The sequence below is a fragment of the Solanum lycopersicum genome, chromosome 3 (genome assembly GCF_036512215.1).
Source record: "Solanum lycopersicum chromosome 3, SLM_r2.1".
Taxonomy (NCBI): Eukaryota; Viridiplantae; Streptophyta; class Magnoliopsida; order Solanales; family Solanaceae; genus Solanum; species Solanum lycopersicum.
The window spans coordinates 15,741,733-15,813,821 of NC_090802.1; the positions used below are offsets into that span (position 1 = coordinate 15,741,733).

Sequence of the window (72,089 nt, forward strand, 5' to 3'; positions counted from 1 at the left end):
TATGGTAACTGTAAATGCTGCATGCTAAGGATATTAGTTGATTTTATAATATTGCTTAATACATACTGTTTTCTATTTTGAGTTAGCCGATGATATCTACTCAGTACCCGTGTTTTGTACTGACCCCTACTTTTATTGTTTTCTTCTTGTTTATTTGTGGAGCGCATCAAACGTGCCATCGTCTTCAACTCAACAATAATTCAAGCCAGTCTTACTACATCGGAAATTCAGGGTGAGCTAATGCTTCTAGCTTGGACTAGATCTTCTTCTTCAAGTCTTGATGCCTTGAACTTCTGGCAAGGACTAGCTTCTTATGTAGTTTTAGCTTTTAGAATACTCTTAGTTTAGTCGTTTGATCGTAGATGTTCTTGTGATGATGACTTCCAGATTTTAGGGAATAATAGATGTTGAATTTTAGAAGTTAATGAATTGGTCTTTATTTAATGAGTTTAAGTCTTCCGCATTACTTTCTGTTGATATTATATTGAAATGTTAAGGTTAGATTGGTTGGTTCGCTCACATAGGAGGGTAAGTGTGGGTGCCAGTCGCAACCCGGTTTGGGTCGTGACAAAACTTGGTATCAGAGCATTAGGTTCGTTTGTCTCATCACACAAAAACAAGTCTAGTAGAGTCTTAAGGAACGGTAGGGGGACGCCTTTACTTTTCTTTGAGAGGCTATAAGACTTTAGGAAAATTCCATTCTTTCATTCTTTCTTTCGTGCTACTACTTGGGTCCAAATGGTATCTAGGTGATACAAATTGGTATCTGACCATCTTCACTCTATTTCGCAGATGGTTAGAACTAGAGCAACGACTACGCAAGCACAAACATCAGCACCGGCGGGACAGGGTGCGTCTGAGCCAGCCAATGGGGCTGTAGCTCGAGGAAGAGCAGCGGCAAGAGGCCGTGGTAGAGGTCGTGGGAGGACGTCCTCTAGGGGAAGAGGACGAGCACCTAGCCCATCTGATACTAGGGCAGTGACTCCTCCACCGACTGAGGAAGTAATAAGAGAAGGGGAGGATGGGGAAACTGAACAAGTGCAGAATGAGGGATTGCCACCCCAACCTACCCCAGAGATGATCAATCAGGTTCTCGCCTATCTCAGTGGGTTGTCTTATCAAGGTCAGGCACTTCCAGTGTTTTCTGCGCCAGCACCTCAGGCTCCGGAGGTACAACATGCGGCTACTATGGCTCCCCGCATGGATGTTCCATTGGAAATAAGCACATTTCCTCGTCTGACTACAGGGCCTGTAATGACAAATGATCAGCATGAACTTTTCAGTAAGTTCTTGAAATTGAAACCTCCAGTCTTCAAGGGTGCTGAATCGGAGGATGCTTATGATTTTCTTGTTGACTGTCACGAGCTACTACACAAGATGGGTATAGTAGAGCGGTTTGGTGTGGAGTTTGTGACTTATCAGTTTCAAGGGAATGCCAAAATGTGGTGGCGGTCGCATATTGAGTGTCAACCAACGGAGGCACCACCTATGACTTGGGCCTCATTCTCTAACTTGTTTATGGAGAAGTATATCCCCCGAACTTTGAGGGATAGGAAAAGGGATGAGTTCTTGAGCCTATAGCAAGGTAGGATGTCGGTCAATGCATATGAGGCTAAGTTCCGTGCACTATCCAGATATGCCACCCAACTTTGCTTCAGTCCACAAGAGCGGATTCGTCGTTTTGTGAAGGGGTTGAGGTCAGAATTGCGGATTTCGGCCTTACAGATAGCGGCAACGGCAAAATCCTTCCAAGAAGTGGTAGACTTTGTGATAGAAGTGGAAGGAGTGAAGCCAGACGACTTCACCCCGACATCGACATCAAAAAGGTTTCGAAAAAGAGGTGAGTTTAATGGTTCTTACTCTAGAGGACAGGGTTCCGGAGGTTACGCAGTTCGACCCATTCAGTCTTCACTACAGACTATAGTTGGGGGTCCACCTCCGACCGGTCAACACTTCTCTGAGAGACCTATGCATGAACCCAGAGAGTGTTATGGATGTAGGGAGATTGGACATATTAAGAGATATTGTCCAAAATAGAGTTACAGACCTCCAAATGTTAGAGGTAGAGGTGGTCATGGTAGGGGCCGTTATTCTGGAGGACGTGGTGGTCGAGGTAATAGTGGTCACCAAAATGGCCGAGGTGATGGGCAAACTGGAACCACTACATCACAACATGGTAGGGGCAATGGACAGACAAACGATAGGGCCCATTGTTACGCTTTCCCTGGGCGGTCTGAAGTAGAGGTATCTGATACTGTCATCACAGGTAATCTTCTGGTTTGTGATTGCATGGCTTCTGTATTGTTTGATCCTGGATCCACATTTTCTTATGTATCTTCCTCATTTGCTAATGGTCTAAATTTACATTGTGAATTACTTGATATGCCTATTCATGTTTCTACTCCGGTGGGTGAGTCTGTGTTAGTTGAAAAGGTATATAGGTCTTGTTTAGTGAACTTTGTGGGGAGCAATACTTATGTAGACTTGGTTATCTTAGAAATGGTTGATTTTGATGTAATTCTGGGTATGACTTGGCTTTCTCCGCAATTGGCTATCTTGGATTGTAATGCTAAAACGGTGACGTTAGCCAAGCCTGGGACAAATCCGTTAGTGTGGGAGGGTGACTACACTTCCAATCCGGTGTGTATCATCTCCTTTCTTCGTGCTAAGAAAATGGTTAGTAAAGGGTGTTTAGCTTTCTTGGCACATCTCAAGTATGACACTACCCAAGTACCTTCGATTGAGTCGGTATCGGTGGTCCGTATGTTTCTGGATGTGTTCCCTACAGATCTTCCTGGTATGCCACCAGATAGGGATATTGATTTCTGTATTGACCTTTAACCGGGTACTCGCCCCATTTCTATACCCCCTTACAGAATGGCTCCCGCGGAGTTAAGAGAGTTAAAAGCCCAACTTCAAGAGTTGTTAAACAAAGGCTTTATTAGACCAAGTGCATCTCCTTGGGGTGCTCCGGTTTGTTTGTGAAGAAGAAGGATGGGATTTTTCGAATGTGTATAGACTACAGACAACTAAACAAGGTAACCATAAAGAACAAGTATCCTCTTCCCCGCATTGATGACTTGTTCGATCAGTTACAAGGTGCTTGTGTCTTCTCTAAGATTGACTTGAGATCCGGTTATCATCAATTGAAAATAGGGGCAACGGATGTGCCAAAGACTGCTTTTCGAACGAGGTATGGGCATTACGAATTTGTAGTGATGTCTTTTCGTCTAACAAATGCCCCTGCTGCGTTCATGAGCTTGATGAACGGGATTTTTAAGCCATATTTGGACCTCTTCGTGATCGTATTTATTGATGATATATTGGTATACTCAAAGAGCAAGAAGGAACATGAAGAGCATTTGAGGATGGTATTGGAAATGTTGAGGGAGAAAATGCTTTATGCCAAGTTCTCTAATTGTGAGTTTTGGCTAGATGCAGTGTCCTTCTTGGGGCACGTGGTTTCTAAGGATGGAGTGATGGTGGATCCTTCTAAGATTGAGACAGTGAAGAATTGGGTAAGACCTACTAATGTGTCAGAAATGAGGAGCTTTGTTGGGTTAGCTAGCTATTACCGCCGATTTGTCAAGGGATTCTCTTCTATTGCTTCCCAATTGACGAACTTGACTAAGCAGAATGTTCCATTTGTATGGTCGGATGAGTGTGAGGAAAGCTTTCAGAAGCTCAAGACTTTGTTGACTACCGCACCCATTCTCACCTTGCCAGTGGAAGGTAAGAATTTCATTGTCTATTGTGATGCATCTTATTCGGGTTTGGGTGCAGTGTTAATGCAAGAGAAGAGTGTGATTGCTTATGCTTCAAGGCAACTAAAGGTGCATGAACGTAACTATCCGACCCACGATTTGGAATTGGCTGCGGTGGTGTTTGCATTAACGCAATGGAGACACTATTTATATGGGGTTAAGTGTGAGATCTATAAGGATCATTGTAGCCTACAGTATGTCTTTACTTAGAAAGATTTAAACTTGAGATAGAGGAGATGGATAGAACTACAGAAGGACTACGACATCACTATTTTGTATCATCCGGGGAAGGCGAATGTTGTAGCGGATGCTTTAAGTAGAAGGGCGGGAAGCATGGGAAGTCTAGCTCACTTGCAAGCTTCTAGACGCCCATTGGCTAGAGAGGTCAAGACTCTAGCTAATGACTTGATGAGATTAGAAGTAAATGAGAAGGGAGGATTGTTGGCCTGTGTGGAGGCAAGATCTTCTTTTCTTGACAAAATTAAGGGAAAACAGTTTGATGATGAGAAACTAAGGCAAATCCAAGATAAAGTATTGTGAGGGGAGGCTAAGGAAGCACAAATCGATGAGGAAGGTGTTTTGAGAATAAAGGGAAGGGTATGTGTACCCCGCGTCGATGATTTGATCAACACTATTCTGACAAAGGCTCATAGTTCAAGGTATTCTATACATCCGGGTGCAACCAAGATGTATCGTGACCTAAAACAACACTTTTGGTGGAGCAGAATGAAGCGTGATATTGTTGACTTTATTGCCAAGTGTCAAAACTGTCAACAAGTAAAGTATGAACACCAAAGGCCCGGAGGAACACTTCAGAGAATGCCCATTCCGGAATGGAAGTGGGAAAGAATTGCAATGGACTTTGTGGTTGGTCTTCCAAAGACGATGGGGAAGTATGACTCCATTTGGGTGATTGTTGATAGGTTAACTAAATCTGCTCATTTCATTCCGGTAAAGGTGACTTACAATGCAGAGAAGTTAGCCAAGATCTATATCTCAGAAATCGTTCGATTACATGGGGTTCCACTATCCATCATATCAGATAGAGGTACGCAGTTTACTTCTAAGTTTTTGAAAACATTGCATGCAGAGTTGGGTACTAGGTTGGACCTTAGTACTGCGTTCCATCCTCAGACCGATGGTCAGTCTGAATGGACGATTCAAGTGTTGGAGGATATGCTTCGTGCATGTGTGATAGAGTTTGGTGGCCATTGGGATAGCTTCCTACCCTTAACGGAGTTTTCATACAATAATAGCTATCACTCAAGTATTGATATGGCCCCATTTGAAGCATTGTATGGGAGGAGATGTAGGTCTCCCATTGGTTGGTTTGATGCATTCGAGGTTAGACCTTGGGGTACTGACCTTTTGAGGGATTCGATAGAGAAAGTGAAGTCTATTCAAGAAAAGCTTCTAGCGGCGCAAAGTAGACAAAAAGAATATGCAGATCGAAAGGTTAGAGACTTAGAGTTCATGGAAGGTGAACAAGTCTTGTTGAAGGTTTCGCCAATGAAAGGGGTGATGCGATTTGGTAAGCGAGGTAAACTTAGCCCAAGGTATATTGGTCCATTTGAAGTACTTAAGCGAGTAGGGGAGGTGGCTTATGAGTTAGCCTTGCCTCCAGGGCTGTCCGGAGTGCATCCGGTATTCCACGTGTCTATGTTGAAAAGATATCATGGGGATGGAAATTACATTATCCGTTGGGATTCAGTTTTGCTTGATGAGAACTTGTCTTATGAGGAGGAGCCTGTTGCTATTTTAGATAGAGAAGTTCGCAAGTTGAGGACAAGAGAGATTGCATCCATCAAGGTGCAATGGAAGAATCGACCAGTTAAAGAAGCCACTTGGGAGAAGGAGGTTGATATGCGAGAAAGATATCCACACCTGTTCACAGATTCAGGTACCCCTTTTCGCCCTTATTCTCTTTCTTGTGATCGTTCGGGGACGAACGATGGGTAAATTGGTATCTAATGTAACGACCTGTTTAGTCGTTTTGAGCAGCAAATTTTATTTCTGGAAAAACAGGCTGAGACGACGGAACCCACGACGGAACGTCATGGGCACGATGGACCGTCAAGGGTGTCTCGTCCCAAAACACTTAGAAATTCTGAAATTTGGGTGCTCAAATCGACTCTCTGAACTCTGTGACGGACCCGCAGGACGGACCGTCACAGGCACGACGAACCGTCGTGATCCACCGTTTCAAAACACTTCAACTCTTGAGACACCCTCGACGGTCCGTCGTGCCCATCACGCTTCATTCTACTCCACCAAAAGTGTTGTTTTAGGTCACGATACATCTTGGTTGCACCCGGATGTATAGAATACCTTGAACTATGAGCTTCTGTCAGAATAGTGTTGATCAAATCATTCACGCGGGGTACACATACCCTTCCCTTGATTCTCAAAACACCTTCCTCATCGATTTGTGCTTCCTTAGCCTCCCCTCGCAATACTTTATCTCGGATTCGCCTTAGTTTCTCATCATCAAACTGTTTTCCCTTAATTTTGTCAAGAAAAGAAGATCTTGACTCCACACTAGCCAACAATCCTCCCTTCTCATTTACTTCTAATCTCATCAAGTCATTAGCTAGAGTCTAAACCTCTCTAGCCAATGGGCATCTAGAAGCTTGCAAGTGAGCTAGACTTCCCATGCTTCCCACCTTTCTACTTAAAGCATCCGCTACAACATTTGCCTTCCCCGGATGATACAAAATAGTGATGTCGTAGTCCTTCAGTAGTTCCATCCATCTCCGTTGCCTCAAGTTCAAATCCTTCTGAGTAAAGACATACTGAAGGCTACGATGATCCATGTAGACCTCACACAACCCCATATAAATAGTGTCTCCATTGCTTTAATGTAAACACTACCGCAGCCAATTCCAAATCATGAGTTGGATAGTTACGTTCATGCACCTTTAATTGCCTTGAAGCATAAGCAATCACACTCTTCTCTTGCATTAGTACTGCACCCAAACCAGAATAGGATGCATCACAATAAACAATGAAGTTCTTACCCTCTACTGGCAAGGTAAGGATAGGTGCGGTAGTCAACAAAGTCTTGAGCTTCTGAAAGCTTTCCTCACACTCGTCCGACCATACAAATGGAACATTCTGCTTAGTCAAGTTCGTCAATTGGGAAGCAATAGAAGAGAATCCCTTGACAAATCGACGGTAGTAGCTAGCTAACCCAACAAAGCTCCTTATTTCTGACACATTAGTAGGTCTTACCCAATTCTTCACTGTCTCAATCTTAGAAGTATCCACCATCACTCCATCCTTAGAAACCACGTGCCCCAAGAAGGACACTGCATCTAGCCAAAACTCACACTTAGAGAACTTGGCATAAAGCTTTTTCTCCCTCAACATTTCTAATACCATCCTCAAATGCTCTTCATGTTCCTTCTTGCTCTTTGAGTATACCAATATATCATCAATAAATACGATCACGAAGAGGTCCAAATATGGCTTAAAAATCCCGTTCATCAAGCTCATGAACGTAGCAGGGACATTCGTTAGACCAAAAGACATCACTACAAATTCGTAATGCCCATACCTCGTTCTAAAAGCAGTCTTTGGCACATCCGTTGCCCGTATTTTCAATTGATGATAACCGGATCTCAAGTCAATCTTAGAGAAGACACAAGCACCTTGTAACTGATCGAACAAGTCATCAATGCGGGGAAGAGGATACTTGTTCTTTATGGTTACCTTGTTTAGTTGTCTGTAGTCTATACACATTCGAAAACTCCCATCCTTCTTCTTCACAAACTAAACCGGAGCACCCCAAAGAGATGCACTTGGTCTAATAAAGCCTTTGTTTAACAACTCTTGAAGTTGGGCTTTTAACTCTCTTAACTCCGCGGGAGCCATTCTGTAAGGGGGTAAGAAATGGGGCGAGTACCCGGTTCAAGGTCAATACAGAAATCAATATCCCTATCTGGTGGCATACCAGGAAGATCTGCAGGGAACACATCCAGAAACTCACGGACCACCGAAACCGACTCAATCGAGGGTACTTGGGTAGTGTCATCATTGAGATGTGCCAAGAAAGCTAAACACCCTTTACTAACCATTTTCTTAACACGAAGGAAGGAGATGATACGCACTGGATTGGAAGTGTAGTCACCCACCCAAACTAACGGATCTGTCCCAGGCTTGGCTAACGTCACCGTTTTAGCATTACAATCCAAAATCGCAAATTGCGGAGAAAGCCAAGTCATACCCAGAATTACATCAAAATCATCCATTTCTAAGATAACCAAATCTACATAAGTGTTTCTCCCCACAAAGTTCACCAAACAAGACCTATACACCTTTTCAACTACCACAGACTCACCCACCGGAGTAGAAACACGAATAGACATATCAAGTAATTCACAATGTAAATTTAGACCATTAGCAAATGAGGAAGATACATAAGAAAATGTGGATCCAGGATCAAACAATACAGAAGCCATGCAATCACAAACCAGAAGATTACCTGTGATGACAGCATCAGATGCCTCTGCTTTAGACCGCCCAGGGAAAGCGTAACAATGGGCCCTATCATTTGTCTATTCGTTGCCCCTACCATGTTGTGATGTAGTGGCTCCAGTTTGCCCATCACCTCGGCCGTTTTGGTGACCACCATTTCCTCGACCACCATGTCCTCCAGAATAACGGCCTCGACCACCTCTACCTCTAACATTTGGAGGTCTGTAACTCTGTTTTGGACAATATCTCTTAATATGTCCAATCTCCCCACATCCATAGCACTCTCTGGGTTCATGCATAGGTCTCTCAGAGAAGTGTTGACCGGTCGGAGGTGGACCCCCAACTACAGTCTGTAGTGAAGACTGAATTGGTCGGACTGAGTAACTTCCCAAACCCTGTCCTCTAGTGTAAGCACCATTAAACTCACCTCCCTTTCGAAACCTTTTTGATGTCGATGTCGGGGTGAAGTCGTCTGGCTTCACTCCTTCCACTTCTATCACAAAGTCTACCACCTCTTAGAAGGATTTTGCCGTTGCCGCTATCTGTAAGGCTGAAATCCGCAATTGTGACCTCAACCCCTTCACAAACCGGCGAATTCGCTCTTGTGGACTGAAACACAGTTGGGTGGCATACCGGGATAATGCACGAAACTTAGCCTTATATACATTGACCGACATCCTACCTTGCTCTAGGCTCAAGAACTCATCCCTTTTCCTATCTCTCAAAGTTCGGGGGATATACTTCTCCATAAACAAGCTAGAAAATGAGGCCCAAGTCATAGGTGGTGCCTCTGTTGGTTGACACTCAATATGTGACCGCCACCACATTTTGGCGTTCCCTTGAAACTGATAACTCACGAACTCAACACCAAACCATTCTACTATACCCATCTTGTGTAGTAGCTCGTGACAGTCAACCAGAAAATCATAAGCATCCTCCGATTAAGCACCCTTGAAGACTGGAGGTTTCAATTTCAAGAACTTACTGAAAAGTTCATGCTGATCATTTGTCATTACAGGCCCTGTAGTCAGACGAGAAAATGTGCTTATTTCTAATGGAACATCCATGTGGGGAGCCATAGTAGCATGTTGTACCTCCGGAGCCTGAGGTGTTGGTACAGAAAACACTGGGGGTGTCTGGCCCTGATCATACAACCCACTGAGATAGGCGAGAACCTGATTGATCATCTCTGGGGTAGGTTGGGGTGGCAATCCCTCATTCTGCACTTGTTCAGTTTCCCCATCCTCCCCTTCTCTTATTACTCCCTCAGTCGGTGGAGGAGTCACTGCCCTAGTATCAGATGGGCTAGGCGCTCGTCCTCTTCCCCTAAAGGACGTCCTCCCACGACCTCTACCACGGCCCCTTGCCGCTGTTCTTCCTTGAGCCACAGCCCCAGTGGCTGGCTCAGTTGTTTCTTGTCTGGCCGGTGTTGGTGTTGGCGTAGTCGTTGCTCTAGTTCTAACCATCTGCGAAAGAGAGTGAAGATGGTCAGATACCAATTCGTATCGCCTAGATACCAATTGGACTCAAGTAGTAGCACGAAAGAAAGAATGAGAGAGTGAAATTTTCCTAAAGTCTTATAGCCTCTCAAGGAAAAGTAAAGGCGTCCCCCTACCGTTTCTTAAGACTCTACTAGACCTGTTCTTGTGTGATGAGACCAACGAACCTAATGCTCTGATACCAAGTTTGTCACGACCCAAAACCGGGCCGCGACTGGCACCCACACTTACCCTCCTGTGTGAGTGAACCAACCAATCTAGACCTTAACATTTCAATATAATATCAACATAAAGTAATGCGGAAGACTTAAACACATTAATAAAAATCAATAATAAACTTCTATAACTCAAAACTTATCATTCCCCAAAATCTGGAAGTCATCATCACAAGAACATCTATAATCAAATTACTAAACTAAGAGTATTCTAAGAAGCTAAAAAAACATAAGAATCTAGTCCATGCCGGAAGTTCAAGGCATCGAGATTTGAAGAAGAAGATCCAGTACAAGCTAGAAGCATTAGCTCACCCTGAATTTCCGATGTAGTAAGACTGGCTTGAATTACTGTTGAGTCGAAGATGACGACACTTTTGCTGCACTCCACAAATAAACAAGAAGAAAACAATAAAAGTAGGGGTCAGTACAAAACAAGGGTACTGAGTAGATATCATCGGCCAACACAAAATAGAAAACAGTATGTATTAAGCAATATCATAAAATCAACTAATATCCTTAGCATGCAGCATTTACAGTTACCATAACCCTTGGTTACAACACCAAGCACATCAATGAGGACTCACACCTCCTCATCATACTCATTTGGGAATTTAGTTAATTAGATTGGATATATTAACATATTTCAAGATTCATTATCTTTATTCCCCTCGTGTCGGTACGTGACACTCCGCTCCTCAATATACTATCCTGGTGTCAGAACGTGACACTCCGATCCTCATTCTATCCTGGTACCGGAACGTGGCACCCGATCCATATTCCATCCTGGTGTCGGAACGTGACACCTGATCCATATTCTATCCTGGTATTGGAACGTGGCACCTGATCCATATTCTATCCTGGTGTCGGAACGTGACACCCGATCCATATTCTATCCTGGTACCGGAACGTGGCACCCGATCCATATTCTATCCTGGTGTCGGAACGTGACACCCGATCCATATTCTATCCTGGTACCGGAACGTGGCACCCGATCCCCTAATCTCACCACTTTCGTTCATCAAGCCTTCTTTTATACCAAGGCATCATCATTAACAAAGTAGATTAGGGTTTCTCTTTAAGATTTGGGATTCAATAGCTTCATCATGCTTATTTATTCACAATTACATAATCACATCATTCACGCAAGCATACAATTAAGCATATAGAAGGTTTACAATACTACTAACACATATCATTCGCTATTAAGAGTTTACTATGAATAGCATGAAAACCATAACTTACCTCCACCGAAGAATCTAAATCAAGCAAGCAAATTCCCAAAGCTTTGTGTCCTCTTCGTCTCTCCTCTTTCTCGTTCAACTTTCTCTCTCTTTCTCTTGTTCTTTCTATTTTATTTATTCAAACCCTCTTTCTTTTACCCTAATTAGTATAAAATTAAGGATAAAAGATGGCAATAATGCCCCACTAATTAACTTAAGGTTACCTCTTTTAACCCCCAAGTAATTAGACTTATTAACATTAACCCACTAACTTTATAATTAAGGCAAGAATAGTCAAAAACATCCCTTAAAACGTATCAAGAAATCCGACCCAGACTGGGATTGTGCAACCTGCGACGGCCCGTCGTGCCTGCGACGGTCCGTCCTGCAGGTGGTCGCAAGGGTCAGGGACTCAATTTCCACTGAATAATCTGTGACGGTCCGTCACGCATGTGACGGTCCGTCCTGCACTTCCGTCACGACGTTCAGAGAATCGTTCCCTCTACTAAATTCTCAAGAGTTGAAGTGTTTTGAAACGGTGGATCACGACGGTTCGTCGTGCCTGTGACGGTCCGTCCTGCGGGTCCGTCACAGAGTTCAGAGAGTCAATTTCAGCACCCAAATTTCAAAATTTCTAAGTGTTTTGGGACGAGACACCCTCGACGGTCCGTCGTGCCCATGACGTTCCGTCGTGGGTTCCGTCGTCTCAGCCTGTTTTTCCAGAAATAAAATCTGCTGCTCAAAACAACTAAACAGGTCGTTACAACAAGAGAGTTAGTATTAGAAGAAGAAATTATAAGAACAGGACATACATGCCCTGGACTACCTAGTGAGATAGTGAACACGAATGATGAAACAACAGAAAAAGAAATAATTATAGGAGGAATACCCTTAGTAATACAATTTAAAATATACCACGGAAATCATAATATTACATTAGGAATAAAATGGTTAGAAAAAGTCAAACCATACAATATAGAAAATGAACAATTAACAATAACTTGTCAAAATAAGAAAATCATTATAAAAAGGACAAAATGATTAATGAAAATATTTATACTTGCAAAATTTATAGTAGAAGGATATCACAACAGATATTATACCCTTATGATAGATACAGGAGCAGAAGCGAATATATGTAAATATAATTGCTTACCAGAAGATAAATGGGAAAAATTAAAAACACCTATGGTAGTAACGGGATTTAACAATGAAGGAAGTATGATTAAATACAAAGCAAAAAATATAAAAATACAAATATGGGATAAAATACTAACAATAGAAGAAATGTATAATTTTGAATTTACTACAAAAGATATGTTATTAGGAATGTCATTTCTAGATAGATATTATCCACACATAATAATAAAAACAGATTGGTGGCTTACTACACCATGCGGAAATAAGATAGGAGCAAAAAGAGTAAATAATAAACAACGAAAACCTATGGAATGGATAAAAGGAAGTGAAAAGATAAACCAAGAAATGGAAAATATAAATAATAAACAAATAACGCAATTAGAAATTATTATATTTGCTATAGACAAAGTCAAATTAATTAATGAACAACTAGAACAATTATATAGTTAAGATCCATTACAAGGATGGGAAAAACATAAGACAAAAGTAAAAATTGAATTAATAAATGAAAATAGTATAATAACACAGAAACCATTAAGATATAACTTTGATGATCTAGAAGAATTTAAAATACATATAAATGAATTGTTAGAAAATAATTACATACAAAAAAGCAATAGTAAACATACAAGTCCAGCATTTATAGTAATAAAACACAGTGAACAAAAAAGAGGTAAAAGTAGAATGGTCATAGATTATCGTAATCTAAATGCTAAAACTAAAACATACAATTATCCGATACCAAACAAAATACTAAAAATAAGACAAATACAAGGATATAATTATTTTAGCAAATTTGACTGCAAATCAAGATTTTACCACCTAAAACTAGAAGAAGAATCCAAACAATTAACAACATTCACAGTACCGCAAGGTTTCTATGAATGGAATGTTTTACCTTTTGGATATAAAAATGCACCAGGTAGATTCCAACATTTTATGGATAACTGTTTTAACCAACTAGAAAACTGTATTGTATATATAGATGACATATTGTTATATTCTAGAACACAAGATGAACATATAAGATTATTGGAAAAATTTATACATATAGTAAAAAATACAGGTATAAGTTTGAGTAAAAGAAAAACAGAAATTATGAAATCACAAATAGAATTTCTAGGAATACAAATAGATAAAAATGGAATAAAAATGCAAACACATATAGTACAAAAAATAATTAATATTGATGAAAATATAGATACAAAAAAGAAATTACAATCCTTTCTAGGATTAATAAACCAGGTAAGAGAATATATACCAAAATTAGCAGAACATTTAAAACCATTACATAAAAAACTTAAAAAAGATGTAGAATATCATTTTGATAATAAAGATAAAAAACATATAAAAATTATTAAGAATCTATGTGAAAAATTACCAAAACTATATTTTCCTGATGAAAATAAAACATTTATTTACATTGTTGAAACAGATTCGAGTGATCATATTTATGGAGGAGTTTTAAAATACAAATATGAAAAAGAAAAAATAGAACACCATTGTAGATATTATTCAGGATCTTATACAGAAGCACAAATAAAATGGAAAATAAATAGAAAAGAATTATTCGCATTATATAAATGTTTATTAGCATTTGAACCATATATTGTTTACAATAAATTTATTGTAAGAACAGATAACACACAGGTAAAATGGTGGATAACAAAAAAATTAGAAGATTCAGTTACAACAAGAGAAATAAGGAGATTAGTATTGAATATATTAAATTTTACATTTACAATTGAAGTAATTAAGACTGACAAGAACCTTGTTGCAGACTACCTATCAAGAAAAAGGAACTCAAACTGAACAAGATACAATAGAAGAAATACTCAAAGCAATTACTACACTTTCTACGAAGGTGGACAGTATGGGAAAAGAGTTACAAAATCTGAAAGCTAACAGTCAGTAGCATGACTCTAAAAATGCGGAGCTACGTCGTTCGGCGGACGGTAAAAAGCCAGAACTAGAAGGAGACGTTGGAAAACTCCATAAAACTCATGACAATGTTTGTTTAAATGCAGCTACAGCAAGCACATCTACAACAAAAGGAGCCAGTGGAATAAGATATACAAATTTAAATATGAACAAAATCTTCGATAAACCATTTATTCCAAAGAACCAAAAAGACTCATTATTTATACCACCACAAACACATACTTACTCAGAAAGTTTAAACCAAGATAAAAAAGCCTACAACCACATAACCCGCTCATATATTGAAAACCTTTATAAAATCCAAAATTATTTAAACTCAACACCTAGATCTCCAACTACCAAAGACCCTAATACTGATTTTATAACCCAAAAGCTACAAGGATATAATAAGTTAATAGCACAACCAGGCACCAATGCAAATCTAGTAAAAACATGTTAGAATTACGGATTACTTAATACAGTTTATACCCAAACAGGAGATGAAATATCTACCATACCAGAGCTATACAAAGCCTTTATGAACTATAAAAGAATTACTAAAGGAACATTGTTTTATATAAAGTTTTATTCAGCACCAGCAGAGATATTATTTGATGAGATAAAACCAATTATACAAGTTATAAAAATTGGTTTGACCAGAGATATGATAATTCCAGAAGATATCGGAATACAACAAGAAATACAAAAGATTGAGATACCAGAATTCTACGCCAACAAAAGAGTTATAGGAATAGCAACTATCCTAAATGAACTAACTAACAATTATTTAAACGGAAATTCAGTATGGAGCTATTATGTATGAGAGCAACTTATGATATATTCAAATTCTAAAGAAATCAGAGAACAAGATATGAAAGAGATACGCCAATGGATACTCAGTCTACTCAAGCCAGAGCAAAAACCAACAACAAGAGCATTAAGGAAAGGGTTTATTTCGGAAAAATTATTGACCAGATATTGCAAAATTATTGGACAAAAATACCCCGACCATATATGTTCAAAATGTCAAGGAGAAGATAATGTCATACCAGACGTTCAAATCGAATAAAAAAAAGTATTTTGTATTTTGTTAAAATTCTGTGTCGGCTGAATATCAGCCATATGTAAAAACTAATAATTTTTATTTTTGTCGTGTTGTGTCGGCTGTAAAAAGCCAATTGTAAAAGTCATAAAGAAAATAGTGTGTATGTCGGCCATAAATAAAGAAGAGGCCATTATGTAAAGTAGTAATAGTAAGTATTTTGTTTTCTTGTGTCGGCCGAATATAAAGAGGCCAAGTGTAAAGTATGTGTCGGCCATTTTTGGCCAAAAGTCTGTAAATTTTGTGTATAAATAGAGGGTTTCCCCTCATAAATAAAATCATCAATCCTTCATCTAACAATCTTCTCTCTACTCTCAATTTATAAATCCGCTTCCACCCCCTCCATTGGTATCATTAGATTACGATAATCTATGACCATTCTACTTTTACCTCTTTTTTGTTCACTGTGTTTTATTACTATAAATGCTAGACTTATATGTTTACTATTGCTTTTTTGTATGTAATTATTTTCTAACAATTCATTTATATGTATTTTAAATTCTTCTAGATCATCAAAGTTATATTTTAATGGTTTCTGTGTTATTATATTATTTTCATCTATTAATTCAATTTTTACTCTTGTCTTATGTTTTTCCCATCCTTGTAATGGATCTTCACTATATAATTGTTCTAGTTGTTCATTAATTAATTTGACTTTGTCTATAGCAAATATAATAATTTCTAATTGCGTTATTTGTTTATTATTTATATTTTCCATTTCTTGGTTTATCTTTTCACTTCCTTTTATCCATTCCATAGGTTTTCGTTGTTTATTATTTACTCTTTTTGCTCCTATCTTATTTCCGCATGGTGTAGTAAGCCACCAATGTGTTTTTGTTATTATGTGTGGATAATATCTATCTAGAAATGGCATTCCTAATAACATATCTTTTGTAGTAAATTCAAAATTATACATTTCTTCTATTGTTAGTATTTTATCCCATATTTGTACTTTTATATTTTTTGCTTTGTATTTAATCATACTTCCTTCATTGTTAAATCCCGTTACTACCATAGGTGTTTTTAATTTTTCCCATTTATCTTCTGGTAAGCAATTATATTTACATATATTCGCTTCTGCTCCTGTATCTATCATAGGGGTATAATATCTGTTGTGATATCCTTCTACTATAATTTTTGCAAGTATAAATATTTTCATTAATCATTTTGTCCTATTTATAATTATTTTCTTATTTTGACAAGTTATTGTTAATTGTTCATTTTCTATATTGTATGGTTTGACTTTTTCTAACCATTTTATTCCTAATGTAATATTATGATTTCCTTGGTATATTTTAAATTGTATTACTAAGGGTATTCCTCCTATCATTATTTCTTTTTCTGTTGTTTCTTCATTCGTGTTTACTATCTCACTAGGTAGTCCAAGGCATGTATGTCCTGTTCTTATAATTTCTTCTTCTAATACTAACTCTCTTGTTATGTAATTTTCTTCTTGTCCTATATTTATTAATATTTTATATTTTCTTTGGTCTATTATTCCTGTTATGAAATAATGATATGGTGTTATTTCTTCTTTATCTAATAAGCTTTGTGGAATTTCATATTTTCTTTTAGATGTACTCATCCTTGATGAGGTAGCTCTTGTCAATGTATTTGGTACGCTTGATGTCACGACCCAAACCGGGTTGCGACTGGCACCCACACTTACCCTCCTATATGAGCGAACCAACCAATCTAAACCTTAACATTTCAATGTAATATCAACAGAAAGTAATGCGGAAGACTTAAACTCATTAAATAAAATCAATTCATTAACTTCTAAAATTCAACATCTATTATTCCCCAAAATCTGGAAGTCATCATCACAAGAACATCTATGATCAAATTACTAAACTAAGAGTATTCTAAAAGCTAAAAAAATACATAAGAAGCTAGTCCATGCCGGAAGTTCAAGGCATCAAGACTTGAAGAAGAAGATCCAGTCCAAGCTAGAAGCATTAGCTCACCCTGAATTTCCGATGTAGTAAGACTGGCTTGAGTTACTATTGAGTCGAAGATGACGGCACGTTTGCTTCACTCCACAAATAAACAAGAAGAAAACAATAAAAGTAGGGGTCAGTACAAAACACGGGTACTGAGTAGATATCATCGGCCAACTCAAAATAGAAAACAATATGTATTAAGCAATATCATAAAATCAACTAATATCCTTAGCATGCAGCATTTATAGTTACCATAACCCTTGGTTACAACACCAAGTACATCAATGAGGACTCACACCTCCTCATCATACTCATTTGGGAATTCAGTTCATTAGATTGAATATATAAACATATTTCAAGATTCATTATCTTTATTCCCCTCGTGTCGGTACGTGACACTCCGCTCCTCAATATACTATCCTGGTGTCGGAATGTGACACTCCGATCCTCATTCTATCCTGGTACCGGAATGTGGCACCCGATCCATATTCTATCCCGGTGTCGGAACGTGACACTCCGATCCTCATATACTATCCTAGTACCGGAACGTGGCACCCGATCCATATTCTATCCTGGTGTCGGAACGTGACACCCGATCCTTATTCTATCCTGGTGTCAGAACGTGACACCCGATCCTCATTCTATCCTGGTACCGGAACGTGGCTCCCGATCCATATTCTATCCTGGTGTCGGAACGTGACACATGATCCATATATTCTATCCTGGTACCGGAACGTGGCACCCGATCCCCTAATCTCACCACTTTCGTTCATCAAGCCTTCTTTTATACCAAGGCATCATCATTAACAAAGTAGATTAGGGTTTCTTTTCAAGATTTGGGATTCAATAGGTTCATCATGCTTATTTATTTACAATTACATAATCACATCATTCATGCAAGCATACAATTAAGCATGTAGAAGGTTTACAATACTACTAACACATATCATTCGCTATTAAGAGTTTACTACGAATAGCATGAAAACCATAACCTACCTCCACCGAAGATTAGTGATTAAGCAAGAAATTCCCAAGGCTTTTGTTCCTTCTTCTCGTTTGATCCTCTCTCAATTCGTTTCTCTTTCCCTCTCTTTATTCTTTCTAATTTTCTTTATTCAACCCTCTTTCTTTTACCCTAATTAATATATAATTAAGAATGAAAGATGGTAATAATGACCCACTAATTAACTTAAGGTTACCTATTTTAAACCCCAAGTAATTAGACTTATTAAACTTAACCCTCTAACTTTATAATTAAAGTAGGAATAGTCCAAAACGTCCCTTAAAACGTGCAAATAAATCCGACCCAGACTGGGATTGCGCAACCTGTGACGGGTCGTCGCGCCTGCGACGTTCCGTCCTGCAGGTCATCGCAAAGTTCAGAGACCCAAATTTCCACCAAGGGCCTGTGACGGTCCGTCACACCTGTGACGATCCATCCTGCTATTTCGTTACAAAGTTTAGAGAGTCGATTTCAGCACCTAAATTTCAGAATTTCCAAGTGTTTTGGGACGAGACACCCTCGACGGTCCGTCGTGCCCATGATGTTCTGTCGTGGGTTCCGTCGTCTCAGCCTGTTTTTCCAGAAATAAAATCTGCTGCTCAAAACGACTAAACAGGTCGTTACATTAGATACCAATTTACCCATCGTTCGTCCCCAAACAATCACAAGAAGGAAAACAAGGGCGAAAAGGAGTACCTGAATCTGTAAAGAGATATGGGTATTTTTCTCGCATATCCGCCTCCTTCTCCCAAGTGGCTTCTTCAACCGGTCGATTCTTCCATTTCACCTTGATGGATGCAATCTCTCTTGACCTCAACTTGCGAACTTCTCTACCTAGAATAGCAACAGGCTCCTCCTCATAAGACAAGTTCTCATCAAGCAAAACTGAATCCCAACGGATAATGTAATTTCCATCCCCATGATATCTTTTCAACATAGACACATGGAATACCGGATGTACTCCGGACAACCCTAGAGGCAAGGATAACTCATAAGCCACCTCTCCTACTCGCTTTAGTACTTCAAAGGGACCAATGTACCTTGGACTTAGCTTACCCCTTTTTCCAAACCGCATCACCCCTTTAATTGGCGAAACCTTCAACAAGACTTGTTCACCTTCCATGAACTCTAAGTCTCTAACCTTTCGATCTGCATATTCTTTTTGTCTGCTTTGCGCCGCTAGAAGCTTTTCTTGAATAGACTTCACTTTCTCTATCGAATCCCTCAAAAGGTCTGTACCCCAAGGCCTAACCTCGAATGCATCAAACCAACCAATGGGAGACCTACATCTCCTCCCATACAATGCTTCAAATGGGGCCATATCAATACTTGAGTGATAGCTATTATTGTATGAAAACTCTGCTAAGGGTAGGAAGCTATCCCAATGGCCACCAAACTCTATCACACATGCACGAAGCATATCCTCCAACACTTGAATCGTCCTTTCAGACTGACCGTCGATCTGAGGATGGAACGCAGTACTAAGGTCCAACCTAGTACCCAATTTCGCATGCAATGTTTTCCAAAACTTAGAAGTAAACTGCGTACCTCTATCTGATATGATGGATAGTGGAACCCCATGCAATCGAACAATTTCTGAGATATAGATCTTGGCTAACTTCTCTGCATTGTAAGTCACCTTTACTGGAATAAAATGAGCAGATTTAGTTAACCTATCAACAATCACCCAAATGGAGTCATACTTACCCATTGTCCTTGGAAGACCAACCACAAAGTCCATTGCAATTCTTTCCCACTTCCATTCCGGAATGGGCATTCTCTGAAGTGTTCCTCCGGGCCTTTGGTGTTCATACTTTACTTGTTGACAGTTTGGACACTTGGCAATAAAGTCAACAATATCACGCTTCATTCTACTCCACCAAAAGTGTTGTTTTAGGTCACGATACATCTTGGTTGCACCCGGATGTATAGAATACCTTGAACTATGAGCCTCTGTCAGAATAGTGTTGATCAAATCATCGACGCGGGGTACACATACCCTTCTCTTGATTCTCAAAACACCTTCCTCATCGATTTGTGCTTCCTTAGCCTCTCCTCGCAATACCTTATCTTGGATTCTTCTTAGTTTCTCATCATCAAACTGTGTTCCCTTAATCTTGTCAAGAAAAGAAGATCTTGCCTCCACGCAAGCCAATAATCCTCCCTTCTCATTTACTTCTAACCTCATAAGGTCGTTAGCCAGAATCTGAACTTCTCTAGCCAGTGGACGTCTAGAAGCTTGCAAGTGAGCTAGACTTCCCATGCTCCCCGCCTTTCTACTTAATGCATCCGCTACAACATTCGCTTTTCCCGGATGATACAAGATAGTGATGTCGTAGTCCTTCAGTAGTTCCATCCATCTCCTCTGTCTCAAGTTCAAATCTTTCTGAGTGAAGACATACTGCAGGCTACGATGATCCGTATAGATCTCACACTTAACCCCATATAAATAGTGTCTCCATTGCTTTAGTGCAAACACTACCGCAGCCAATTCCAAATCGTGGGTCGGATAGTTACGTTCATGCACCTTTAGTTGCCTTGAAGCATAAGCAATCACACTCTTCTCTTGCATTAGTACTGCACCCAAACCAGAATAGGATGCATCACAATAAACAATGAAGTTCTTACCCTCTACTGGCAAGGTAAGGATAGGTGCGGTAGTCAACAAAGTCTTGAGCTTCTGAAAGCTTTCCTCACATTCGTCCGACCATACAAATGGAACATTCTGCTTAGTCAAGTTCGTCAATTGGGAAGCAATAGAAGAGAATCCCTTGACAAATCGACGGTAGTAGCTAGCTAACCCAACAAAGCTCCTTATTTCTGACACGTTAGTGGGTCTTACCCAATTCTTCACTGTCTCAATCTTAGAAGGATCCACCATCACTCCATCCTTAGAAACCACGTGCCCCAAGAAGGACACTGCATCTAGCCAAAACACACACTTAGAGAACTTGGCATAAAGCTTTTTCTCCCTCAACATTTCCAAAACCATTCTCAAATGCTCTTCATGTTCCTTCTTGCTCTTTGAGTATACTAATATATCATCAATAAATACAATCACGAAGAGGTCCAAATATGGCTTAAAAATCCCGTTCATCAAGCTCATGAATGCAGCAGGGGCATTCGTTAGACCAAAAGACATCACTACAAATTCGTAATTCCCATACCTCGTTCAAAAAGTAGTCTTTGGCACATCCGTTGCCCGTATTTTCAATTGATGATAACTGGATCTCAAGTCAATCTTAGAGAAGACACAAGCACCTTGTAACTGATCGAACAAGTCATCAATGCGGGGAAGAGGATACTTGTTCTTTATGGTTACCTTGTTTAGTTGTCTGTAGTCTATACACATTCGAAAACTCCCATCCTTCTTCTTTACAAACAAAACCGGAGCACCCCAAGGAGATGCACTTGGTCTAATAAAGCCTTTGTTCAATAACTCTTGAAGTTGTGCCTTTAACTCTCTTAACTCTGCGGGAGCCATTCTATAAGGGGGTATAGAAATGGGGCGTGTGCCCGGTTCGAGATCGATACAGAAGTCAATATCCCTATCTGGTGGCATACCAGGAAGATCTGCAGGGAACACATCCAGAAACTCACGGACTACTAAAACCGACTCAATCGAAGGCACTTGGGTAGTGTCATCCTTGAGATGTGCTAAGAAAGCTAAACACCCTTTACTAACAATTTTCTTAGCACGAAGAAAGGAGATAATACGCACCGGATTGGAAGTGTAGTCACCCTCCCACACTAACGGATCTGTCCCAGGCTTGGCTAACGTCACCGTTTTAGCATTACAATCCAAGATCGCAAATTGCAGAGAAAGCCAAGTCATACCCAGAATTACATTAAAATCATCCATTTCTAAGATAACCAAATCTACATAAGTGTTGCTCCCCACAAATTTCACCAAACAAGACCTATATACCTTTTCAACTACCACATACTCACCCACCGGAGTAGAAACACGAATAGGCATATCATGTAAATTTAGACCATTAGCAAATGAGGAAGATACATAAGAAAATGTGGATCCAGGATCAAACAATACAAAGGCCATGCAATCACAAACAAGAAGATTACCTGTGATGACAGCATCAGACGCCTCCGCTTCAGACCGCCTAGGGAAAGCGTAGCAATGGGCCCTCTCACCCGTCTGTCCGTTGCCCCTACCATGTTGTGAGGCAGTGGCTCCAGGTTGCCCATCACCTCGGCCGTTCTGGTGACCACCATTACCTCGACCATTACGTCCTCCAGAATAACGGCCTCTGCCATGACCACCTCTACCTCTAACATTTGGAGGTCTATAACTCTGTTTTGGACAATATCTCTTAATATGTCCAATCTCCCCACATCCATAGCACTCTCTGGGTTCATGCATAGGTCTCTCAGAGAAGTGTTGACCGGTCGGAGGTGGACCCCAACTACAGTCTGTAGTGAAGACTGAATTGGTCGTACTGAGTAACCTCCCGAACCCTGTCCTCTAGAGTAAGAACCATTAAACTCACCTCCCTTTCAAAACCTTTTTGATGTCGATGTCGGGGTGAAGTCGTCTGGCTTCACTCCTTCCACTTCCATCACAAAGTCTACCACCTCCTGGAAGGATTTTGCCGTTGCCGCTATCTGTAAGGCCGAAATCCGCAATTCTAACTTCAACCCATTCACAAATCGGCGAATTCACTCTTGTGGACTGAAACACAGTGGGGTGGCATACCGGGATAATGCACGAAACTTAGCCTCATATGCATTGACCGACATCCTACCTTGCTCTAGGCTCACGAACTCATCCCTTTTCCTATCCCTCAAAGTTCGGAGGATATACTTCTCCATAAACAAGCTAGAGAATGAGGCCCAAGTCATAGGTAGTGCCTCTGTTGGTTGACACTCAATATGTGACCGCCACCACATTTTGGCATTCCCTTGAAACTGATAAGTCACAAACTCCACACCAAACCGTTCTACTATACCCATCTTGTGTAGTAGCTCGTGACAGTCAACTAGAAAATCATAAGCATCCTCCGATTCAGCACCCTTGAAGACCGGAGGTTTCAATTTCAAGAACTTACTGAAAAGTTCATGCTGATCATTTGTCATTATAGGCCAGTAGTCAGACGTGGAAATGTGCCTATGTCCAATTAGGCTTCCATACGAGGAGCCCTAGTGGCTGCATGTTGTACTTCTGAAACCGGAGGTGTTGGCGCAGAAAACACTGGAGGTGCCAGACCTTGATCAGACAACCCACTGAGATAGGCGAGAACCTGATTGATCATCTCCGGGGTAGGTTGGGGTGGCAATCCCTCATTCTGCACTTGTTCAGTTTCCCCATCCTCTCCTTCTCTTATTACTTCCTCAGTCGGTGGAGGAGTCACTGCCCTAGTATCAGATTGGCTAGGTGCTCGTCCTCTTCAACTAGAGGACGTCCTCCCACGACCCCTACCACGGCCTCTTGCCGCTGCTCTTCCTCGAGCTACAGCCCCATTGGCTGGCTCAGACGCATCCTGTCCCGCCGGTGCTGATGTTGGTGCTGGCTTAGTCGTTGCTCTAGTTCTAACCATCTGTGAAATAGAGTGAAGATGGTCAGATACCAATTTGTATCACCTAGATACCAATTGGAATTGGACCCAAGTAGTAGCACGAAAGAAAGAATGAGAGAGTGAAATTTTTCCTAAAGTCTTATAGCCTCTCAAGGAAAAGTAAAGGCGTCCCCCTACCGTTCCTTAAGACTCTACTAGACCTGTTCTTGTGTGATGAGACCAACGAACCTAATGCTCTGATACCAAGTTTGTCACGACCCAAACCGGGTTGCGACTGGCACCCACACTTACCCTCCTATGTGAGCGAACCAACCAATCTAAACCTTAACATTTCAATATAATATCAACAGAAAGTAATGCGGAAGACTTAAACTCATTAAATAAAACCAATTCATTAACTTCTAAAATTCAACATCTATTATTCCCCAAAATCTGGAAGTCATCATCACAAGAACATCTATGATCAAATTACTAAACTAAGAGTATTCTAAAAGCTAAAAAAAATACATAAGAAGCTAGTCCATGCCGGAAGTTCAAGGCATCAAGACTTGAAGAAGAAGATCCAGTCCAAGCTAGAAGCATTAGCTCACCCTGAATTTCCGATGTAGTAAGACTGGCTTGAGTTACTATTGAGTCGAAGATGACGGCACGTTTGCTGCACTCCACAAATAAACAAGAAGAAAACAATAAAAGTAGGGGTCAGTACAAAACACGGGTACTGAGTAGATATCATTGGCCAACTCAAAATAGAAAACAGTATGTATTAAGCAATATCATAAAATCAACTAATATCCTTAGCATGCAGCATTTATAGTTACCATAACCCTTGGTTACAACACCAAGCACATCAATGAGGACTCACACCTCCTCATCATACTCATTTGGGAATTCAGTTCATTAGATTGAATATATTAATATATTTCAAGATTCATTATCTTTATTCCCCTCGTGTCGGTACGTGACACTCCGCTCCTCAATATACTATCCTGGTGTCGGAACGTGACACTCCGATCCTCATTCTATCCTGGTACCGGAACGTGGCACCCGATCCATATTCTATCCTGGTGTCGGAACGTGATACTCCGATCCTCATATACTATCCTGGTACCAGAACGTGGCACCCGATCCATATTCTATCCTGGTGTCGGAACGTGACACCCGATCCTCATTCTATCCTGGTACCAGAACGTGGCACCCGATCCATATTCTATCCTGGTGTTGGAACGTGACACCCGATCCATATATTCTATCCTGGTACCGGAACGTGGCACCCGATCCCCTAATCTCACCACTTTCGTTCATCAAGCCTTCTTTTATACCAAGGCATCATCATTAACAAAGTAGATTAGGGTTTTTTTTCAAGATTTGGGATTCAATAGCTTCATCATGCTTATTTATTCACAATTACAAAATCACATCATTCATGCAAGCATACAATTAAGCATATAGAAGGTTTACAATACTACTAACACATATCATTCGCTATTAAGAGTTTACTACGAATAGCATGAAAACCATAACCTACCTCCACCGAAGATTAGTGATTAAGCAAGAAATTCCCAAGGCTTTTGTTCCTTCTTCTCGTTCGATCCTCTCTCAATTCGTTTCTCTTTCCCTCTCTTTGTTCTTTCTAATTTTCTTTATTCAACCATCTTTCTTTTACCCTAATTAATATATAATTAAGAATGAAAGATGGTAATAATGACCCACTAATTAACTTAAGGTTACCTATTTTAACCCCCAAGTAATTAGACTTATTAACCTTAACCCTCTAACTTTATAATTAAAGTAGGAATAGTCCAAAACGTCCCTTAAAACGTGCAAAGAAATCCGACCCAGACTGGGATTGCACAACCTGTGACGGGCCGTCGCGCCTGTGACGGGCCGTCGCGCCTGCGACGGTCCGTCCTGCAGGTAGTCGCAAAGTTCAGAGACCCAAATTTCCACCAAGGGCCTGTGACGGTCCGTCACACCTGTGACGGTCCGTCCTGCCATTTCGTTACAAAGTTCAGAGAGTCGATTTCAGCACCCAAATTTCAGAATTTCCAAGTGTTTTGGGACGAGACACCCTCGACGGTCCGTCGTGCCCATGACGTTCCGTCGTGGGTTCCGTCGTCTCAGCCTGTTTTTCCAGAAATAAAATCTGCTGCTCAAAACGACTAAACAGGTCGTTACACTTGAAGTGCTTAATCTTTCTTTTACTATTTCTAAATCTTCTTTTATATCAATTTCTTTATAGCTATAGTCATTATTGTCTATTATAGTAATTATTTTTTCAAAAGGATTTTCTATTTTTATTTTATTAATTTTATTTCTTGCAGTTATTTTATGCTTTGTTGTTAATATATATAAATTTTTACATCTTGCTGTAAATATTTTGCTCCCTGGTGCTAGTTCTATTCCAGACATTTTTCAATATAGAACTAATGATCTATCTATATTTTTATCTGTTAATGATACTGTATAATTAGCACTTATTGTAAACTTAAATTTTTGATATATTAAGTTTCCTTTTACTGCACTAATTATACTTTTTTCTATAGGGTGTACAATTCTATCATCTGCTAAATATATTTCTATAGATGTATCTATTCCTTCTCTAAAGCAGGATTTTATTAATATTTCTGTTCCTCCTAAATGTACATATTTTATTGGTGTTTTAGCTTTTATATCTTGTATTTCTTTGTTTATCATTCTTTTATTTATTATAGGTATATATGCTTTTCCTCTTGTGTATTTACAATCTATGATATGTTCTTTTTGACTAACTACATAGTATTCTTCTTTTTGTCTTTTAAACCAATTTCTTAAAATAGGTATTTCTAGTACTTTTTCAACACTTAAATCTAATTCTTTTCCTTTTATTTGTTCAAATATCATATTATCAAATATAATTTTCTGTTCTGATGATTCTTCATCTTGATATTCTTCCTTAGATATTATTTTTATTTCATTTTTCAGACATTATATTTCTTCATCTGTTTCGTTATTATCTATGTTAATATTTTCTTCTTCATTCTCAGTTTCTATGTCTTATACTTCATATATACTATCATTTTTACTTAATTCATAATCTATGTACTCTATTTGCATATATTTTTCATTGTCTATAATTAATTCTGCTATTTGTTTTCTTTTTGGATTTTTGGGTAATTTACAATCTTTAGCTATGTGTCCTATCTTTCCACAATTATAACAAGTACATTGGGATTTTTCTTTTTGGTCTGTATGGTCTTTTTATTTTATGATTTTTTACATAATACCTCCGTCTTGGTTGTTTATATTTATATATAGTTTTGTTTTTTCTATAATTTTTATATCTTTTAGATTTTTGTTTTTTAGTTGTGCATCCAAATTGTGGTGCCATTTTATTTTTGCAACATGATAAATTTTTATTTAATACTTTTTCCATTTTTAATTTTTCTTTTTGGTTTTCACATAGTTGTATGAACCATTGATTTAAAAATTTTATTCTAGATCCTAAAGTATCTACCATTACTTCATTATTCCAATCCTTTATTACGTTTGTACTAAATGGTTCTGGTAATTTTGTATAATATTGTCTTCTTATTTCTTTTGCTTCGTCTAAATTGTATTTAGCTTTGTAATAATATTCTTTAAATGCGCAAATATATTCTTCTAAGTAACACATTTTACATATAGCTAATTTTGTCATAAGTTGTCTATTTATTATTTTTTCTCTATTTTGTTCTCTTATATCTGTAGTCATGCCTCCAAATTCATTTCTTATTGCTGATTCATATTTATCTAGTATATCTATATTTGTTGCCGATGCGGATCCATCCATTTTCTTATCATTCCTAAGTACTTCTAAACTTTCCGAGGGTATATTTTCTATCCATAATTTTGTTGTTCCTACGAATGTTCTTTCTACGTATCTTGGTGTTTTCGCTGTTTCTATTTTGTTATCTATTAACTGTTTAGACATATTTCCTATCCATAACAATATTGCTTTATTTATATCTGCGACACAATCTAAATCTAAGAAATTGTATTGTTCATTTGCTGGTTTAGGTGTCCAATTTTTATTTAGTCTACTGTTCCATATTGCATAATTTCTGTCTGTTTGTTGATAGCTTTCTGTATAATAAGTTGGTGGTGTTCTCCTAGGACTAACTCTAGGACTATTTCTGGGACTATTATCTGGGGTTTTAACTCTTGACGTACTAGGTCTATTCATATCTCCTGTGTTTATTTCTAATTTTTTTGGTTTATTTATCTGTTCTAGAATTTCTGTATATGTTTCACTTATATCACTTATTTCTGATTGTTGGTCATTTTCATTTCCGTCTATTTCATTTACTTCAATATCTTCATTTAGATCTTTTAGATCTTCATTTAGTTTCTGTTCCATTTGTTTTATTTCATTTGTTAATTCTAGCTCTTTATCTTTTTGTTTTTGTTTATTTTCATATAATAATTTTAACCTAGCTAATTCTTTTTCTAATTCACTTATTCTTGTATTTTTTATTTCTTCTAAATTTTGTACTTCTTGTTTTGCTTGTGTTTTTATTTTTTCAATTTCTCTTGATTTATCTATTTCTTCATTTTCTTTTGTTATTCTTACCATAGCTGTTAAACTATCTTCTAATTTTGCTATTTCTTTTTCTAGCATTAAGTATAAGTTATTTCCTATTCTCTTGTATCTTCTTCCTAAATTTGAAAATACTATTTTTATTATCATTCCATCTTGGTTTTCATATGTTTTTTCGTCTACTGCAAACTCTTCTTTATTCATTATGATCTATATATTATATTATGTTGTAATTCATATTCAAGACAATCTAATTCTAATTCTAACATTAATATATTTTTTCTTTGTGCTAGTATTGATTTATTATATACTCCTGCTAATATATTTTCTTCTAACCTTCTTTTCCTGTGTTGTAGTTCTTGTTCTTTTTTAGTCATTTGTTCCATTATTTTTTCTATTAATTGTTGTTTATATTTTTCTTTGTTCATATTGTTTTTTCAAATAATAGACATATTTATATTCTATTTTTGAAATTATGTTTATGAATTGATCTTTTCTATCATTATCTGTTTTGACTAGTTGTGATAGTTCATATTCTATATATAAAGATCTTAACTTTTTCCATATTTTTCTTACCTTTTTATCTATCTTAGTTCTTTTTATTTTAATATTTTTATTTTTATTCATCATAACTTTTTATATAATATTTTAAAAAACTTACTTAATTTATCTGGATATCTAATCTTTTTTAACCTGTAATTTCTACCATATCGCCTTAGCCAATATTCAGTCATATTTAATCTCCAATATCTAAATCATCATATAAATTATACATGTCATAATAAAGCTCATCTTGTATACTTTGTATGGTTAACTCAGTCCAACCTTGGGTTGTTATTTCTATTATCTCATATGTTAATAATTTATTATAAATTTCTCTTTTTATATCAGTATTCAAATTTTTTAGTATATAGAGTAGTGATATCTTCAACATTATCGTCTAATAGGTATGTTTCCATTTTTATTATTTTCATTTTTCACTAAATTTTATTCCTTCCAACCTCTTAATAAATTATGCAAAAATAATGATTTAATCTCGTCTGGTCACTACTACAACTTTCTTCTTTGATTAGTTACCCTAACAGCGCCTCAACTTTGTTTACTCCCCTAAACGGCCTTCTCTGCCTACCGGTTTCAACCTTAGGATGGCATAGTCTGGGCATACTTATTCGAAGAATATTTCTGTAGCAAACTTTCTAAAGATGGTTATTATAACATTATTCAAACATGATAAACAATTATAATTTAGCTACTCATGAATATAAAATGGTATACCTGTTTTTGTGGATCATTTGTCATAGTTGATTTGTTTTCCATAATTATTTAATTATCTAGCTCTGATACCAATGGAGGGGTTGGAAGCGGATTTATAAATTGAGAGTAGAGAGAAGATTGTTAGATGAAGGATTGATGATTTTATTTATGAGGGGAAACCCTCTATTTATACACAAAATTTACAGACTTTTGGCCAAAAATGGCCGACACATACTTTACACTTGGCCTCTTTATATTCGGCCGACACAAGAAAACAAAATACTTACTATTACTACTTTACATAATGGCCTCTTCTTTATTTATGGCCGACATACACACTATTTTCTTTATGACTTTTACAATTGGCTTTTTACAGCCGACACAACACGACAAAAATAAAAACTATTACTTTTTACATATGGCTGATATTCAGCGGATACAAAATTTTAACAAAATACAAAATACAAAATACTCTTTTTTTTTCGATTTGAACGTCTGGTATGACATTATCTTCTCCTTGACATTTTGAACATATATGGTCGGGGTATTTTTGTCCAATAATTTTGCAATATCTGGTCAATAATTCTTCCGAAATAAATCCTTTTCTTAATGCTCTTGTTGTTGGTTTTTGCTCTGGCTTGAGTAGACTAAGTATCCATTGGCGTATCTCTTCCATATCTTATTCTCTGATTTCTTTAGAATTTGAATATATCATAACTTGCTCTCGTACATAATAGCTCCATACTGAATTTCCGTTTAAATAATTGTTGGTTAGTTTATTTAGGATAGTTGCTATTCCTATAACTCTTTTGTTGGCGTAGAATTCTGGTATCTCAATCTTTTGTATTTCTTGTTGTATTCCGATATCTTCTGGAATTATCATATCTCTGGTCAAACCAATTTTTATAACTTGTATAATTGGTTTTATCTCATCAAATAATATCTCTGCTGGTGCTGAATAAAACTTTATATAAAACAATGTTCCTTTAGTAATTCTTTTATAGTTCATAAAGGCTTTGTATAGCTCTGGTATGGTAGATATTTCATCTCCTGTTTGGGTATAAACTGTATTAAGTAATCCGTAACTATAACATGTTTTTACTAGATTTGCATTGGTGCCTGGTTGTGCTATTAACTTATTATATCCTTGTAGCTTTTGGGTTATAAAATCAGTATTAGGGTCTTTGGTAGTTGGAGATCTAGGTGTTGAGTTTAAATAATTTTGGATTTTATAAAGGTTTTCAATATATGAGCGGGTTATGTGGTTGTAGGCTTTTTTATCTTGGTTTAAACTTTCTGAGTAAGTATGTATTTGTGGTGGTATAAATAATGAGTCTTTTTGGTTCTTTGGAATAAATGGTTTATCGAAGATTTTGTTCATATTTAAATTTGTATATCTTATTCCACTGGCTCTTTTTGTTGTAGATGTGCTTGCTATAGCTGCACTTAAACAAACATTGTCATGGGTTTTATGGAGTTTCCCAACGTCTCCTTCTAGTTCTGGCTTTTTACCGTCCGCCGAACGACGTAGCTCCACATTTTTAGAGTCATGCTGCTGGTTGTTAGCTTTCAAATTTTGTAACTCTTTTCCCATACTGTCCACCTTCGTATAAAGCGTAGTAATTGCTTTGAGTATTTCTTCTATTGTATCTTGTTCAGTTTGAGTTCCTTTTTCTTGATAGGTAGTCTGCAACAAGGTTCTTGTCAGTCTTAATTACTTCAATTGTAAATGTAAAATTTAATATATTCAATACTAATCTCCTTATTTCTTTTGTTGTAACTGAATCTTCTAATTTTTTTGTTATCCACCATTTTACCTGTGTGTTATCTGTTCTTACAATAAATTTATTGTAAACAATATATGGTTCAAATGCTAATAAACATTTATATAATGCGAATAATTCTTTTCTATTTATTTCCCATTTTATTTGTGCTTCTGTATAAGATCCTGAATAATATCTACAATGGTGTTCTATTTTTTCTTTTTCATATTTGTATTTTAAAACTCCGCCGTAACTATGATCACTCGAATCTGTTTCAACAATGTAAGTAAATGTTTTATTTTCATCAGGAAAATATGATTTTGGTAATTTTTTACATAGATTCTTAATAATTTTTATATGTTTTTTATCTTTATTATCAAAATGATATTCTACATCTTTTTTAAGTTTTTTATGTAATGGTTTTAAATGTTCTGCTAATTTTGGTATATATTCTCTTACCTGGTTTACTAATCCTAGAAAGGATTGTAATTTCTTTTTTGTATCTATATTTTCATCAATATTAATTATTTTTTGTACTATATGAGTTTGCATTTTTATTCCATTTTTATCTATTTGTATTCCTAGAAATTCTATTTGTGATTTCATATTTCTGATTTTCTTTTACTCAAACTTATACCTGTATTTTTTACTATATGTATAAATTTTTCCAATAATCTTATATGTTCATCTTATGCTCTAGAATATAACAATATGTCATCTATACATACAATACAGTTTTCTAGTTGGTTAAAACAGTTATCCATAAAATGTTGGAATCTACCTGGTGCATTTTTATATCCAAAAGGTAAAACATTCCATTCATAGAAACCTTGCGGTACTGTGAATGCTGTTAATTGTTTGGATTCTTCTTCTAGTTTTAGGTGGTAAAATCCTGATTTGCAGTCAAATTTGCTAAAATAATTATATCCTTGTATTTGTCTTATTTTTAGTATTTTGTTTGGTATCGGATAATTGTATGTTTTAGTTTTAGCATTTAGATTACGATAATCTATGACCATTCTGTGGATTAGATTCATTAAGGTATGATTTTTAATCCTTGGAACTCTTTTCTTCAAGGAGCCAATCTTCAAAGTGATTTTCAAATACTTCTCCAAAGATGAGTTTTCTAAATTTAAATATATCCATGATTTCTTGCATTAAAAGTTTTAAATCATTGATTGTTGATTTAATTATTGTTAATTAGATGATTTTAACTCAATTAACCTATGAACTCATGTAATTGATGAACCTTAGTTTTTGACTACATGGGTCAAGCGATATTGTGTTAATGCTTATGAATTCTAGTGTAGTTTTATATGGGCTATTAAATAATATAAGAATTGTATTCAATTGATGTATAGGTTGTCTTATATTGATAAGTATATATTGAATTGACCTAGATTCATTGAGAATTACAGTTTGTGTTTTGAATTGATGTTCATAGCAATGGGTAAGGGCTTTTGGTATTGAATTGGATGATTTAGCTATGGATTGAAGTGGTGAGAATGGATTGGTGGGTCTCTGGCCTAATTTTCTTTATTTTATGGTAATTAGACTTGAATTATGTTGTGATTAGTATGGTCCACTTATGGTGGTGGTGCTATGATGACGTGGTCTCGTCGATGTTACTTTATGTATTATGATGATCACGGCCTTGTTGGAAAAATTAATTGATACATTGTGATGATGTGGATAGTTTATTATGTGAAGTATGATCATATATATCTACATGTGAGTAGTGTGAATGTATGTGTTCTTCTATTGATGTTGTAAGGAGATCATGTTAGACTATGACTATGTTTTATATGTGTAGTCTTAGAGTTGATGCATGATTATTCCTACTTGACTATATGATTCTATGATGGTTATATTGATGATGTTATAGTAGTGTATAGGGTGACTTAAAGATCATAATGGTTATTCCTATGTGCTTCTAGAATGATATGTAATATGTGCTAAAGTGAAGTATTGTTGTGTATTCTATTGGTAGACTTGTGTCCCTTACTTGATAAATGTATGAATGTGAATATGAGATGTTTTGACATAGGATGCTAATGCATCTTAGTCTTCAATGGATGAATGGCATGTGACCTTGAATTATATTATGAGGGTCTTTTATGTGGAACCTTAAACCTAGTGGTAAGGTTATGAATCTTGAAGTTGAAAGCCATAATGGTTTCCTTCTTGTAATGAATGTGGATTTAAGGTTGGGTGGCTGGAGCGACATCATACCATTCTTACGAAAGTCATTATGAGCTATATTTGTTGCCATTGTAAGGTGTAGGGGACCTCTTTGGTAGGGTGAATGTAATTTAGTTATGAACAAGATATGAAACCCTTTGCATGAACCTTTAATGTAAATTACTCTATGAAAACAAAGTCTAGCACCGAGTGAGTATGGTATGGTAAGTAGCTTGAGTGAAGAACGATACTAGAGTACAAAGAAAGCCCTTCATATTCCTTAACCATGTGCCTACATGGGATGTCTCTAAGTTCTACCATTGGCAAGTAGTACACCCTCCATCAGATTTCATCGGCCTCCATCGGAGTAGGTTACAACTCTGAATTCCATGCTTTTCTACCATGGTCTATTTCGGTTATTGCATATACTCATCATATGGGACACCTACTAGTATTGGAGAAGTTCTATGATGTTTAGGTGGTGGTATGTGACGCTTTCTATACATTGCACAATAGGATTTGAAGATGTTAGTAAGAGTCCCTAGGTCTTCACCAAGACTAATACTTGAATGCCTTTTATGTGATAGATGTCTCTTAAATGAATTAATGAATGTAATGAATTAAGTTAGAAATCATGTTAAATGAATAAATACTTATCTAGTATAGTTAATGGTTATCTAGTTAAGGTGTAAAGGGGCATAAGAATGGTCATTTCGTATCTTACCTAGATAAGTCTTTGAATGACTCTATTTAGGGAAGTTGGCTGATAAAGTAGACATTATCTAAGCCTTAGGTAGTCTTAAGGATTATTTAGGTAATCTTGGAGAGGTCAATCATGGATGTTATCTTCCTTATTTACTTAATTAAGTCTTTTGATAACCTTTGGGAGGAGAATGTAATATCATCTATATGTTATGTATAAGGTGAGAATGATTCTATCCTAGGTAGTCTTAAAGATCTCTTAAGTGTGTGTGAATGGATTGTATAGGTGGTCGCTTCACAACTCACTCAAGTAAAACTTAGAATCTCATTTGGTAGAGGATCTCATGTTTATGTGGTTGGTATATTATAAGTGTATATATCTCATTATGAGTGGTTTCGAGGATAATTTATGTGTTTCTAAGGTGCTAAATGTCATTCTTGTGATTATGATATGATGTTTTAATCAAAAAGAGCACGTTTCTAATATATGTATGTTTTCATGATTTTATGAATTATGCCATACTTAGTACAAGTGTTTGTACTAATTCCAAACATTTTGTTGTAGCTAAATGTGTAGGTGAAAGATGAGAAGGATCGTGAAGGAAAGCTTGGATTCTAGTATCGTTCAAGCAAAGATGAAGTATGTCCTCATTTGACTCGAGGGCATATATATGTCTTTTATTTCGAAGTATTGTAATAGACTAAGTATGTCCTCAAGCTTATGCAAACTTTTCTTAACATAACCTCCTTCTATCTCTCAAGAAGAAACCATTTCCCACTGGCTATTAACTCACACTCCACTAAGTGAGGAATTCAGGAGGTCACAATTGAGTAGCTAGCTTTCGATCCTCCATAACCATCACTAAAAGTGATTCTTAACCTAGGCAGGTTCAAGAGAACTCAAAATAAGACCATTAAGGGCATTCGTAACCTTACCATCAAGGCACATTATCCCCCACTTGGGGTAAGCCAAATCAATATTCAGCACCTCTTTCCCTTAATCACCAAGGTCAAAGCAAGTCAAGAGCAAACCTAAATATTCCTCACATAAAAAGGTTTGACATCATTGAGGTTTTCCACTTCTCATCTCATCCGAAGGAGCTTACTAATTCAACCATCAAGAAGTACTCCTCAAGCAGCATTACTCCTCTAAGTTTATCACCTAAAGGAACTCATAACAATCAAGTTAGGTCATGCTACCCAACCACATGAGGACTTAACTACACAATGAATACCAAGGGTAATTCCACATCTCATTATATTCTACCACCAAGTCCGAACAAAGTAGTTCTAGATTCAAGCTTATAAGGGTCATCACCTTTGGTGGATACTTCCTACCAACCATGACTAGGCACAACCTAAGCATTTCCTCAAATGACTATACCTTACAAGAATCATAAATGTCCACTAACCACTTCAAAGAAGGTCAACATCAATTTTATCCTTCTCTTTGAGAGTTAATGGGTACATGTTACCCTCTACGTCCCTTTAGGGCAAAAACATATTTCGAACTTATGGAATAAAACCTCTTATTCCCTTTTCCTACCCTTAGAATAGGTTCATATAGGGAACTAACCAACTAGTCATAAGGATTCTCCCATTTACTAGCATACTTCACAATTACCTTACAAGATTTAACACCCATCTTCCCTCTTTAGGGGAAAGTGTATACAAAAGACTCCAATCCACACAAGGACAAGTATGAAGCATTTATCATATACAAAGGCAAAATTCATTTTTCTCAATGTTTATCAACTTTCTCCAAAATACTTCAAGCATATACCATAACATTATAATACCATCGTATATAATCATAAAACAACCTATCATTCCAAAGGGAACTGCATTAAACTACAACAACTCTTAACAAGCCATAACCATATCATAACATAACTTCTAATCATAACATCAGATCAAAACATGCCATCACCTTCACATATACTCATCAAGCCACCAAACTAAGGTAAGAATCAAAACTCACCTTTTTATCCCTCAAGCTTTAAGACATCATTCCTTTCAATCAATAACATCTGAAAGACCACCGGACAAGGAAAAATCTAAAAGAGAAATCATATAGAGATAAGTTCTATGTCACAACACAAGAGTAGTGAAGAAAGTGAACTCTATCGTCCAATAGCCTCTTTCTCATAGATGTGGCAATATCAGACTTTGGACCCTAAAACCATTTTCTATAACCTCATGCCTTGATACCAAGTTTGTCACAACGGGGGAGCAACCCCTAGAAATAACAAGGCGTACTTGACCTCTCGGAGGTCTTATACAAGCCTATAGAAATCATTCATCGCATAATCATAAAAATAACAGAAAATTTAAAAACTTTTCATAGCACATCATATAGTAGAATCATCACTTCATATATATATATATATATATATATATCATATTGCATAATTAGACTCTAAGTCTCGTTTGACAACTTAAAATTCAACTCAACATAATAGGATAGGTACACAACCCTTAACAAGGTAAAATAATATCTAAACTGTTACATAATTTGAGTAAAAACTTAACACAGGAAATCCTAGAGTCATAAGGATCCCTTTTGTTGAACTTGGGAGATCTATCCAAGCTCTTTACTTAGGAGACATCCTCTAGCCATCACCACCTACAATTTGTCTGAAAAGATGAAGAAAGATGATATTAGTACAAGAACATACTAAGTATGGAAACCATACAAAACATGCTTTTAAAGAGGACATTTAGTTAGAAACCATGCTTCATGTTTTTTTAGTACACCTAATGAACACTGGCACAATAACCACAACATAGTTCATATACATAAATTAGACATGGATACTGTTCATAATAACACATAGGGTCACTTATCACATTTGGAGACACGTTCAATACACACAACACATTACTTCTATTTTCGCCTCAACATCTTTCCTTAAGCAACCCTCAAGTGTACTTAGTAAAATGTATCACCTTGAGATCAAATTAGAATGTAACTCCACTTAGCCTTCGACAATACAACCACATCATACACATATCATAAGACATAACCTTCACATAAGAACCATCATCTAAGAAAACCTCCAAGTCACACTAATGCAATGCACAAGTAGCATCCCACAATAATACTCATACCAAGTGATCCCAAGATGTCATCCTTGATTGGGCATATCGTATTCAACAAGTCATAACACCTTCATTCATCACTATACATAAGACCACATACTTCATAACATCATGTGCGAACTCATTAAATTTGCTACCACTTTAGTCATAAATCATTTAGTTCACACATCGGTAAACCACCCCCACAACTCCTTCACAAGCTTATTTGTACAATGTTCACATGGAGTCCCATACCCCCACATAAACTAAGTAAACTCATTTAGAATCCACAAGTGTAACTCACATGCATAATCATAATTCATGCCTTAGCATAGCAAAGTCACCTTAACATGCATTCCTACAATTACTACATAACATAAGTCTTTATATCATAAGAGGCTTCAATACTATCCTTTCTTGAAGTCCATTACTGCAATGCATGAGTAGGGTCCATAGTCCTACCTAAGTAAACTTCTTAAGAAGTTATAATTAGAGTTCACATTTTCATCTTACTTCATTTCTTAACCTTTTGGAGACATAGCAATAACCGACATAGACTATTTGAGCTACATGGAATCCAGTGTTCTTCTCCCACACTGAAAAGAGAGGGTACTACTTGCCAAGGTAGGACCTTCATACATAATAGCTATTCTATTGGATCCACTAATCTAAAAATATAGGGGCACATAGTTATGGAATAAGGAGTTTGCTACTAGAAATCTTGACTTGCTAGACGTGGATATTTCCATCTGATGAGACAACATCTGTGTTGGGAACCCGGACTTGCCAGATGTGAAGGTTACTCTTGTGGGAAAACGGACTTACTTAACGTGAAGCTCCCACACTTATTTTTCATGTTCACTTAGTGCTAAGCTCAAACTCCCTTTTTAAATATCATAAGCAAATTAAAATTTATTCGTAAAGATTAGGCTTTAGGGACTTTCTCCCTCATACATCATATAGCTTAAAGGTATATAGGATGAGAATGTCCTTTCATCATAGAACCTATCTTATGTGATAAGTTACTCCCACATTATTCTACAATTTATACATACATGTGTGTGTACATACATATGTGAGACATACTTTCACATAAACACCTCTAGGCAACACATGTTCATAATTCATTAATGATATACTTTACATGCATAGTTATAGATAAGGGTGCATATGAGAACTATCCTTTCAATTGACACCATGAATCTATCCTACTCATAGTTATGCATGAGAGTGTTTGTGTTCATATTGGCCATCATGATCACATAAAAGTAACAACTATGTTACTTAGGATACCACCCTTCAAAGGATCACAACATATATACAAAGTATCCCTCAAGTCATGACCAACTCATGAATAGAACATCTATGGAATCTAGGTCACGCACCCACATTATATCATAGGAGACAAAAGCATATTCAATTATAATAATAGAAGACTCCTAACATTCATAAGATCACATATTAGGGGTCATGCTAAAAGAGTATTCATCATAAATAGTCATGCAAACCATACCTAACCCTAGCATTATCATCACATATACATAACATCATATAAGGCTAGATCATGATACTAGAATGGAAGACTACACACATAACTTCATAGTGATGATATTTATCAAATTAACCCACTCTACACCTATTTACTTCAAGGCCATGTCAAACATACAAGTATAACAAAAATATAACAACTGCCACCATAAGTGGACCATATCAAGCAATACAATTCAATATACATTCTATGCTAATTAGAGAAAATAGGTAAACTTACCAAATCCCCAAGTTATGATTATCATTGATCAATTCTCCACATCATACTCAATTGACATAGATAGAACTAGGATTAAGCAATACACTATAATCTAATAACAATTGGATCGTCATCTAATCTAGATCACAAAGCCTACATTATAGGCTAAATTGAGAGATTAAGGAGATCATGGGTTCTTCATGGAATTTATTTAAATTACTATTAAAAATAATAATTAAACATAAATCCATCATTAGAATGACTTTGAAATCAATTTGACAATGAACCCATGGCTAGATTGAAAATTGAGAATTTTGATCATAAAATCACATTGGAAAATCTTTGATAGAACAACCTAGATGAAAGATTAACTAAGGATGAAGGGTTACCATGCCTTAATAGAAGAAAATCCCACATATTTGGAGAAGAAAGCATTTCAAAATTCATCTTCTAGCTTGAGCTTGAGTTTGACCTCTTATGGAGGTTAGAGAGAATTTGAAAGAGAAGAGGGTTTTGGATTTTTTGATTTGTTATTGGGTATTGCGGTATCGCCTTGGTAAAGGGGTTATATGTGACTTAAAACCCATTTATAACCGACTCCTAAATTATCCAAAATACCCCTACATTAATTGGACCTTTTTAGATAAATCAAACTTAACTTTCATTTCTCTTCATGTCTTACTTAGGTGGGTCTCAAGATAAAATTTAGATGGAGGGATTATTATGATGTAATCGGTTGTGAAATGGATATGGTTATATCTTATAGTGTGGTTATATCCTATATGTGATCATTGACTTGGAAGATCTTTCTTATACTTGTCATATTAGATTTTAACCAAGAATAGCATGAAAAACATATCTCAGATAAATGTCCCTTGCTCATGATTTTTGAACGATCATAATACTTAGTGCATCTTTGTACAAACACCATTTCTCCATGTTTTTACTACAAAGTGTAGGTGGTGGTAACAACAGGTTCTTTTGTAGATTGAAGAGCTTGGAATTCTTGCCTTCAAGCCTCGGGTATGTCCTAATGATTCGAGGACGCGTATCTTAGATATTTTTCGTTATGTTCTTGTAATAGTCTTTAGTAAATTTATTTGAATGTAAAGGGTCGTTTCCCTATGATATTGATACGTGTCTAAAATCTAAGACGGAAAGTGCTGAGATGTTCTTCTTTCATTTTTTACAAAAGAGATTCCAGTTGTTGCCTATATGGTGAAAAGTTTTAAATTCTGCACAACTTTTAATACCTATGTGATGAATGAATGCTAAGGTCTTGTATAACACCTCCGAGAGGTCGAGTATGCTGCATCACAACTTGCGGGTACTCTCAGGTCGTGACACTAACCCTACACCTTAAACCCCAAGCACAAAATACCAAAACCCAAGCATTAAACACTAAACTATAGATATTTTCCTCAAACCATAAACCCCAAACGCTAAAACCTAAAAAAACATAGACCCTAACCCTAATCTTAAACCCTAAACCCTAAGCCCCAAGCCCCAAATACCAAAACCCCAATTAAACACTAATCAATAACCCTCTCAAGGCAAAAATTCTCTCTCTAAATTTTTTCCAGATTTCTCTCACAAATTAGCATCTGGCTAATTAATTCACGTGATTTGAGTGAATAATGGAAAAGGATAATCGATTCAAGTCTCTGAATAAAGGGCAATTGAATTGCACTTTGAATAAACAATCATTACATTTGGATCAGGCTCAGAATCAACCTACAATCCGTCTTAGATAGGGGATGAAGATGTTTCTAGGACTCAGTACAAAAATCTGGGGAAAAGGCCGATATATTAATCGGGATTGTGAGGATGTTTCTCTGAATATAGGTCAAAAATCTACTTATTCCCTTCATCACGATGAAACCTATGTGAATTGTGGTCTTCAACTTACTGATTCAGCTACGCGAAGCTCACAATCAAGGGAAGGGATAACTTCATCTCAATATTGCAGTCCAAAAGCTTCAGATTCAGTTGCGCGAAGTTCACAATCAATAAAGGGGATACATTCGCAGGAAAATAGAGAGGAAAATTGATCTTTCCTGGATAAGAATCAAAGGGAAAATGTGGTTGGAGTTTATTCCCCTATTCTTGAGGATCAATATGCGAAGAACCCAATGGAAGCTGATAATACAGGAAAAATTCTTGATCAAGAACAACTAAGGAAAGAACGTCAAGCTCATACAAGTTTCAACAAGTTAATTAATCCCAATTAACATCTTGGTGAATCGACGGAAGGGCATAAAGCAGGTCATCTTGTTGGTCAAGAACCATTCAATTAGTCGAAAACACAAAGAATAGCTACTGCTCATTCAGGTTGGTATACACTATCTACATTTACTACTAATGTCGATCGTGAATTGAATATTTATGCTAGAAATCCTAAGGATTTAGGTGTGCAAGATAACAGGTTGCATGAAACTAATTATCAAACACATTTTTCTAAAATTTCTACGTATTTTGATCAATATGTGACTAAAGATGCTTCTGATAGAATGGAACAAAATCTTGTTAATGTTGCTAATTTTTCAAAGAAAGACCAAACTCCAGATGCTGCGCCTTATACTGTTATACAAACTTATGGTGATAGACTTAGATTTAATCAGTCAAAAAATGAAATTCATATTCATCTAACTGAAACTAAAATCACTACTAAACAATGACTTTCTGTTGTTCTCTAAGTGAAGGAAAAAATTGTTAAAAAATTTGGCTTCTTGTTGTAAGTTCACTTTGATTGGTAAATTTGTAAACACAATGCCTAGAGTGGAACTTATTAGGAAGTACTTTATTCTTCAAACTCAATTACCGGGGGAGTTAAAATAGCTCATTTGAGCTAGATTACAATATGTGGACCAAACAAAGGATGACTATAGCTTGATTATGAGGATACACGCTTGGACACACAATTTTAAGCCAGCAGAAGAAGCTCCTCTTGTCCCAATTTGGATTTCTTTGCCTGAGTTGCCATGGCATTGCTATAATAAAGAATTCATTACTAGTTTGCTATCACCTATAGGAAGAGTCCTTTATTTAGATTCAGCTTCTATTAATAAAACTAGGGGTAGTCAAGCTCAAGTTAAAGTTCAAATAAATCTTACCAAAGATAGACCCCCTCACATTTGGATGGGATATATTGGGGAGGATATCATTGATAGGAGGTGGCAGAATATTGAATATGATAACGTACCTGATTATTTCTTTTACTGTAAACATCAAGGACATAAGGAAATTAGTTGTTTAATCAAAGAAAGTGATATCAAAAGAAGGAAAGAAATGGAAAAAAGTAAAACAAAAAAAGACAATATTACTAAAGAATTGCAGCTACTTATCCAGCAGACAGAATGGAGGATGATATAATCAGCATACTATCTCAAGAGAACAACAACAAAGACACGTTCATCAAGAAGAACCATGGAAGATGCAAAGGAGGAAAAATGCTAATAAAAAACAACAACTGGCAAATACAAAAAATGATATAAACATTATTACCAATAAAAATACTTATATAGATTTGGAAGTGCAGGAACAACCATTAATTCCTGAAGAATTGGTGAGGCAGACTGCTTAGACTTCAAGTGATCTAAAAATCATCATCAACAGCAGAGACATGTAGTGATGGAAAGAGGGAATACTATCAGGGAGCAGGTTACAAAACGACAGCTGGGAAACTCATGCTATCAGAAGGGATGATGAACTTACCAGTGATAAAATTTAGTACAAGTTGTTGATACAATTCACTCCGGTATTGACTAAATGCTCCCAACCCCTACACATTACTAAATGTACTATTGAAAATGTTGGTGTAGCTGATGGAGGGGAGGTTGGAACTGGTCAAGAGAAAAGGTACAGTAAGGTCAGGTTATCCAAAAGGAAAGGGAAGATGGATCAAGTGGATGAGAATGTTGGTCAACACACTAACATTGAAGATAATGAACCTCCTGATAAACCTAGTAATAATAAATCATAATTAAGAATACGTAAAAATAGAAGAGAGGCAATTAAGAAAAAACAACATAAAGAAAAAGTTCATGATTGTGTAGAAATGGAAAAGGATGATGACTTTGATGAGTATGGGGCACCCAATTCTGAGGAAGAGTATGATGAAGATACTGAATCCTAAGAGGAAGGTGATGAGTCAGCCCAAGAAATTAAAACATAACAGAAACCTCAAAGTGGACCTATGCTACATAGTAATAATCCTGAAGAGGTTTAGGAAGTTACTGGAAATCATGAATTGTGTCCTAGGGGTAGAAAAGAATCTAGGAAAAATGAAAATGATAGTGTTAACAGACCACACACTAGGTCTAGGAGTAGATGTGTTTGATTATTAGAGCCATATGTTGGAATTCTAGGAGTATAAATATTCTAGGTGACACAAACTCTTAAGTATTTTCATGTTATTTTACGAAGGAAAAGGAGAAGAATGTGTATGCATTAAAATATAACAGATTCAGGGGATTGGGTACAGGTAAATGAAGAAATTGCTAGAGAATGTAATGATTTTCAAAACATATTCACATGTAATAAAAATAGAATATGAGGTGATTTTACAATGCATTCCAAATCTGAGTACTCATGAACAAAATTTAATCTTGGAAAGCATGCCTACAAGGGAAGAATTAACAAAAGTAGTGTTTGAAATGAATCATAATTAAGCTCCTGGTCCGAATGGTATAGGAGGAAAATTTTATCAAACCTGTTTTGAAATAATTAAATTTGATTTACTTGTTGTTGTTCAATCTTCCTTTTGTGGTCAAGACATGCCTAAACGCATGACTCACTCTTGCTTGATTTTGCTTCCTAAAACAGAACAGCCAAATAACCTTAAAGTCTATAGACCTATTATTCTTAGTTATTTCTCTAATAAAATTATCTCTAAAATCATGAGTACTAGGTTAGCTCTTATTTTACCTAATCTTATTTCCCTTAATCAATCGGGTTTTGTAAGAGGTAGGAGTATTTTTGAGATATAATGTTGGCTCAAGACAGCGTTCATGGTATCAAACAACCTAATGAGGGGCTAAATGTGGTCATTAAGTTAGATATGGTCAAATCATATGATATATTGTCTTGGTCTTATACTTGTCTATTTTGAGAGGGATGGGAGATATTCATTGAAAAAGTTTGGAGAATCATGAGTAATAATTGGTATTCTAGAGTAATCAATGGTAAAATACATGATTTCTTCAATCCACTAGAGGGATTAAGCAGGGTGATCCTTTATCTCCAGCCTTATTCATTTTAGGTGCTGAAATTTTATCTAGACAACTTAATCTTTTAAATCAAAATGTGTTATATAAGGGGTTTCATATGGAGGGCAAGGGGACTTAAATTAATCATTTATGTTTTGTGAATGATATTATCATTTTTACTTCTACTATGAAAATGTCGTTACAACTTATAATGAAGATCATTTCTTCTGATGAAAATATTTCTGATCAATTGCATAATAAAGATAAAAGATTTTTCATGGTGACTAAACATACTAATGATGATATTGTTGCTATTATTAAAGAGGTGACTTTTTTTAGTAGGAAAGATAGCCCTATTAAGTATTTAGGTTGTTGTCCTTTATACATAAGGAGACAAAGGATTATTTACTAGTCCTTTATACATTGGTTAGCAATCTAAGATTCTAGGTTTTGGAGCTAAAATTACCTTAGTTAAAGATGTTTTACAATCTATATCTATTCATACTATTGCTGCAATATCTCCTCCTAAGACAACTTTGAAATACATTAGAAATGTCATTGCTGACTTCTTTTGGGGGATTGAAAAGGAAAAGCAAAAATATCATTGGGCATCATGGGAAACTCTAGGATACCCTGCTGATGAAGGGGGTATTGGGATAAGATTATTGTAAGATATTTGTATGTCTTTCCAATATAAACAACGGTGGGAATTAAGAACGAAACATTCTTTGTGGGTGTTATTTTTGAAGGCTAAATACTACCAAAGAGTTAACATAGTAGCAAAAAAAATTGATAATGGTCAATCACTAGTTTGGAGGTATCTTACTAGAAATAGGGATGTTGTAGAATCTCGTATTAGTTGGAATACTTATTCAGGGACTTGTAGCTTTTGGTGGGATAATTGGCTTGGGGATGGGCCTTTAGCTAAATATTGCACCAATACTTCTAGTTTGAATAACATTAAGGTCTCTTATTTTTTAGAATCTGGTCATTGGAAAGAAAAGGAGATTAGATTACATGCTCCTCCCTTATTAATTCCCATCATACTTAGTACCAGGAAGGTAGGCCTAACACTGCTAATTGGATACCTGCTGAAAATGGTAACTTCTCCTATATCTAGTGCCTGGGAAAACATAAGGAAAAAATAGACTAAAGATCCTATTAATAAAATGATTTGGCATAAAAAGTTACCCTTCAAAATTTCCTTCTTTTTTTGGAGAGGTTTGAAGGGGAAATTACCTACTAATGAAAGAATTACTTCTTTTTGAAAGGATGTTGCAGATTGTTATTGTTGTCATAGACCACTGAAGGATGAATTCAACCATATTTTAGTGAATGGACAATTTGCTAAATATGTTTGGCATAAACATTCAACATTGGTGGGCATACAACACAGCAGTAGTGATTTGAGGAGTTTGCTAGTGTAGTGGTCAAGCCTTTGACATCAGAATGAGTTATCAAAAATTCTATTAAAAGTGTTACCTAATATTATTTTCTGGCAATTGTAGAAAAACAGGTGTGCAGTGAAATATGGAGGTAAAAAGTCAAGTTTTCATAGAGTACATTATGCAATACTAAGAGACATCAGACAGACATTAATAGTATCCTTTCCTAATATCTAATGGCCTCATAATTGGCAAGGACTGATCAGCTTCATTGAACAATGCAAACAATAACATAAGATCACAATGGTACAATGGCAAATACCTCCAATAGATACATACAAGATGAATACGGATGGTAGTGCTATGAACAATCCAGGTGAATTAGAAAGGAAGGTATCTTAAGGGACCATCAAGGTAAACTAGTCTATGCATTTTCCATTCCTTTGGGTTTTGGTACTAATAACACTGCCGATATTAAGGCAGCATTGCAGGGAATTTATTGTTGTGATCAACATGGATATAAATGTGTTATTCTAGAGGTGGATTCGGAATTACTATGCAAATGGAATAATACAATTGTCATTCCTTGGAGAAGCAGGTAGGATGTCAATACAATTCAACAAATTGCAGTTAAAACTTTAGTTTTTCAAATGCAGTCACATATATACCGAGAGGCCGATGTAACAACAGATCTACTATAAAAATAGTCATAGACATGATATTATACAACATATTTACACTCAACATCAACTTGTGGGATCAATCAAAGGAAGATACATTTTGGAAAAGCGTGGTATGCAAAATTTTAGAAGAAAGAAGCTTAAAAGGATTAAAGAGCCCTCTTGAAGAACTCACTGGCAAATTGTTTGTAACATTTCAAAGTCAAATGTACGTTATAACATTTCTGTATAAGTGAATATAGTTTAGAATATAGTTAGGTTTTACATATCAAATTGTAAAGGGAGAGTCTCCCTTGTTTATTGTATTCTAGAATTTGTTTTTGAATATTACATATTGTAAGGGTAAATGAACTAATCTTAGTAGGTTGGATCATTTTAACCCATCATAGGTATGAAGTTAAGGTCAAGCCCCCCTTCGTGTACAATTTTATTTGGTGAAATGATAAGGCCAGGGGGTGTTGCTCAACCCCTGACCCACCACAAGGGTCATTCCAATTTTTTTTTAAAAATACCAAAACCCAAACATTTAACACTAAACCAAAGATATTAAACCTCCGATTCTAAATCCCAAACCATAAAACCTAAAAAAAACCTAAATCATACCCCTATCCCTGATCCTAAACCATAAACCCTAAACCCCAAGACTAAAATACCAAATCCTAAACATTAACTAAAAACTAAATCATAGATATTAAACCTCAAATCTTACACCCCAAACTTTAAAACCTAAAAAAATCCTAAACCTTAACCCTAAACATAAACCCTAAATCCCAATCCCAACATATAAAAACCCAAATATTAAACACTAAACCATAGATATTAAACCTCAAATCCTAAAACGCAAACCCTAAAGCATAAAACACTAAACCATAACCCTAGACCCTAAACCCAAAATATCAAATAATAAACATTAAGCACTAAACCATACAAAACCTAAAACTTAAAAAAAACACTAAATCCTAACCCTAACCCTAAAACCTAACCCTAACCTTAAACTGTAAAACCTAAATCCCAAATCCAAAATAACAAAACCCAAATATTAAACACTAAATCCTAGATATTAAACCTCAAATCCTAAACCACAAACATTCTAAAACCTAAAAAACTAAACCCTAGCCCTAACCCTGACCCTGAACCCTAAACCCCAAGTCCAAAATACCAAAACCCAAACATTAAAAATAAATCATACATATTAAAATCAAATGGCAAACCTTAAATTCTAAAACCTAAAAAAAAAACTAAACCCTAACACAAACTCTAAACCCTAAGCCAAAAATACAAATCATTAAACACAAAATCATAGATTTTAAACATCAAATCCTAAACCCCTAATTCTAAAACCTAAAAAAAACCTAAGCACTTACCCTAACCCAAACACTAACCTTAACCCTAACCCTAACCCTAAACCATAAACAAATAAACCCTAAACCCTAAGCCCAAATACCATAACTCAAACATTAAATACTAAATCACAGATTTTAAACCTCAAATCCTCAACCACAAAACCTAAAACCTTAAAAAATCCTAAACTATATCTTTAACCCTAGCCTTAACCCTAACCCTAACCCTAAATCTTGAACCCTAAATCCCAAACCCAAAATATAAAAATCCAAACATCAAACATTGTTGATTTATTTCAAAACTAAGTGTTTTTGCTTAAAAAAACATCAAACACTAAACTATAGATATTACAACTCAAACCTTAAAACTCCAACCCTAAAACCCAAAAAAACCTAGACCCTGACCCTAACCTTAACCCTAACCCTAACCCTAACCCTAAATCATAAAAGCTAAACCCCAAGCCTAAAATGCAACGTAATTCATTTTCCTAAATTTTTTTCTCTCTCTAAAATTTCTCTCTGTAGGTGCTCTCACACGCTGGTTTGTGGATTTGAGAATGGCGTCTACACCGCATGTCAAGCAACTCTAGCCACCAGATAAGCAACATGCATCACATCAATTTACTATTGATCCTTCTTTTCAAAGCGATTCAACAAATTCATCAGATAATTCTTCAAATTTGAGGCGTGAAGAAGAGTTATGGAAAAGGCAAATTCCACTACTGGTTGAAATCTGCATCTCAAGTTTCATCTTCAACTGAAAAATCAGCAAATTTCATTAACCGCACTGTTAGAATTAGTCGCAATAGTGGTACATCTGATGAGCTAATTGATTTTCAATCAGGTTCTGTTGTGGAAATCGTGAATCAAAGTAAACGTTCTATTAATTTAAGCAAAAAACTTATAGAAAATTTAGTTATCTCAAAAATTGATATTCTACTAAAAAAATCAGCTCACAAGTCCAAATCGCTCGAGTTGAGCTAGATTTACAAGCAAATTGCTGGAGGAACGATCAAGAACATGTATTGATGAGAACCCAACTATTGGGGTGTGTTCTTTGAATTGTGAATCTGAAGATCGATGGGGCAAACAAAATACAGAATAATCGAATAAAAAATAGGGTGTAATTTAATTATCCATCTGCAAAGCGTGGGTGGTGCTGTCGGAGCATCGATCACCATTTGGGATGAAGGAAACATTTCCAGTGTTGAACGTGTTACTCCTCAAGTTTTACACTCTTTTTGAAGTTAGTACTTTCAATTCATATAAGATTGACGAAGACTCCCCTTTCGAAATGCCTACCTAGTGCAATTGATAGATAACATCCCATTCTTCTACCTACTCTAAGAAGTACACTCTTTTAGAATACTTAGTACTTTTATTACTTTTGTGGGGGTTAGCTTAAACGACATAGAATCCCAATATTAACCCCTATCGAATGAGGGATCCTCACTTTTCTAGAGTAAGGGCATTCTCTTATACATGGCTTTCCCAATAGCTACACCTATGTAGGCGCATAGTTAAGGGATAAGGATATTGCTACTAAGTAACTCATTCTCTACTAACGAGGAGTACTCATCTCAAGAGGTACATTGGAATACAATATCTCAACTCACAAAGTGTATCCTCCCCTTCTTCATATCCTCTCGGTGCTAGGCATAACCTCCCACAGATTCTCAACATTTTATACTATAGGTTAAGGATAACTACTGGATGCAACATCTCAACTCACGAAGGGTATCCATCCTACTACCTATCTTAGAAAACTCTTGGAAGATAATGAGGTTTCTACTAAACCTTCATCTCAACTCACGAAGATTGTTCACCCAAAAATTCCCCTTTTTGACTTAACTTAGCTTCATTCATTCATTCAGGTGTGTGTGTGTGTACATGTGAACACACCTTGCATATAAGCATCATTTCATTTACATCAACTTTCCTATACATGCTTACTACCTATTCAACATTTCTCACACACTAGCATGCTCAACATATACACATACTTCATTTAGGCATAATCTAAGCAAGACATAAAATCCAAGCTTCATAATGCATATCAACATGAACCTTATCATTATCACTTCACTTCACACACTAGTCCTTCAAATCTGTACTCTCAATATATACCAAATACAACAAGTAAACACTGCCACCAAGAAGGTTGACCATACCGCTCAAGAGCATTTCATAATAAGATTTATATAATAAAACCAACTCACCATTTAACCAAGCTTTCACAACCTATAATCAATTCTTCAATATTTCATCATAATATGGCCCTTAGGACAGTATCTAAACCATAATAACAACTCAAGGAAACCAAAACTCAAAAACTACACAATCATGTTCATTAACCCATTTCTTAAGCTAAAAGTTGGAAATATGCATAAACATAAGTTCATTAGGATTTTGATATCAAAATATCAATTAATACTAGAAGAAACATATTTGAATCATTAAAACAGTTTCACATGATGACCCATGCTTTGAATCAAAAGTAGAAGAAGATAGAGTTTGAAAACCCTTTGGTCTTTTAGAAATGACTCCTCGAATGGAAGAGGGTTCAAGGATGACTACCATACCTCAACGAGAAGGAAACCCACTAATTTTTATGAAGAATCACGTCCAACTATACCTCATAGCTCTCATTGAGTCTTAGCTACAATGGTGACTTGAGAGAGTTCGTCCTTAGAGAAAGATTTTGAATATTTGAAGTAAGGGATCTTGTCTAGGTCTAAGACTTAAAACTAATATAATATAACTTAAAAACCCTAAAAATATCATCCTAGGGTCGTACAAGAATTGGGGTGAATTTACAAAACACCCCAATCCATGGAGCAGCGTCCAACAACTTTTGCAGGACCACCATCGACAGACCCAAGCAATGGGGCATCGACTGAATGACGGCCCATGCTACTAGGCGTCGTTTGGGTAAGCAGCTGGAAACATAGAGGTTTGGACACCAATACTAAGTCCCAACCTACGCCCCTAGATGACGGGGCGTCGATTGACCCAAGGGGCGTCGATTTACCTCCGTCGTTTGAGGCTGTTTTGGGACAGTTTTGGCAGGTTCTTCCTAGGTGTTGGGGTCCTCTACTAGGGCCCCTTGTGGGTAATAGGTGGGGTTGTACGCGGACTTTAAACCCCTAAACATTGTCATCTAGGTCGTAGGAACATCTCACACTAATTTCGAACAAAATGAACACATAAAAGTCAGTCAAAGACACGAGGACCTACAAGCACTTTCTAAGGCAGACTTTCCAAACATCATGGACATTCTTGGACGTTCGACGTCCAAACTTCACACACTGCCTAAGAGCACCATTATAACTCATTTTAACACAAAATTAACTCAAGAAACATTCACGAATCTCTAGTTCACCTTAGTTCATTTAGGATTTTACACTATTGATAGGGAGAATGTTGGTTTAGCTGCTATTGATAAGGCTGGTAGTAGTGGGGAAATGGGGGTTCTGGTGGTACTCAAAATGAAGGAGCTGCGATTCAGCAGCCTCAGTCTCACCATCAACGTTTTCCACTAACTTCGAACAATTTTGTGAAGCATAACTATTAGGCTAAATGTAATCTGAAAGGGCAACAAGATTATGTTCAAAATGAGGAGCAGAAAAACAAGTTTGATGGGAAAGAACCAGCACCATACACTATGATTTAGTCCTATTCTGCTAGGCTTTGATTTAATCTGGCCAAAATTGTTGCACCTATAACGTTTGAGTCTCCTAAATTCACTACTAAATAGGGTAAGACCAGCTGTTATTGTTAATGAAGATTTTTTAGGTAAATAGATTGATAGATGCAAATACACTCTAATTTTAAAGTTTATAATGCTATGCGTATACTAGAGTTGATAATACAAAGTTTTATAAACCATACTAAACTTTCCGCAGGAGTTAAGATTGCACATTTCAATGCTAGACGTGTATACATTGATTTGGATAACGAGCTTGATTTTGTAACTTTTTGGACTAAGCAAAGAATGACAATTGAGAGACAGGCCATGATAAATCAAGCATTTACTCCTACATTTAAACCTATTGAGGAAACACATATTGTCCCTGTTTGGATTTCACTACCGGGATTACGTTGGGATTGTTACTATAAGGAAATTCTGACTGCTATGTTGACCCCTATTGGGAAGGTTTTATATTTGGATAATGCTACTAGCAATACAACAAGGGGTAGCATGGCAAGAGTGAGAATTCAATTGAATCTCACAAAAAGACAGACCTAAACATGTACGGCTTGGGTATGATGTGGAGGATTTGAACAAAGGTAAATGGCAATATATTGAGTATGAAAATGTGCCTGCGTATTGACCTTATTGTAAAAACCAAGACCAAATGATAAATGAGTGCACAGTCAAGGTGAGGGATGAGGATTTTCATCAAAGGAAAGACCCAAGCTTGAAAAAAGGGCAAGAAGAATGCATAAAAGAAGAAGTATGAAAATTCTAACAGTGGTACAGGGGTTTTGCAGCAGCCTACACAACCTGCAAATAGCACACAAGCAATACATCATGTAATAAATCATAGATCAAGGTGGTGAAAAGTGGAAAATACAGAAAACAAAGTTAAAAAGCAGCAAGAATAAGTTCCCAAGACTTTTTAGAAAGCTAGAGTGGTGCAGCAAGAAGAAGATGTGCAGGAATTATATCAGCCAGTCCTAATAGGTATGACAATTCCTGTTCCTACTTCTAATAATTTTATTGAATTAGATAAGCAGGAACAGGTTATAAGTACAGTAGTTCAGCTAGATATGAGCAATTCTATAGCAAAGGATGACCATGCAGCTCATAATCTACAATCAACATGCAATGCAAGCCATTCACAATTTAAAGTAGGTAATATTCAAAATGTAAATACTGTACCAGGTATGATCTCTCAATCTCAATCATCACAACATCATCCTATTATTCGTGAAACTAATGCATTTTGTATAGAAGAAGGAGGAAGTGAACGTCTATGAAGGAGAGTGTTGTGCAGGGGAAGGAAATACACAGGCAAGGGTTGGTCGAGGATGGGGAACGCATTGAGCTTAGAGATCCTGTTAGATCAGCATGGTAGGGATACACAACAAGATGAAGAGTCTCCTCAGAATAGTAACAACAAATCCAAGACCAGGCTGAGTAAAAAGAGAATAAATGCCATTATAAAAGACAAGAGAAAGCACAAGGCACAATGCTTGGTAATGAACAACAGGGATAACAAGAGAGAGTGGAAGAAGTGGATGAATATAGTCATATAAATTCTGAGGATGAATATGATGAAGATACTCAATCTTTAGATAGAAATGAGAAGGAAGAGGAAGTCAAATCCACTTTTAACACTGAATATGAAGATGAAATCCAAGAAATTAAATAGAAACAAGGTCTATCACCAAGAGGAAGGAAGACAACAAGACATAATCTTAGTTCGGGGAACACTAGAAGGCCACTCACAAGGGATAGAAGTATAGGATTATGATATTACTTCAACTCTTGCATTAAGTACTTCATTTTATCTTTTCCATGTTGTATAATGAAGAAGCTACAAACTTTTTTTTCATCCTAATAGTAATGACTATGTCTAGTTATTAGAATAGGTTCTTTTATTTCAATAGATTTTTCTTGTAAAGGGGAGAGTCTCCCTCGTTTTGTATTCTTAGTAAACCATATATTAAGGGAGGAATCCTCCTTAGGTACTTATTTTCTTTTTTTGAATACAAGTTTATGTATAGGGTTGAGTTGACTAACCTTAGTAGGTTAGTCGACTCGTAACCCAACTTAGGATCGGAGGTAAGGTTCATGTCCCCCCCTCTATGTACTTTTGAATTTTTAATAAATGATAAGGCCACAGTGGTCGTTATACTTAAAAGAAAGCACAAAATACCAATACCAAAACTCCAACATTAAACACTAAACCAAAGATATTAACCCACAAATTTGAACCAGACCCTAAAACCTAAAAAAACTAAACCTTAACCCTAACCCTAACCCTAAACTCTAAACCCTAAACCCCAAGGCAGAAATACCAAAACCAAACATTAAACACTAAACCATAGATATTGAATCATAAACCCTAAACCATAGATATTGAACCATAAACCCTTACCCTGATAATCCTATACCCTAACCTTAAACCTTAAGCCCAAAATACGAAAACCCAAAAATTAAATATTAAACCTCAAATATTAATCCCCAAACCTAAAAAAGCCCTAAACACTAAACCCTAACCCTAACCGTAAACTTTAAACCCTAAACCCTAAGACAAAAAATACCAAAATCAAAACATTAAACACTAAAGCATAGATATTAAACCTAAAATGTTAAACCCTAAACCCTAAACCTAAAAACCTAAAACCTAAAAAACAAAACCTACACCCTAACCCTAATCCTAACCCTAACCTTAATCCTAAACCCTAAACCCTAAACATTAAGTTCAAAATATGAAAACCCAAACATTAAACACTAAACAATTGATTTTAAACCTCAAATCCTAAACCACAAACCCTAAAACCTAAAAAAACCCTAATCCCTAACCCTAACCTTAACCCTAACCCTAACCCTAAACCATGAACTAGAAACCCCAAAAATTAAACACTAAACCATAGATTTTAAACAACAAATCCTAAACCCTAAAACCTAAAATCTTAAAAAAACCTAAACCCTAACCCTAACCCTAAAGCCAAAACCCAAAACCCGAAACACCAAACCCCTAACATTAAACACTAAACTATAGATATTATAACTCAAATCCATAACCCCAAACCCTAAAACCTAAAAAAACCCTAAACCCTAACCACAAACCCTGATAACGATCAAATAAGGAAAGAAACAGAGAAATAAAGAGTATGTCGATTAATGCTCAAGTTATTAAAATTATAGGTAAAAAGGGACTAAAACCCTCACCTCCCAATTGACTTCAACAACCTAAATTTAACCCAAGGAAGAATAATCAAATGCAACCAAGAATCACAAAGAGGTAACACTTTGATTAATCAAACTCAAGAAGTTACCTAGCAATTTCAAGATTCACCCTAAATAATGAATAAGAAGATACAACAAGTTTGAGAGTCAATAATCAACATAGTTTGAGTCTTGAAAAATCATGAAAGAAACTACACCATTTTAGTCTTAAGGCCAAACTAAATCTATAAAACACTTATAAAGTGTTGCCAAAAATATTTTTGGGTACACTTTTGAAGTGTAGCTTTAGTTTTTAGCTTTTGGCAATCATAATATTGACAACACTTTTAAAACGTGCTCTTTAGTAGTATAGGTTACACTTAATAAATGTTGTCAAAATATTATATAATTGACAACACCTATTTACACATATGACTACTTTTAAAGTGTACTATTTTTATAATTTTAAAAATAACACTTTACAGTGTAGTGTTATAATTTTTCCAAATTTTTAACTAAAACATTATATTCCCCCAATATGTTTAACTTTCCCCCCAATTTCTAGTTTTGCAATAAAGAAACTCATACAAAAGAAATTCTATACAAAGAAACATACATTAAAAATATTTTGTCTCAAATTTACATAAGAGTTGCGCTTTATCTAAATCAAAACAGGAGCTATTTTTTTTCCCCTAATGAAAACCTCATACCCTAAACCCTATTTCCATTTGAAGGCCAATGTCTCTATTCGGAGACCACAACAACTTAGCTCAATTTCTTTAGAAGCGAAGGATGTAGAAGAAACACAATCTTAGGGTCTGAATAGTCCAAATGGTTATTTGAAAAGGGAGTTGCTGATAGAGAGAGTGGTCTCATTGGAAGAAGATAGGCGAGTCCAAACTTATTGTAGCACTGTTTGTTGAGGAGTCGGAGCTTTCAATTTGTCTTCTTTGTCAACACATTGATGATGTACACAGTTGCTTGGAAGAAACTCGTGTTAATGGGGTACTTTCAGTATATCCTCTTCTTGAGAATCCAATTGTCATTGCTTGATATCGAACTGCTAAGTAGGGATTGGGTGTTGCAGTAATGAAGGAAGACAATAATCGAGTAGCTTGGAGAATCATTTATTCTCATGTACACAAGTTCTTGGGAGTGTAATTTAGGATCCAACCAAGTGTGCGAGAGGATATGAATAAATAATACACACTCACCTTTGAATTTCTTTATGATTTAGTGAATTGATTAAAGGAATTTGGGGTGAGAATATGTAACGATCATTTTTGATCGTTTTGAGCACTAGAACTTTTTATGTCAGAAAATACTTTCCGATATATTTAAATGGGTATTTTGGACTATTCATAATGATAAGTATGAAATTAATGGGGTAGTTTTACTAATTTATTTGGTTAGTGGTTAAGAAAATAATATTAAAATAAATAGTGGGTCACTTTTACCACTTTTATAATTAATTACATAATATTTAGGGTAAAAAAATAACCTGTAGAAAAAAAAAGAAGAAAAATCGGGAAAAGAGGGGAGAAGGAAAAATAAATCTAGCCAAATTTTCAGGCTGCGTCTACTAGTGAAGATCGTCATCCAGGTAATGTTATTCCTCAATTGACTTAATTAATTGTTTGTTTAGAATTAAAACTAGGCGTATGCATGAGTGGTGGAGGCGTTGGGTTGTTGATGTAGTATTACAAGTTAATAGTAATATTATTATATTGTTGATTGGAAAGAAAATAAATATATAGATGTACTAGTATTACATTGATTAAAAAGAGATGTAGATTGGTAATGGGAAAGCAATTGTTGCCTGTAAAACAATAGAAGTTAAATACTTAATTAATAATAAAAAAAAAGAAGATGAGGAAAGCATCGAGAAGCGTAAATTAACATATGTTTTTGTGTGTAGGGAATTTAGGGATTAAAAAATAATAATATTATTTATAGTACTAAAGTTGATGTGGAAAATTTGCAGTAATATAGAATTTGTACAGAAAAGGCAGATTGTCTTCTCTTTCTATCTTAAGCTTAGGCACTAATTATATTAGAGTTATTGCCTCTAGTGTTTGAAATCAATGGCGTAATCTTAATTTTACCAGGGATCACTTTCTAATAAATTGAATCTTAGTATATTGAGATAGGTATTTAAATATTAGGTGTATCGAATTATTTAAATTTCATTAAAAGTTATGTTAATAGGGGAGTTTATACCTATCATTAGGTTCGAACATTAGAATATTGATTATATAATTAGGTGAGTTTTGGAGTCTAGCTTAAACATAGAATAATTTCAGTGTTTATAGACTCATCAACTTATAATTATGCATGTATCTACATGATAGATTTGAAAAGTTCGGAGGCATTGAGGAAAAGAAAAGCATTGGAGAAGTAGTTTGCTTGACATCGATTCTTCGGTGGAGGTAGGTTATGGTTTATTTCTATTTGATAGATAAACTCTAAATAACGATTGATATGTATTGAGTGATATTTTAAAGTCTCTTATGTAATTGATTGTGTGGTTGTATGTCTTGATTGTGTGGTTTGTGGTTGGCCTAAAATTATGAGGCTATTGAATTTCTAATCTTGAACCCTCTCTATTAAAATGACGCCTTGAATAAAGAAGGCTTGCTGAAATAAAATAATGAGATAATTGGATCGGAGTGTCACATTCGGATACGGTATTATGGGATCGGAGTCTCACGTTCCGACATGGTATTATGGGATCGGAGTGTCACGTTCCGACACAATAACATTAAAGGCAAGGAATCTTGAAGTAACTTAATATACTTAATCTCAAGGAACCTTTTTTCCAAATGAATATGGTGTGGAGGCATGAGTCCTCATAGGTGTGCTTGATGTTGTAATTGATAGTGTACCTATTATGGTGTTGTTGTTGTCAATGGTTCATGTTTTTGTTGCTTGCCACCAGTTAAGTATTGTAGTTAATTTTATATTATTATTCATTATATATTGATTTCTATTTTGAGTTGACCGATGATACCTACTCAGTACGTGTTCCTTGTACTGTCCCCTACTTGTATTTTCTTCTTTGTTCTTTTGTGGAGTGCAACAAGTGGGATGACATTGATCTTTCTCAATATGATTGTATTAAGTTCACGAGCCTAAATGACCATTCTTGTTACATCAGCTAGTTTGTGTTACACTCTTCCTTTTCAGCTTTTAATTGACAATTATCCATGTGATTCTTAGGCTCTAAGACAACTGAATTGTAAATTATGCAGGTACTTGGCTGTAACGACCTGTTAGTCGTTTTGAGCAGTAGAGTTTATTTCTCATAATTACAATCTGAGTCGACGAATCCCACAACGGACCGTCATGGGCATGACGGACCGTCGAGGGTGTGTCGTTCCAAAACACTTAGAATTCTAAAAAAATGGGTACTGAGAACAACTCTTTGAACTTCGCGACGACATGGCAGGACGGACCGTCGTGGGCACGACGGACCGTCACAGGCCCTTCAGTAAATTTCAGTCTCTGAACTCTGTGACGACTCAGCAGGACGAACCATCGCAGGCACGACGGCCCGTCACAGGCTGCGTGACCCTGACTGGGTCGGATTTCTGTTAAATATTTTAACGGACGTTTTGGACTATTCCTACTTATAATTATAAAATTAGGGGCTTAATGTTAATAATTCAATTTCTTGGGGGTTAAGGGAGATAACCTTGAAACAAGTAGTGGGGTATTTTATCATCTTTTATACTTAATTATATGCTAATTAGGGTAAAAGAAAGAGGGTTTGAATAAGAAAAAGAAAAAAGAACAGAGAGAGAGGGAGAAACGATCGATTGAGAGAGAGGAAGAACGCAGCTTTGGGAAAGTAGATTGCTTGATCACAATTCTTCGGTGGAGGTAGGTTATGGTTTATGCTATTCGTTGTAAACTCTTAATAGCGAATGATATGTATTGGGTAGTGTTGTAAACCCTTCTATATGCTTAATTGTATGCTTGCATGAATGTGATTATATAATTGTGATAAAATAAGCATGATAAAGCTATTGAATCCTAAATCTTGAAAAAACCTAATATACTTGTTAATGACGATGCCTTGGTATAAAAGAAGGCTTGATGAACAAAAGTAGTGAGATTAGGGGATTGGGTATCACGTTCCGGCACCAGGATAGTATGATGAGGATCGAAGTGTCACATTCCGACACCAGGATAGTATATGAGGATCGGAGTGTCATGTTCCGGCACCAGGATAGAATATGGATCGGGTGTCACGTTCAGACACTAGGATAGTATGATGAGGATCGGAGTGTCACATTCGGACACCAGGATAGTATATGAGGATCGGAGTGTCACGTTCTGGCACCAGGATAGAATATGGATCGGGTGTCACGTTCCGACACTAGGATAGTATGATGAGGATCAGAGTGTCACGTTCCGACACCAGGATAGTATATGAGGATCGGAGTATCACGTTTCGGCACCAGGATAGTATATGGAGCAGAGTGTCACGTACCGACACGAGAGAAATAAAGATAATGAATCTTGAAAGATGTTAATATACTCAATTTAATGAACCTAATTCCCAAATGAGTATGATGGGGAGGCGTGAGTCCTCATTGATGTGCTTGGTGTTGTGACCAAGGGTTATGGTAATTGTAAATGCCGCATGTTGAGTATTGTAGTTGATTTTATGATATTATCTGATATATACTGTTTTCTATTTTGAGTTGGCCGATGATATCTACTCAGTACTTGTGTTTGTACTGACCCCTACTTGTATGTTTCTTTCTTTGTTATTTGTGGAGTACAGCAAACGTACCGTCTTCTTCAACTCAACCGCAACTCTAGCCAGTCTTCATCACGTCAGATTTCAGGGTGAGCTAACGCTTCTAGCTTGGACTGGATCTTCTTCTTCATGTCTTGATGCCTTGAAGTTCCGGCATGGACTAGCTTTTTATTTATTCTAGCTTTCTAGATACTCTTAGAATTAGTAATTTGAGTATAGATGTTCTTGTGATGATGACTTCCAGATTTTGGGAATAATAAGTATTGAGTTTTTAGAAGTTATTTAACCAATTTTTATTAATGAGTTTAAGTCTTCCGCATTATATTCTGTTTATTATGGTTGAATGTTGGGGTTTGTATTGGTTGGTTCGCTCACATAGGAGGGTAAATGTGGGTGCCACTCGCGGCCCGCTTTGGGTTGTGACAAACTTGGTATCAGATCATTAGGTTCGTTGGTCTCATCACACAAGAATGAGTCTAGTAGAGTCTTGACGAATGGTAGGGGGACGCCTTTACTTTTCTTTGAGAGGCTATAAGACTTTAGGAAAATTCCATTCCTTCTTTCTTCTTTCGTGCTATTACTTGGATCCAATTGGTATCTAGGTGATACAAATTGGTATCTGACCATCTTCACTCTATTTCGCAGATGGTTAGAACTAGAGCAACAACTGCGTCAACACCAACACCGGCAAGACAAGATGCGTCTGAACCAGCCACTAAGGTTGTAGCTCGAAGAGGAGCAGTGGTAAGAGGTCGCGGGAGGACGTCCTCTAGAGGAAGAGGACAAGCACCTAGCCCATCTGGTACTATGGTGGTGACTCCTCCACCAACTGAGGAAGTAGTAAGAGAGGGTGAGGAAGGGGAAAATGAGCAAGTGCAGAATGACGAATTGCCACCCAAACCAACCCAGAGATGATCAATCAGGTTCTTGCCTATCTTAGCGGGTTATCTGATCAAGGCCAGACACCTCCAGTGTTTTCTGCACCAGCACCCCAGGTTCCGGAGATACAACATGCAGCTACTGTGGCTCCCCGCATGGATGCCTCATTGGAAATAGGCACGTTTCCTCGTTTGACTACAGGGCCTATAATGACAAGTGATCAGCATGAACTTTTCAGTAAGTTCTTGAAATTAAAACCTCCAGTCTTCAAGGATGCTGAATTTGAGGATGCCTACGATTTTCTGGTTGACTGTCATGAGTTATTATATAAAATGGGCATAGTGGAACGATTTGGTGTTGAGTTTGTAACCTATCAATTTCCGGGAAATGCCAAAATGTGGTGGTGGTTACATGTTGAGTGTCAACCCGCACAAGCACCACCTATGACTTAGGCGTCATTCTCTAGCTTATTTATGGAGAAGTATATCCCTCGGACCTTGAGGTATAGGAGGAGAGATGAGTTCTTGAGCCTAGAGCAAGGTAGGATGTCGGTTACTGCGTATGAGGCTAAGTTTCGTGCATTATCCAGGTATGCCACCCAACTTTGTTTCAGTCCACAAGAGCGGATTCACCGTTTTGTGAGGGGGTTGAGGTCAGAGTTATGAATTTCAATCTTACAGGTAGCGGCTACAGTGAAATCCTTTCAGGAAGTGGTAGACTTCGTGATAGAGGTGGATGGAGTGAAGCCAGATGACTTCACCATGGCATGACATCTAAAAGGTTTCATAAGGGAGGTGAGTTTAATGGTTCTTACTGCAGAGGGCAGGGTTCAGGAGGTTATCCAGCCCGACCTATTCAGTCTTCACTGCAGACTGTAGTTGGGGGTCCACCGCAGACCGGTCAACACTTCTCTGAGTTTGGAGTTTATCCCCAGACTTCGTCATTCTCACAGAGACCTATGCTTGAATCCAGAGAGTGTTATGGATGTGGGGAGACTGGACACATTAAGAGGTATTGTCCAAAACAGAGTTACAGACCTCAAATAGTCAGAGGTAGAGGTGGTCATGGAAGAGGCCGTCATTCTGGATGGCTTGGTGGCCGAGGTAATGGTGGTAACCAAAACGACCGGGGTGACGGACAAACTGGAAATACTACAACGCAACATGGTAGGGGCAACAGACAGACCGGTGATAGGGCCCATTGTTATGCTTTCCCTGGGAGATCTGAAGCGGAGACATCTGATGCTGTCATCAAAGGTAATCTTTTGGTTTGTGATTGCATGGCTTCTGTATTATTTGATCCTGGATCCACATTTTCATATGTATCTTCTTCATTTGGTACTGGTCTTAATTTACATTGTGAATTGCTTGACATGCCTATTCGTGTTTCTACTCCGGTGGGTGAGTCTGTGATTGTTGAAAAGGTGTATAGGTCTTGTCTTGTAACGTTTGTGGGGAGCAATACTCATGTAGACTTGGTTATCTTAGAAATGGTTGATTTCGATGTAATTTTGGTTATGACTTGGCTTTCTCCAAACTTTGCAATCTTAGATTGTAATGCTAAAACTGTGACGTTAGCCAAGCCTAGGATAGATCCGTTAGTGTGGAGGGTGACTACACTTCCCATCCGGTACGTATTATCTCCTTTCTTCGTGCTAAGAGAATGGTTAGTAAGGGTTGTTTAGCTTTCTTGGCACACCTCAAGGATGATACTACTCAAGTACCTTCAATTGAGTTGGTTCCGGTAGTCCGTGAGTTTCTGGATGTGTTTCATGCAGACCTTCCTGGTATGCAACCGGATAGAGATATTGACTTTTGCATTGATCTGGAGCCGAGTACTCGCCCCATTTCCATACCTCCTTATAAAATGGCTCCAGCGGAGTTAAGGGAGTTAAAGGCCCAACTTCAAGAGTTGTTAAGTAAAGGTTTCATTAGACCAAGTGCATCCCCTTGGGGTGCTCCGGTGTTATTTGTGAAGAAGAAGGATGGGAGTTTTCAGATGTGCATAGACTATCGGCAGTTGAACAAGGTAACTATTAAGAACAAGTATCCCATTCCTCGCATTGATGACTTGTTCGATCAGTTACAAGGTGCTTGTGTCTTCTCTAAGATTGACTTGAGATCCGGTTATCATCAATTGAAAATACAGGCAACGGATGTGCCAAAGACTGCTTTTCGAACCAAGTATGGGTATTACGAATTTGTAGTAATGCCTTTTGGTCTTACGAATGGCCCTGCTGTTTCATGAGCTTGATGAATGGGATTTTTAAGCCATATCTGGATCTCTTTGTGATCGTATTTATTGATGATATACTGATATACTCCAAGAGTAAAAAGGAACATAAGGAGCATTTGAGAATTGTGTTGGAAGTGTTAAGGGAGAAAAGGCTTTATGCCAAATTCTCCAAGTATGAGTTTTGGCTAGATTCAGTGTCCTTTTTGGGGCACGTGGTTTCTAAGGATGGAGTGATGGTGGATCCTTCTAAGATTGAAACAGTGAGAAATTGGGTAAGACCTACTAATGTGTCAGAAATAAGGAGCTTTGTTGGTTTAGCCAGCTACTACCGTCGATTTGTCAAGGGATTCTCTTCTATTGCTTCCCAATTGACGAACTTGACTAAACAGAATGTTCCATTTGTATGATCGGACGAATGTGAAGAAAGCTTTCAGAAACTCAAGACCTTGCTAACTACTACACCTATCCTTACCTTGCCAGTAGAGGGTAAGAACTTCATTGTTTATTGTGATGCATCCCATTCTAGTTTGGTGCAGTGCTAATGCAAGAGAAGAATGTAATTGCTTATGCTTCGAGGCAATTAAAGGTGCATGAACGTAACTATCCGACCCACGATTTGGAATTGGCCGCAGTTGTGTTTGCATTAAAACAATGGAGACATTATCTATATGAGGTCAAGTGTGAAGTCTATACGGATCATCGTAGCCTACAGTATGTCTTTACTCAGAGGGATTTGAATTTGAGACAGAGGAGGTGGATGGAACTACTGAAGGATTATGATGTTACCATCTTGTATCACCCAGGAAAGGCTAATGTTGTGGCAGACGCCTTAAGTAGAAAAGTAGAGAGCATGGGTAGTTTAGCCCACGTACAAGTTTCTAGACGCCCATTGGCTAGAGAAGTTCAGACTCTGGCTAACGACTTTATGAGGTTAGAAGTAAATGAGAAGGGAGGATTTTTGGTCAGTGTGGAGGCGAGATCTTCTTTTCTTGACAAGATCAAGGGAAAATAGTTTGATGACGAGAAACTAAGCCGAATTCGGGATATGGTGTTGCGAGGAGAGGCTAAAGAAGCAATAATGTATGAGGAAGGTGTTTTGAGAATTAAGGGAAGGGTATGTGTGCCCCGTGTTGATGATTTGATCCACACTATTCTTACAGAGGCTCATAGTTCTGGATATTCTATACATCCTGGTGCAACCAAGATGTATCGTGACCTAAAGCAACACTTTTGGTGGAGTAGAATGAAGCACGACATTGTTGATTTTGTTGCCAAAGTCCAAATTGACAGCAAGTAAAGTATGAACACCAGAGGCCGGAGGAACACTTCAGAGAATGCCCATTCCTGAATGGAAGTGGGAGAGAATTGCAATAGACTTCGTGGTTGATCTTCCAAAGACATTGGGGAAGTTTGACTCTATTTGGGTAATTGTGGACAGATTAACTAAGTCTTCTCACTTCATCCCGGTCAAGGTGACCTAAAATGCAGAGAAGTTAGGCAGACCGATGGTCAGTCTGAGCGAACAATTTAGGTATTGGAAGACATGCTTCGTGTATGTGTGATAGAATTTGGGGGTCATTGGGATAACTTCTTACCCTTAGCAAAGTTTTCATACAATAATAGCTATCACTCAAGTATTGATATGGCTCCTTTCGAAGCATTGTATGGGAGGAGATGTAGGTCTCCCATTGGTTGGTTTGATGCATTTGAAGTTAGACCTTGGGGTACTGATATTTTGAGGGATTCATTAGAGAAGGTGAAATCTATTCAAGAAAAGCTTTTAGCGGCTCAAAGAAGGCAAAAGGAGTATGCAGATCGAAAGGTTAGAGACTTGGAGTTCATGGAGGGTGAGCAAGTCTTGCTGAAGGTTTCGCCCATGAAAGGGGTGATGCGGTTTGGAAAAAGAGGTAAGCTAAGCCCGAGGTATATTGGACCATTTGAAGTACTTAAGCGAGTAGGGGAGGTGGCTTATGAATTAGCCTTGCCCCCAGGACTGTCAGGAGTGCATCCAGTATTTCATGTGTCTATGTTGAAAAGATACCATGGGGATGGAAACTACATTATTCGATGGGATTCAGTTCTGCTTGATGAGAATTTGACTTAGGAGGAGGAGCCTGTTGCCATTCTAGATAGAGAAATTCGCAAGTTGAGATCAAGGGAGATTGCATCCATCAAAGTTCAATGGAAGAATCGACCAGTTAAAGAAGCCACTTGGGAGAAGGAGGCTGATATGCAAGAAAGATACCCACACCTGTTTACAAATTCAGGTACTCTTTTTCGCCCTTACTTTTCTTTTTGTGATCGTTCGAGGACGAACGATGGGTAAATTTGTATCTATTGTAACGACCAGTTAGTCGTTTTGAGCAGAAGAGTTTATTTCTGGTAATTACAGTCTGAGTCGACGGATCCCATGATGGACCGTCATGGGCATGACGGACCGTCGATGGTGTGTCGTTCCAAAACACTTAGAATTCTTAAAAATTGGGTACTGAGAACAACTCTCTGAACTTCGCGACGACATGGAAGGACGGACCGTCGTGGGCATGATGGACCGTCACAGGCCCTTCGGTAAATTTCAGTCTCTGAACTCTGTGACGACTCAGTAGGACGGACCGTCACAGGCACGACGGCCCGTCACAGGCTGCGTGACCCTGACTGGGTCGGATTTCTGTTAAATATTTTAAGGGACGTTTAGGACTATTCCTGCTTATAATTATAAAATTAGGGGTTTAATGTTAATAATTCAATTTCTTGGGGGTTAAGGGAAATAACCTTGAAACAAGTAGTAGGGTATTTTATCATCTTTTATACTTAATTATATGCTAATTAGGGTAAAAGAAAGAGGGTTTGAATAAGAAAAAGAAAAAAGAACAGAGAGAGGGAGAAACGATCGATTGAGAGAGAGGAAGAACGCAGCTTTGGGAAAGTAGATTGCTTGATCGCAATTCTTTGGTGGAGGTAGGTTATGGTTTATGCTATTCGTAGTAAACTCTTAATAGCGAATGATATGTATTGGGTAGTGTTGTAAACCCTTCTATATGCTTAATTGTATGCTTGCATGAATGTGATTATATAATTGTGATAAAATAAGCATGATGAAGCTATTGAATCCTAAATCTTGAAAAACCCTAATTTACTTGTTAATGATGATGCCTTGGTATAAAAGAAAGCTTGATGAATGAAAGTAGTGAGATTAGGGGATCGGGTGTCACATTCCGGCACCAGTATAGTATGATGAGGATCGGAGTGTCACGTTCTGACATCAGGATAGTATATGAGGATCGGAGTGTCACGTTCCGGCACCAGGATAGAATATGGATCGGGTGTCACGTTCTGACACCAGGATAGTACGATGAGGATCGGAGTGTCACGTTTCACACCAGGATAGTATATGAGGATCAGAGTGTCACGTTCCGGCACCAGGATAGAATATGGATCGGGTGTCACGTTCCAACACCAGGATAGTATGATGAGGATCGGAGTGTCACGTTCCGACACCAGGATAGTATATGAGGATTGGAGTGTCACGTTCCGGCACCAGGATAGTATATGAAGCAGAGTGTCACGTACCGACACGAGAGAAATAAAGATAATGAATCTTGAAAGATGTTAATATACTCAATTTAATGAACCTAATTCCCAAATGAGTATGATGGGGAGGCGTGAGTCCTCATTGATGTGTTTGGTGTTGTGACCAAGGGTTATGGTAATTGTAAATGCCGCATGTTGAGTATTGTAGTTGATTTTATGATATTATCTGATATATACTGTTTTCTATTTTGAGTTGGCCGATGATATCTACTCAGTACTTGTGTTTGTACTGACCCCTGCTTGTATGTTTCTTTCTTTGTTATTTGTGGAGTACAGCAAACGTACCGTCGTCTTCAACTCAACTGCAACTCTAGCTAGTCTTCATCACGTCAGATTTCAGTGTGAGCTAACACTTCTAGCTTGGACTGGATCTTCTTCTTCATGCCTTGATGCCTTGAAGTTCCGGCATGGACTAGCTTTTTATTTATTCTAGCTTTCTAGATACTCTTAGAATTAGTAATTTGAGGATAGATGTTCTTGTGATGATGACTTCCAGATTTTGGGAATAATAAGTATTGAGTTTTTAGAAGTTATTTAACCGATTTTTATTAATGAGTTTAAGTCTTCCGCATTATATTCTGTTTATTATGATTGAATGTTGGGGTTTGGATTGGTTGGTTCGCTCACATAGGAGGGTAAATGTGGGTGCCACTCACAACGCGTTTTGGGTCATGACATTGGCTGAAGCTCATGCTCAGGCAATGCAATATACAAAAGCATAGAATTTGTACAAGAAACATTGAAAATTCATCGTGTCCACACTCCACCCGCATCTCTTGAAGAGGTAGATGATCGTCGTTTAATGGCTCTAAAAAGGTGAGTTTTTCTAAATTGAAATCTATCCATGGGTTATTGCATTAAAGGTTTTAAATAATTGATTATTGATTTAATTGTTGTTAATTATATGATTTTAACTCAATTATCCTATGAACCCATGTAATTGATGAACCTTAGTTTTTGACTACTTTATGAGTCAAGTGATATTGTCTTAATACTAATGAATTCTTGTGTAGTTTTATATGGGCTATTAAATAATGTAAGAATTGTATTAAATTAATGTATAGGTTGTCTTAGATTGATAAATATATATTGAATGAACCTATATTCATTGAGCATCATATTTTATGTATTGAATTGATGTTCATAGCCATGGTTAAGGGATTTTCGTATTGAATTGGATGATTTAGATATGGATTGAAGTGGTGAGAATGAATTTGTGGTATGCTGCCCTAATTCTCTTTATGGTATGTTAATTAGCTTGAATTATGTTGTGATTGGTATGGTCCACTTATGGTGGCCGTTCTATGTTCTTTACTTGCAAATGATGTGGCCTCGTCGGCGTTGCTTTATGTATTATGATGATCATGGCCTTGTCGGAAAATTAGTTGATATATTATGATGATATGGATAATTAATTATATGAAGTATGATCATATTTATCTACATGTGAATAGTGTGAAACTATGTGTTCTTCTATTGATGTTTTTAGGTGATCATATTAGACTATGACTATGTCTTGGTATGTGTATTCTTAGAGTTGATGCATGGTTATTCATACTAGATTAAATGAGTCTATGATGGTTATATTGATGATGTTATAGTAGTGTATAGGGTTACTTAAAGATCATAATTGTTATTCCTACGTGCTTCTAGTATGATATGTACTATGTGATAAAGTGAAGTATTCTTGTGTCTTGTATTGGTAGACTTGTGTCCCTTACTTGATACATGTATGAATGTGAATATGATATGTCTTGACATATGATATTAAAACCTCTTAGTCTTGAATGTATGAATGACATGTGACCTTGAATGATTCTAAGAGGGTATTTTATGTGGAAGCTTGAACCTAGTGGTAAGGTTATAAATCTTGAAGTCAAAAGCCATAATGGTATCCTTCTTGCAATGAATTACGGAAATAAGGTTGGTTGGCTGGAACGACATCATATCTTTCTTGGGGAAGTCACTATGAGCTATCTTTGTCACCATTGTAAGGTAGCCCTGAGGCACCTCTTTGGCAGGGTGAATGTGATTGGATTAGGAACAAGATATGAAACCCTTTGTACAGATATTTAATGCAAATTACTCTATGAGAACAAACGCTAGCACCGAGTGAGTTTGGTAAGGAAGTAGCTTTAGTGAAGAACAATACTAGAGTACAAAGAAAGTCCTTCATATTCCTTAACCATGTGCCTACATGGGATGTGTCTAAGTTCTACCATTTGCAAGTAGAACACCCTCCTTCGGAGTAGGTTACAACTCCGGATTCCATGCTTTGCTAACATATTCTATGTTGGTTATTGCCTATTCTCATCATATGGGATACCTACTAGTATTGGAGAAGTTTTATGATGTTTAGGTGGTGGTATGGATGCTATCTTGACATTGCACAATAGGCTTTGAAGATGTTAGTGAGAGTTCCTAGGTCTTCTCCAAGACTATTACTTGAATGTCCATTATGAGATGGGTGTGTCTTAAATGAACTGATGAATGTAACGACTAAAATTCGAAAGCATGTTAAATGAATAAGTACTTATATAGAGTAGTTAAGGGTTGTCTAGTTAAGGTGTGAAGGGGGCATAGGAATGGTTACTTCATATCTTACCTAGATAATTCTTAAGAATGACTCTTGTTAGGGAAATTTATTGATTAAGTAGGCATGATCTGAGTCTTAGGTAGTCTTAAGGATTATTTAGGTAATCTTTGAAAGGTCATTCATGGACATTATCTTTTTTAATTACATAGGTAAGTCTTTTGATAACCTTTGGGAGGAGAATGTCTTATCATCTATATGTTTTGTATAAGGTGAGAATGATTTTATCCTAGTTAAGTTTGTGTGTGAAGGGATTGTATGGGTTGTCGCTTCACAACTCACTCAAGTGAAACTTAGAATCACCTTTTGTAGGAGGATCTCATGTTTATGTGATTGGTGTATTGTAAGTGTGTATATCTCATTATGAGTGGTCTTAAGAATCATTTAGGTGTGCCTAGAGAGGGTGTATGGCGGTCTCCCTTTGTCTTTTTTAATTGACTCTTAGGATAGATTCTAGTGAGAGGATTTCGTGTTAGAAAGTGTTCTAAGTGAAGTTGATAGAATTCATTGTAACAGTAAAGGACTTCACTGTAACAGTGAATTTGTTCACTGTAAAGTGACATCAACTTACAGTAATGTTCCTAAAAATGTGGTAAAATTCTTATATTATTTCTTATGTGTTTCTAAGGTTCTAAATGTTATTCTTATAATTATGATCTGATGTTTTAATAAAAAAGAACATGTATGTGTCTAATAAATTTCCATTCTTATGATTTAATGCATTATGACATACTTAGTACTACTAATTCCGTACATTTTCTTGTAGCTAAAGGAGTAGGTGGAAGGTGAGAAGGACCGTGAAGGAAACCTTGTATTCTAGTATTGTTCAAGCAAAGTTGAAGTATATCTTCATTTGACTCGAGGGCATATATATGTCTTTTGTTTCGAAGTATTGTAATAGACAAAGTATTTTTATATTCGTATTGTATGGCTGTGTCCCAAGTATTCTTTAGTATAAGAATGGCATATGTTGAGACTTAGCGATTCTATGATTTTTATATGAAAAGAGGTTTTAAGATATTTATGTGAAAAGTTCTAATTTCGCACTACTTTTCATACTTGTATATGGGATAAATGAAATGGAAGGGCTTGTATTACACTTCTGAGAGATCAAGTACGCCGGTCCACGACCTAAAGAATGCCCTAACTTCTAGGGTATAGGTGCGGGTCATGAGAAGCTTGGTATCAGAGCATATAATATGAAAGTGGTCTTAGGATTCAAAAGTCTCATAAAGCCACGTCTAGTAGATTCTTGACCATCGGTGTGAATCGCGACATATCTATGGGCGAGAGGCTATAGGATGATAGAGTTTCACTTTCTTCATCAATCTTGTGTCATGCCTGTAGAGTTGAGGTTGTAAGAGTCTATTCCTAATCTCTTCTTTTGTGATTATTAGAGAAATCTAGAAGGATGACCGCTAGAAGGTTGGAAAAAGGAAGGGTGGAAGTGGAAGTTCCTCCTTAAGTTGAGCAGGTTGAGCAAGGTGCTCAAGGTGACCAAGTCCCTATTGGAGGTCAACGTAATGAGGTTTCGGTGGTTCCCAATGATATGACTAATGGGGAGATTTGAGATTCTTTGATTACTTTAGCCCGAACTTTGACTACCTATGTTAATATAGGTATGGTACCTAGAGTGAATGTTATGGAGAGCACTATGACATCTAGATTGAGAGATTTTGTATGGATGAATCCTCCTATCTTTCTTTGCTCTAAAGTGGGAGAGGATCCCCAAGAGTTTCTTTGTGGTGTATACAAGGTGTTGAGTGCCATGGGTGACTTCTAGGGAGAAGGAGGGTTGGGTTTGTACCAATTGAGGGAGGTTGCTCAAGTGTCGTACACTCAATGGAAAGATAATAGGCCGGTTTAGTCGGGTTCTATAGAGTGGGAAGAGTTTAAGGAGGATTTCTTAGGAAAGTACTTTCCCCCGTGAGAGGACGGAGGTGAAGGTTGAGGAGTTTATAAATTTCAAGAAAGGTAATATGAGTGTCGAGTATTCATTGAAGTTTTCTAGGTTGTCTAGATTTTCTCCATCCATGGTGTCTACCCATAGGAATGAGATGAGTAGGTTTGTGACGGGTGTTGCCGACAGTGTGAAACAAGAATGCCAAACGGCTATGCTCCATTATGATATGACCCTAGCTAGACTCAAGGTGTATGCTCAATCAATTGAGGAGTCCAAACTTTGTAGGATTTCTAGAAACTTGAAGAGGAGTAGTTTAAGTGACCAATGTCAACCTAGGTTTATGAAGAGGGCACAAATTCAAGATGGACCTAGTTCTCCTAAGGTGAATCTTAAAAAGGGTAGTGGTTCTCAAGGTGCTAAGCCTACATGTGCTACTTGTGGAAAGAAGAATTATGGGGAATGACTATTGAGTACCGGGAGTTGTTTTGGATGTGGTAAATATGAAAGCAAATTGAGGGATTCTCCTACTAGAGATGGTAGGCAAGTTTCTCCTTATGTTCCTAAAGATGATGCTCCAAAGAAGAGGCGTTTCTGTGCACCCTGGACTAAAGAAGCAAAGCCGGATGAGGGTGATGATGATGATGGTAAGTTCTTGTATCTCTCTTTTAGTGTTATGAGTTCCTTCTAAGTGAGAGAGTATGGTGAGTAATGGAGTTTTGATTGATTGTCTCATTTCTTCTGTTCTAATCAACCTTGAGGGTAGAAAGTCATAGTAGTATGCTATATGTTGCATTGTGTTTGAGGGTCTTGTTGAAATTGAATTTCATTGATTCCTTGCATTGTGCATTTTATGAAGTTATGATTATGTTTTAAATGTGTTTATATGATTTTATCTTGCATATTAGCATGTTTCTATCATCAATTGCCTAAAAGTTGCATTTTTTAAAAAAATTGCATAATTTTAATAAATTGACTAATTTGTTCTTTGGTCAAATATTGTTATAATGTGGTTAGAACTGATGAGCATAATAATAAATATAAAATGAGTTTTTGCTAATTGGAATGAAGGATGTTGATTCTTATGGAATAATGAGTTGTAGATTTGTTTCTAAATTCTTGTTGTGTTGTGATTCTCTTAATGATGTGAAAATTGATGTTTTTCTTTGATTGTGTATTGTATAATGTGTTATGTGGTATGGTCATGAGTTATTAAGTTGAACCTCTATTCTTAGAAGTGTTCGGAGAGTGGGTAAGTGTCATTTATGGATGAATGTTATCCAAGTGGGGGAGATTGTGATACCTCAAAAATGACTTAAGTGAAACTACAGACTAACATGTTTGTCATGAGAGTCTAAGGCCATAAAATGGTTTGTAATATGGTATTGAGTCAGTGTCCAAACATTTAAGGTGCATTGGAGGTCAAACGTCGAGGGACGACTAAGACGTTCGACGACTAAGTCACCTATGTGTCTCATATGTGGTTATGTGCCTATATGTGTGTTTAATGA

At 36.8% G+C, this 72,089-nt stretch overlaps 1 protein-coding gene across 1 annotated transcript; it reads right to left on the minus strand.

Moving 5' to 3' along the window:
• Window positions 1-27,674: 27,674 nt before the first annotated feature.
• LOC138347194 (uncharacterized) lies at window positions 27,675-34,855 on the minus strand. Its single transcript, XM_069294874.1, has one exon. The coding sequence runs from the start codon at window positions 31,217-31,219 to the stop codon at window positions 30,305-30,307; it is 915 nt and encodes a 304-aa protein (XP_069150975.1). The 5' UTR covers window positions 31,220-34,855; the 3' UTR covers window positions 27,675-30,304.
• Window positions 34,856-72,089: the final 37,234 nt, after the last annotated feature.

Coding starts and splice junctions, on each gene's coding strand:
- LOC138347194 (XM_069294874.1), bottom strand. CDS start 31,219: ATGGGAAAAGAGTTACAAAATTTGAAAGCTAACAACCAGCAGCATGAC.